Here is a 71,135-nt window from a genome sequence, read left to right as displayed (position 1 = left end):
AGCTACATTGATGGGGATATATGTTATTCAAGAGTTATACCTTATGAGTTTTCCTATGTTGACTTAGTGAGTGCAATGCAAGAAATAGAGTGTCACTCATGGCGCTCATTTTTCTATTTAAGACCAGGTCATAGTGTAGAGAATGGGTTATCTGAGATTACTAGTGATGTAGATATGATAGAAATGTTTGTTCTCTATGAGGGTAAGGATAAGGATATTGAGTGTTTTGTTACCCATTTGATGTTGAAGAGGATGATGAGGAGGGGTTGGGGTGGAGTGGGAGGGAGTAGAATTTGGTCTTCAAGACTTGGGATATCAGGGGGGATATCCTTGTGTTGAAAATGCTGATGATGAGGAGGAGTAGGAGATAGGGAGGGAAGGGGGGCAATGTGTTACTGACAGTGGTAATGGTGGGAACAGTCATACTGATAGTGATAGTGATTTTGCCTGCAATGGATTAAGGGATTCATCGTTGTTGTCTGATGGTGATGACTGAGAATATGTAGTGAATGAGGGTGAGGGTGTGGATGGTGATGAAGGAGGGCATCTGTCAGTTAGTAATTTGGAGGAGGACTTGGGAAAAGGTGTGATAATTAGTGTGATTGAGGAAAGTGACAGTAGTGATGAAAATGTCAGTGTTGTCAGCTCATTAGATGATGAGAAGGTGAAGAAGAAGGGGACAAACAAGATGAAATGCCCAGAGTTCAATGAAGAAAGAGATATGGAAAATCCCAAACTGGTGGAAGGGATGTTGTTTCCCAATGTTAGGGTTTTTAGGGCTTTCTTGAAGGAGTTTCATCGTAGGCATGGTTGTCAATACAAGTACCTAAAAAATGAATCTAGGAGGGTAACTGTAAAGTGCAAAGATGAAGAAGGGGAACACCTCCTTGTCAATGGAGACTTCATGCATTTATGGTAGGTGACACAACAACTTACTAAATTAAAAGACTTAAAGGGGAACATACTTGTCCCAGGGTTTACCATAACTAGTGGGCATCTGCAGAGTGGTTGGCCAAGAAGTATGTGGATGAGATAAATGATGACCCTAATTGGAAGGTGACAGCAATGCAAAATGATGTTAGGAGAAAATGGATGTTGGATGTTTCAGAAATGCAAATTTATAGGGCTAAAAGGAAGGCTATAAAGATGGTGGATGGGGCACATGGTGAACAATACCATAGACTGTGGAACTATTGTGAGATGATAAGAAATAAGAACCCTAGAAGTTGTGCAAAACTTAAGGTTGATGTAGGGGATGAAAACAATTGATTCCTTGAACTGATGTTTAAGATAGCAATTGGATTGCAAAATGGCTTCTCGTGCCTCTTACCCGGAACCCTGGTTTTATGCCTGAACCCTAATCTGCAAAACAGACAAAGGGTGAGCGCACCTTTGCCTCTCGTGGCAAAGGTCCTCCGATGCCTAAGTTAGTATCACGTACTAGCAGATGAACACTAATTATCAGTAGGAAAACAATATGAATGCAACGTATTGCGTACCTTTTACCTCTAGGTTTACCTTATATTTACAGATTCATGGATGCTTGCTGCCCAAGTATTCGTGTTGCCCTAGGTTTCCTACCTCGTATAGGAAACCCAAGATATCTTGGATTCTCGTTCCCTTATCAGTTCATTACCTTAATCCTTGTAAGACTCTATCCATAACAAGCCGACCACCCCATTCCTGTTGGGTATCTTTTCCAGATCCTACATTCTCGAGATCTCATTCCTTAACGGAATACCACTGTCTCTAGACCTTTCCAGAGTGTTCCCTTTACTCCAATATCTGATTGGATTTCTTTCCTTGTTCGGCTGTCTCATCGCCGAACAGACTGCCTGGACCAGTCACTTCACATGTAACTGGTCCTTTATCAATTATTTGGACCATTGTCTTCTTAGAAGCTCTCCTTCTGTTCGACCTTCTCATTACCGGACAAGCTACTTGGACTAGTGACTTCTCATGTCATTGTTCTTTTTATTAGTCTCTTGAACCAATAACTTCTCATGTTAACCGGACCTAGACCCCGTACAACCTTCCTGGACCAATGACTTCTCATGTCACTGGTCCATATTGCCGAATACTGTATAACACGATGACTCCCCCTTACAACATGTTCGGGCCCTCCTTGGATCTGTTCGGGAATACCTTCCTATAATTGCTCCCCAGCTTTACTCATTATGTTTTACTCAGATGATGAGTAAAGCTCTTAATTACCGAGCAAATTTATTCTGTTCCTGCACCTTATTTCATAAATTTGGTGCAATTTTCATCATTAGCAAAGGCAAAAACATCTCTTCGCTCGGCCTGGACAGGCTTTTTAGTCCTAAGCTTTACACGTGGCATTCATCATATTGCTTACATTAAATGCGGACGGATGTTTTTTCGGGAACGGAACACCCAAACGGCGTCTGGGGTGACATTTCACATACGCCACCCCACTTATTAGGGTATTTTTGGGTTTTCGTCCCATTTTAAACCCGCTCTCTCTCTTTTTCTGCAAAAAAGACTATTCGTACACACCCGTCATTGGAGCTCTGTTCACCCTCTCAAGGTCTCCTCTTTTCTGCATTAGGAACTCCGATCACCGATCCATTGTAAGTCTTTGCTCCCCATTTCGCCCTATTTCTTTCGTAGATTTAGGGTTTAGTTGTTTCTTAGGGTTTCTTCGATACCCTCTCTGTAAAACATACTTTTCAACAATGGGGAGATTTAGACAGCATTGTAACACACCCCAGGCTATGGCTAACTTCAGATCTCGCTACGAGATCCCTGAGAATGTTGCCATCACCCTCGCCCCTGTGGACGCCCTTCGTGAGTGTCCAGATCATGACACCCTTTATATACCAGTAGTTGCTATTGTTGAAGGTGGGGTTAGGTTTCCCCTAGCACCCTTGCTTCGTCACGTTTTAGCCCATTATCGTTTGTCCCCAATGCAGGTTTCTGCCAATTTTTTTCGGGTAGTCATGGGCATAAATGCTCTAAACCAGATGCTAGGCACATCCCTAGGTCTGCACGATATCCATCATTTGTACAGCGTCTCGAGGACAAAGGATGCCCTTACTTATTATCTCAAAAGTAGAGATTCCAGAAAAAGACTCGTGCTTGAACTTCCTGACTCTGCCCGGGGAGACAATGATGACTTCCTCATCGTTACGGGAAACTTCGAACCCAGGGATGAGGACGGCCAAGTGAAAGGTTTTCATGCCCCTCACAGATTTGGAAGCCCACGTTAGTGCTCTCCTCGTGTTTTGTCTGTCTTTAGTCAAAGCTTCTTCGTGCTTTAACTAACATTTCTGTGTTTCGTATGTTGTTGTAGCCACAAATGTCAACCAGGGTTATCCCATCATCACCCCTCAGGTCCACGTTGCGGATATCAGGCAGGTATTAGCATTCAACAGACAGGGTACTTATCTTGCTGGCCGAGCAAGGGCTCCCCAAATTCTTCTTAGTTACAGGGCTTCCTATGGCGGGTTTATTGATCGTCGTACCCGTGCAGCTGATAACCTGATTACTGCTGGTCCCTCCACCTCACATCCCGAGCAAGAAGAAGAAAGGCGTTCTCAAACGCCTCCCTTCCAAAGCGAGCCAATCACTTTGGCTGAAGAAGCATCAACGTCCACATTAAGCGGCTATACCCCTTCTCCTCCTCAAGAGATGAACCAGCCAATCGACCTTGGGGACCTTCTCACCATTCCTAGCGCAGGTCAAGGTCGTCGCATTGCTCGAAGCAACAGTGGCTCTCAGGGCCATGGTCGTCGAGCCCACATTCAAACTGATGCTCCCCTTGGGTTTTCTCAGGAAGAAATTGACAATAGCCACCGGGACAAACGTCAACGGGTGGAACCATCACTTTAAAGGCCCCTTCCTCAGTCCTCATCGACTTCAACTCCTATTTGGGCTCCTCCACTCACTTATGGGAATCGGCCTATCACTGCTCGAGACAGTGTAGAATCTGAGGGGACAGCCATTGCATTATCTCAGGCTTTTCTACTGCCAGGAGACATGCAAAGAGAGGTTGCATGCTCTCATGATAACCCCCTTGGCTCATTTATGACCCACAGTGCTAAGGTAACCTTCCTCGAAATTTATTTACTAATCACTTAAATCATATCTTCTTGTAATTGCGTTAACTGTTTGGATTTCCAGACAATTCAGAAGATGGTAGCTATGGCCCAAAAACTCGGCCAATCTGAACCCCAACGTGCCAAGCTGGCAAATGAGAACTCCCAATTGCAACGCACAATAATCAGGCTTGAGAGAGAAAGAAACCAAGCCCGTGGGGAGGTGAACAAACTAAAAGGTAAGCTCGACTGTGCCGAAGATAGTTTGAACCAAACTATTATGGAGCTAGAGTCAAGCAAGAACGAAGCGAAAGATGCATACCAGCAGGGGTATAATGAAGGGATCAACGTAACCACTAAGAGCTACAAAAATCAAATCCCTGTGATTCAAGATCGGATTTAGGCTGCCTCTTAGACAGCTTGTCTTACAAAGATTGGAGCACCTGAGTCTTCCCCTTTATGGACCAACAATGACCTACCGAGCACACAAGCCATTTCCGAAGATGAAACAGTAGTGGAAGAGGGGAGTTTGGACAAAGGGCTCAATATCGTTGTCCCCGATCAGCAGGTAGCAAATATCGACCAAACGACTGATACGTCCAACCCTGGCCAGAAGGAAGCCAATGGTGGTCAACCTGGGGGAGATATTGCTGCGGAGGACATTACTGCACCAGCTTCTCTAGCGACTGTTCAAGATCTTACTGAAGATGAATAAGTACAATCTCCTCCCTTTGACAGACAATCCGAATCTTTCAAATAGTTGAACTGGCCCTGCGTGGCACAAGTATATAAAAAAACTTTGTTTAACATAGGTGTTTTGGCCTTTTGTGGCCCTGTCTGGCCTGAACACTGTTTTGTTTGGCCTTTCTTGGCTTTAAATTTCATTTTTTTGATGCCAAAGTTCCTTTCCAGATGCATATTTAGCTAAGTGTTTCGTACTTGGTTAAGTTTCTCGTACTTATGCATGTATCCGTATGCAACCCCAAGCTTGTTCATACTTGAACATGTTCGTATGTCTAAGTTTTTTGTATTTAGACAATCCGTGAATTCTGAGTTTATTCATACTTAGTTCGGTGCCCAAATGTACTTGCATGTTTATCATATGTATGCCAAGTGCTTCGTACTTGAACTATATCTGCATGTTCTCGTATGCATTCTAAGTGTGTTCGTACTCAGGCAGTGTTGTATGTATTCATACATACTAAGTTTGTTTGTGAATTTTTACTCAGATGATTGCATCTCCTCGTATGCATCCCAGGTTTATTCGTGCTTGGATAACCAGCTAAGTTTGCTCGTACTTAGTTGTCTGTGCATATTCGTGTATGCTTTCCAAGTTTCACGTACTTGGATATATGCCTAAGTTCACTCGTACTTTAGACAATCAACTACATATTCTCGTATGTATGCAAAGAAAGCGTATGGGCCCACTCTCTGCTCCCTAATATGAAGGAAGGTTGAAGAATGAGTGCCATACTGCATATTCTAATACCCAGAATAAAAATTTGCTAAAAAAAAGAAGAATATTTCATAATTCAAAATCAGAATTCATAACTCAAAACTCAATGGGGCGTTACTCGTACCCCTTGCAACTAACAAAGAATAAGACACAAGAGAGTTATGTTCGTAACTCCCACACAATCACGATGTGCATCCTAAAAAATATACTTGAATCTATTCAAAAAAAGAACTTTCTCAAATTATGGACATTCCAAGGCCTTGGCACCGGGTTCCCGTCCAGGTTGGCCAATCGATAAGCCCCAATGCCCACTATCTCAGTGACTCAATATGGGCCTTCCCAATTGGCACCTAACTTACCCTCATTGGCCACCTTAGTGTTGCCGAGCACCTTTCGAAGCACAAGGTCTCCAACACCAAACTCTCGTGGGTGGACATTCTTGTTGTAGCTTTTTATCAGCTGCTCTTGGTATGAGGCCAAATGCACCAGGGCCCACTCTCTTCGTTCCTCGGCAAGATCTAATTCAATCTCCAGGGCTCTGTCATTGCCTCCACTTTCAACCAAAGTGGTCCTGTTGGTCGGCAGACCTACTTCTAAAGGAATAACAGCCTCTGTTCCATATGCTAATGAATAGGGGGTCTCTCCCGTAGACCTCCTAGGCATTGTTCGGTGCGCCCATAAAACCAGTGGCAATTCGTCAGGCCACTTCCCCTTTGCTTTATCCAACCTCTTCTTGATCCCATCAAAAATGGTTTTGTTGGAAGCTTCTGCCTGCCCATTACTTTAAGGGTAGGCTGGGGTCGAGTAGTAGTTCCTTATTCCATACTGGGCACAAAATGCTTTGAACTTTTTCTGAAATTGGGATCCATTATCTGTAATCAATGAATAAGGGACCCCATATCGAGTAATTATGCTTTTCCATACAAACCTCTCTATCATAGGTTCAGTTATTTTAGCCAAAGGTTCTGCCTCAATCCATTTGGTGAAATAATCCGTTGCTACCAGCAGAAATCTCCTATTTCCCGTTGCTTTGTGGAGCGAACCTACGATGTCCATGTCCCATTGGGCAAATGGCCAGGGACTCGTTAGTGGCACCAAATCTTCTGTTGGGATTCGTATCATTGGTGAGAACTTTTGACACTTCTAACAGATTTTTACGTAAACCTTAGCATCTTCTTGCATGTACGGCCACCAGTAACCTTGGGTGATTGCTCGATGGGCAATGGACCTGCCCCTAGCATGGCTTCCACATGTTCCCTTGTGAATCTCGTGGAGAAACTTCTGAACCATTTCGGGGTGCACGCAAAGCAAATAGGGACCTGTAAAAGACTTTCAATACAATTTTCCTTCTGGGGACAACCAAAACCTAGTAGATTTGGTCCTTATCTTGTGAGCCTCCTTTTTGTCTGAAGGGAGTATTTCGTCTCGTAAAAACTCCACAATTGGGGGTCCATCCAACTTGGTCCCTGGTTCACGTCCAAGACCATCTCCATACTTCTCCCTATGCTCGGCTTAGTCAGATACTCTACTGCTACCTTTCTTTTAAACTCAGTTGGTATGGCTGCAGCTAACCATGCTAACAAATTTGCGTGAGCATTCTTTCCAGAACTTATCTGCTCAATATACACATTTTCGAATGTATCAAGCAGATCTCTGGCTGCCTATACATAGGCCGCCATCTTCTCGCTCCGGGTTTCATATTGCCCGGACAATTGATGGACTACAAGCTGTGAATCACAATATACCCTAACCCGTTCTGCTTTTAGGGTTTTTGCACTTCTCAAGCCAGCTAAGAGTGCCTCATACTCTGCCACATTATTTGATGCATTGAACCCTAGCCGAATAGATAGTTCCAACATTGACCCTTCAAGGGGTAAAAGCACAACTCCGATTCCTGATCCAGTGTTACAAGCTGACCCGTCAACAAACAGCTTCTATTCCAGGGGATCTTGTTCGGCTAGGGCCTGTTTCTTCTCTGCTGGTGGTTCTGTTTCCTGCTCCTTTCTTGTAGGAGGCATAGGTGCTACTGTGGGCGAGAATTCTGCCACAAAATCAGCCAACACTTGGCCTTTGATTGCCGTGCGCGACTGATAATCGATATCATATTGGCTCAACTCAACGGACCAAGTTGAGATTCTTCTTGAGAAGTCTGCTTTTCGTAGCAGCGACTTCTCGTAGCAGCGACTTCAATCGGAACTCAGTATAGATTACAACTCTATGGCTCTGGAAATAATGTGGCAGTTTTCTAGTTGCTGTTCTTAATGCCAGGACTAATTTCTCGAGGGGCAGATATCTCGTTCTGCATCTAGTAACGTTTTGCTCACATAATAGACAAGGATTTGCTCGGATCCCTTATTTCTTAATAGGACTACACTCACAGCATGCTCAGAAACAGCTAAGTACAAAACTAAGGACTCACCTGGCTCTGGAGTCGAAAGAAGGGGGCAAAAGCCAAATACCCCTTCAGATCCTGGAAGGTTTGTTCGCACTCTGCTTCCCATTTGAATCCTTCCCTTTTCTTTAACAGCTGAAAGAAGGGTCTGCACTTGTCACTTGACCGGCTAATAAATCGATTGAGGGCCGCTGCCATCCCAGTCAACCGTTGGACTTCTTTCGCTGTCCTAGGACTCTGTAGATTCTGTAGGGCCTTTATCTGATCAGGGTTTGCCTCAATCCCCCTTATGGTTACAAGGTGGCCCAAGAACTTTCCAGAACCGACTCCAAACGCACACTTCGAGGCGTTGAGCTTCAGTTTGTACTTCCTCAAGATTTCATAAGCCTCTTTCAAATCTGCTATATGGCCTTGTCTAGTTTTACTTTTTACCACCATGTCGTCTATGTAAACCTCCATAGTATTGCCGAGCAGTTTTCTGAACATGATGGTTGCCAATCTTTGATATGTTGCCCCTGCATTCTTCAATCCAAAGGGCATGACATTATAATAGTACAACCCTCGTGGTGTAATAAAAGAAGTCTTTTCTTGATCAGGCCCAAACATGGCAATTTGATGATATCCTCGATATGCATCGAGGAAACTCATTCGTTCATATCCAGCAGTTGCATCAACCAACTGGTCTATCCTTGGAAGAGGGAAGCTGTCCTTCGGGCATGACTTGTTTAAGTTTGTGAAGTCCACACAGACACGCCATTTTCCATTCTTCTTCTTCACAACAACAGTATTGGATAGCCACTCTGGATAGTAAACTTCCCTTATTGCTTTGGCTTCCATCAAACGATTTACCTCTTCAATTACAACGTCAACATGTTGTACGACTGCCCTTCTTTTCTTTTGAATGACTAGCTTATGTTGTGGATCTACATTCAAGTGATGGCAGATAACATCTGCATCCACCCCAGGCATTTCCTCTGGTGTCCAGGCGAATATGTCAACTTAAGTCTTTAGGAAACTTATCAATTCAGCCTCTTCCTCTGTTGGCAGTGATTCCCCAATTAAAAAATACCTATCAGGATCAGTCTCGTTGATCTGTATTTTCTTCAAACCCTCAATTACCCTCTCAGTTGGTTCCTTTTCGATACCCTCAATAGTCGGTTGATCCGGGATTTTCACTGTATGGACATGGTGGGCATTTTGGATTCTCTTTACGATGGACACCAAGCACTGTTGAGCTACCTTCTGGTTACCCTTGATCTTTTCAATCCCATTGGATTCCTGGAATTTTAGCATCTGATGGAAGGTGGAAGAGACTGCCCTCATCTTGTGTAACCATGTTCTCCCTATAATCACGTTATAGGAGGATGGTACATCCACCACCAGGAAGTCAGTTCGTAGTACCACTGTCCTAGCCCGAATAGGCAAAGTTACTTTTCCTAATGGCCAAACTGCTCCTGCCCCGAATCCGACCAAGGGGGTTACTGACTGTACTAAATCTGCTTGAGTCAGTCCCAACTTTTTAAATGCATCGTAATGTAGCACCTCGGTGCAACTCCCTGAATCCACCAGGATTCTTTCCATGTCATATTCCCCAACTCGTAGGGTTATGACTAAAGCATCATTGTGAGGTACCTGGACTCCTCCCAGATCCTCATCTATGAAAACTATGCCCTCATTGCATGTTTCTTCGTCACGCCCTCTTTTCTTTCCCAACCGCATCACATGTTGGTCATGTTTGATCTGTCTCTGGAGTAATCTCACCTCATTCCTCGTATAAGGCTCGGCCAATCCATGTATCATATGGATTATACCTTTGGATTCTGCTCGTGATCCAATTCCATTGCTTTTTCTTTATCCTTGGGACCTTCCTGGATAAATTCCTTGAGATAACCTCGCGAGACCAAATCATCAAGGTGTCTTTTAAACATCTCACAATCCTCAGTCATATGGCCCCAATCCTTATGGTAGCTGTAGTGCTGATTCATAGCACGTTTTGTATCTTTATTCCCACCCAGACTTGGAGGCCATTTGAAGTAAGGTTGATTTTTTATTCGATAAAGAATCCTGTAGATGGGTTCTTTCCAGACTGTGTTTATTGAGAAGAAAGACTTGGGATCCGGAGCTTGTTTATCCTTGTACGACTCTTTCTTTGCCTGCCCATAGTCTTTCCTCTCTCGGTAGGTTTTGGGTTATGGCTTATCTGCCTTCTTCACAGACCCTTTTACCTACTCGGTCGCCACCTTACCATCCTCTCGAAATATGTCATCCTCGTTTCTGGCATGCTGCTCTATCCGCTCCATTAACTTTGCCAGTGTTTGCACTGGACTCATGTTCAGGGACTTACGCAGCTCCCCCCGAGCAGGTAAACCTGTCTTGAACGTGGCTATTGCGCACTCCTCGCTGCAACCTTCAATCTCGTTGAAGGTTTCCCAGTACTTTTTTGCATAGTTCCTGATTGGCTCGTCCTCGCCTTGTTTCATAAAGGAGAGGCTCTCAGAAGTCTTTGGAGCTCTTCTGCTTGTTAAAAACCGTGCAGTGAATTCCTCGGCCAATTGCACCCATGTTCGAATAGAGCGTGAACCTAACTTATGAAACCAGGACAAGGCTACCTTCCCCAAACTTGATGGGAACATTTTGCACATAATTGCATCGTCTCCTTCATGCATAAACATTGTCTGCTGGTAATGCTGTATGTGTGCCACGGGATCAGCATCCGTCTCGTAGAGGATGAACGTTTCGTGTTTCACTCTGTTCGGCAACCTAGCCTCTTGCAGGTTTCTTGTGAAAGGGGAGGATGCAATATTCTTAAGTGCTTTCCGTGCTGCTTCTCGTGCAGTCATGGTTTCATCCTCTATTTCCTTACCTTTGTTGGGTCTAGTCCTTTCTCAATTGGAATCAGGTCTCTCGTACCTGTTCTTGTGATGTTTTCTAGTCCTTTCATCCTCAGGGGTAGAGCTTCGGCCCCAGCTCTTCCTTCTTCTTGAGGAAGCCTTTCGTTTTTCTGGTGTTCGGCACCTACTTCTGCTTCTTTCTTTTCGTGGAGAAAACTTATGTCGCCTTGGAGTGGGACTTCTGCTTTTGCTCCTTCTTCCTTGTGAAGGAGCCTTTTGGTATTTCACCATAGTATACGTATCTCTTCTGGAATTTCCCCGTGAGAGTCCAGAGTCCTCCGGATGTTCTCGGATCCTTTCTAGCTCCCGGATCCCATGCTCTCATTTTTTGATCAAACGAGCATACTCCTCGATTTCCTACCTTTTCTTATCGAGGACATCTTCGCTGTAGTGCATACTTTAGGAGTGTGCAACTGATTCATCCCTTTGATGGGATTTACTCCTTCTCGTGGATCTCGAGGCTGTCCTTTCCTCTCTGCTCTTAGAGTTTTCATGGACAGTAAAGGGGCGGCCTTTACTTGTGGTCATCCTGTGTCCACCTTCGGGCTTTTTCGGAGCCCCAGGTGGAGATTTATCCCTTCCTCCACCTGGCAGGTTCTTCGGATCGTGTGGTGTTGCTGGATCTACTTCCACCATGGTCGTATTTCAAAGGGAACTCCTTCGTTTCTCACAGACGGAGCCAATTGTAGGGGGATGAAAACAATTGATTCCTTGAACTGATGTTTAAGATAGCAATTGGATTGCAAAACGGCTTCTCGTGCCTCTTACCCGGAACCCTGGTTTTATGCCTGAACCCTAATCTGCAAAACAGACAAGGGGTGAGCGCACCTTTGCTCTCATGGCAAAGGCCCTCCGATGCCTAAGTTAGTATCACATACTAGCAGATGAACACTAATTATCAGTAGGAAAACAATATGAATGAAACGTATTGCGTACCTTTTACCTCTAGATTTACCTTATATTTATAGATTCATGGATGCTTGCTGCCCAAGTATCCGTGTTGCCCTAGGTTTCCTACCTCGTATAGGAAACCCAGGATATCTTGGATTCTCGTTCCCTTATCAGTTCATTACCTTAATCCTTGTAGGACTCTTTTCCATAACAAGCCGAACACCCCATTCCCGTTGGGTATCTTTTCCAGATCCTACATTCTCGGGATCTCATTCCTTAACGAACTACCATTGTCTTTGGACCTTTCCAGAGTGTTCCCTTTACTCCAATATCTGATTGGATTTCTTTCCTTGTTCGGCTGTCTCATCGCCGAACAGACTGTCTGGACCAGTCACTTCACATGTAACTGGTCCTTTATCAATTATTTGGACTATTGCCTTCTTAGGAGCTCTCCTTTTGTTCGGCCTTCTCATTGCCGAACAAGCTACTTGGACTAGTGACTTCTCATGTCACTGTTCTTTTTATTAGTCTTCTGAACCAATAACTTCTCATGTTAACCGGACCTAGACCCCGTACAACCTTCCTGGACCAATGACTTCTCATGTCACTGGTCCATATTGCTGAATACTGTATAACACGATGACTCCCCCTTACAACGTGTTCGGGCCCTCCTTGGACCTGTTCGAGAATACCTCCCTACAGTTGATAGACCTTGGCTAGAGAGAAACCCTATTTTTCAGAGGATATTTGTTTTGTTTGATGCTCAAGCTAAGAGATTTGTAGGCAAATGTAGGCCCATTATTGGTTTGGATGCTTGTTTCTTGAAAGATCCATTTGGGGGGTAGTTGATGCATGTTGTTGGGAGAGATGGTAACAACCAAATGTACCTCATCGCAATGACAGTTGTGGAATTTGAGCTAAAGAACAGTTGGACTTGGTTTCTTAAACTTCTCACAGATGTCATTGGCAAGCTTGAGGATAAAAGATGGATTTTTATTTCTGACAGACAAAAGGTAAGTTTAATGTTGTTTGTTATACACACTTTTACAATTATTTAAGCCATTTATTTGTCTATATCCACTTGTAATTTGTGGTTCTTATGCAGGGACTTATAGAGTCTATGGATATGTTATTCCCTAGTGTGGAGCACAGGTATTGCATGAGGCATATGTACTCCAACTTCTAGAAAGTGCATAAAGGGAAGGAGTTAAAGGACCTTATGTGGGGTGCAACAAGTGCTTACACTGTACCTGAGTTTCATGCAAAGATGATGGAGGTAGGGGCAGTTGATGTGAAGGCACATGAGTGGTTGTTGAAAGAACCACCTAAATATTGGGCAATGTGTTTTTACAGTCCAAGGGCCAAGACCAATAGAATGGTTAACAACTTGAGTGAGTCGTACAACAATGCCATTAATAGGGATGACAAGTTGAACTGAACCGATGGGTACCTGAACTGTAACTGAAGTTTTTCCCCGAACCATAACCGAAATTTTCCTCGCGAGTACAGGTATGGTTGAGGCATTGGATAATCGAATGGGTATCGGTTCGGTTATGGTTTGACTGTTACCCGAATCGAATCTAACCGAACTGAAAATGTGTAATTACAAAAATATCCCTTATATATATATATATATATATATATATATATATATATATATATATATATATATGAGTGTACCATGCCCTAGGGTTGAGACTTCAATCTCCTCTCCTGAGAGAGCGACTATTCTCTCTCTCCCAAAAAACGCAGAACCTTGCAATCGCCTCTCATCAAAGAGCACACACATCTCAATCTTCTCTCCTGAGAGAGCAGACACATATTCTCCACTTAATCGCCTCCTCCCGTTGGATTCTCGTCAAACCCTGCAATCAATTTGAAGACTCTATAAACTCAGAAGTTTGGTCTTATGGATACCCAAAAGCCCAAATGTAATTCCAAGGCGGAGAAGGAGAAATGGATGATATCTGGATGATATATCTTCAGCCCTAGGAAGCATATTAGTTTCTTTCACATGTATGCTTTTGTGTTTGATTTTTATTTTGATCCGCAAGGAATTATGACAAAAGTCTTTTGGTTTGTTCTAGATCATGATAATTTTATGTATTGATTTGCTTTGTGCTTCTATTTCTATTGATTTTTTTTGGAGCCCAAATTTGATCGAGCCCTAGATCTATATTCTCTTGTCTACATCTCTCTCTCTCTCTCTCTCTCTCTCTCTCTCTCTCTCTCTCTCTCTCTCTTTTTCTCTAATTCAGTTACCCAATCGGTGCGGGGATTACCCGAACCCCTTTTGGTTCGGTTATGGTTTACCACTCCTCTACCCGTTCGGGTTTCAAGGTGGATTTGGGTAGCCATTTGGTTTCGGGGATCGGGGATCAGGGATCAGGTAAGGATTTGCCAATATCCGCCCCGAATGCCATCCCTAGCCATTAAAAAGGTGAGAGACCAACCCATTCTAACCATGATGGAAGGTCTTAGAAGGTATGTTATGCAGAGGTATGTTGAGAGAACCAAGTTCTGTAATACTTTTAAGACCAACATATGCCCTAACATACCTAAGAAATTAGAGATTGAAAAGGCTAATGCAAAGGGATTTTTTGTCATTTACTGTTCTACTATGAAGTTTGAAATAAGCTCACCTTACAATTCCTGGATAGTGGACATTGGTTTGTACACATGCACATGTAGAAAATGAGATGTGTCTGGGTACCATGTAGGCTTGCTTGTGCAGCAATGATCAAGGATAGGAGAATACCTGAGGACTTCATCTCCCCATACTACCCGACTGAAACTTTTAGGAACTCTTATGCCTATATCATAAACCCAATCCTAGATAAATCCATGTGGGTTCGTACAGAATATGATGACATTATGCCTCCACCATATAGAAGGAAGTCTGGCAAACCCAAAAAGGCAAGGAAGAAAGGTGTAGAGGAGTCTTTAGCAACTATGATTAAGAAGGGTAGTGTGTCCAAGTGTAGAAAATGCAACCAACCCGGCCATAATGCTAGGACATGCAAATTTGAGGTTGATTAACTTCCACAAGTGCTGAGGTTAGTCAATCTTATACAATGTACTTTATTTTGTACTTTTTGATGTTTGATTTATAACATATTCACTTAACTTATTTTGTACTTTGTTTTGCTATTGCAGCTTGTGACAAGAGAAACATCACCTTGTCTTTTGATTCCAACCGGTGAAAGAATGCCAAGAGGTATGGGAGTGCCAAAAAGGAGGGAAGTGCAAAGAAGTATTACAAGAGGATTGTAAACTGCTCAAAGGGGAGTGGCAAGAGGGACTCCAACTAGTGCTGATACTACTCAAAGGGTAGTTACAAGAGGATTGGCAAATGCTCAAAGGGGAGTTATAAGAGGAGTGGAAAGTGGGAGAGGACAAAGAGGTAATGAACACTATTTCAAATGTATCTTACTGTATTGTATTTCAATTGTATTCTTCTGAATTGTATTTCAATTGTATCCTCTGTATTGTAACTTGATTACATCCTTGTCACAGGTATAATTGGTGTGCCACGGACTATGGAAACTGGTGCTACAAGAGGGAGGGGAGTGACAAGAGGAAGAGGACTGGCAGGTAATTACATAACTTGTTGTATTTTAATCGAATCCTCTATTATTTCTGTATTTCAATTAAATTCTCTATTTATTGCCCTTATTGTATTTCAATTGAAACCTTGTCACAGTTAGTGCAACAATTGGTGGTGCAAGTGATGTGGGGACTGGTGGTGTAAGAGCCACATGTAATGCAACATTTGGTGGTGCAAGGGCTATTCAAACTGGTGGTGCAAGGACTGATAGAGATGGTGCTACAAGAACAGGTGGAACAACTGGTGGTGCAAAGACTGTTGAAGCTGGTAGCATGATTAGGCATGGGAAAAAAAATTATTTGAAGAGTGCAGTAGGTGAACATAGTCAACAGGCCTAGAAGATAGCAAGAATTGGAGATGGTGTGTTCTCATCACAAGCCACCAAGGGATCCACTAAGGGATCAACCCAGTAAATAATGGTTAGGGATAATGACTTATGAGACTAATGACATGCTTGTCCACTGTTTTGTTTTTTGGATGTGGACAATTTGAACAAGTTGTAATAGATAATGGCTAATGATTGAGACTTTAAACTTTGAACACTACTTTAGGATGTGGCTTTAGAATATGTGAAGATAGATTGTGGACACTTATGACTATACTGATACATTAGGATGTGGCCTTATTTTGGGTTTGTAAATGGCCTTCTTTTGGGGTTGTAAATGCACAGGTTTCTGGTTTGTAATGGGATAATGCTACTGGTTCTTTTGGAAATAATGTTGAACAAGTTGTAATTACTACTATTGTTGCTACTGTTTGTAATGGGATAATGCTACTGTTGTTGTTGTTTCTGTTTCCTTTACTGCACAGGTTTTGTATATGGCTAAGGTTTTGAGTTAATTCACTGGCCAGTTGTTGCACAAGTGTAAACAAGTCTTGAGTAAAATGGCTAGGTTTTGAGTTATATGGTCATGGTCTTTTAAACACAAAAATCTTAAACACATAAGCATTGAATCATTTTCATTACCAAAATAAAACCAAGACATTACCATTGTCATTGCCATCACCATTCCGATAAGTACAATGGATTAAGTACAAAAAAACATCACTTTGTTCTCCTAAACACAAACTTAAAACAAACATAAACTTAAACGCATATTTTAAGGTAATTCCAACATCTTCTCTTTTAACCATCCTTTGCCACCAAAATAAATAATCCATATGCCAACTAAAATCACCACAATTGCAGTCAACCATTTCACCTTCAAATTGGCTAACTCAATCTTCTCTTTCATAATTTTGTTCCTACCTCTGAAAGTCACATTTTTTGCTTCCATCTCTTCTATCTCCAACCTCAACTCCTCATTCTTTGCTTCAACCTCTTCCATCTCCAATGCATTCCAATCCTCCTTCATCTTCCATTCTTCCATCTTCAATATAAACCCATCTTCCATCTCCTTGAATTTTCTGGTCATACAATTGATCTTCACTGTAAACCATTCCTCCTTCTTCTACCACTGTTCAATCTCCAGTCCAAACCCATTTTTCCTCTCCTTCAAATCTCGGATTTCTGCCTTCAATTCTATTTCTGTCTTTTTCAAATCAATAATTTCTTTGTGCAGGTCTTCAACATCCTTCAGCAAATCCATGTTCTTCTTCACTATCTAGTTCCCCAAATCCTTCCCTCTCACATGTGGGGGGTTAACCCAATCAAAGAACTTGCGAGGATTGTCACCCTAAAAATTAAATTTCTCAAAAAAATGGACTCATAGCATAAATTATCATAAAGGGTAAATGATAAAATTAGTACCTTGTAGTTCACACATCCTAGGAATCTCCTATCCACATTTGGTTCAGTCAGAGCTGTTCGTAGAGGAGCCCTTACTTTACTCCCACAGAGCCCTTACTCCGCACCCACACAGAACATTGAAATATTTTGCTGTGCTTTGTGCATTGCTCATAGTAGACGAAGACATGGGATGGGGAGAAGAAGACATTGCAGGGGTGAGTGAAGAAACGGAGAGAAGGGAATAGAATGGAGAGGAAATAGAAAGGAGAGGAGAGGAGGGTTTTCACGGTTTTGGGGGGAAATAAAATATTGGGAGGTTTTCACAATTTTGGGGGGAAAAGAAAAGTAGGAGGAGGTGTGGGCACATGCCCCGAAAATCGTATTGCGGTGATGCAGGTGCACCCCTTTTTAAAGCACAGCAAAACGCTCAATTCAGAGTCACCACTTGGGTTTTGAAAGATGACACCCAAGGAACCAAACTTGAAACGTTTGCTACATTGTTTGATTTTGAAAAAGGCGTAGACTGGTCCGTCGACACCTTGATATCTAAGGTTCGAGAGCCAGATTACGAGAGGGGAAGGGTTTTAAGGCACCCCTCTCGTCCAATTCGGAGATCGATCTCTACTCAAGCATTTAGAAATCATTTGCGTCTCTATCTCATTAATTGATTTTTAGCCAATTAGGACGGGGGAATAGTTCAAGGGATTTAAACCGTAACATGTTAGCAGGATGTGACAAATGGTATGCTCACTTATTGAAATAGTTAGTATAGGATGCAAATAGACTCCTGTGGGAGTTTTAAACTGACTGAAAAAGCACTGTTCTGGAGTGACGTGCGCAGGAAGAAAATAGTATGCACTGACTAAGTCACTACATACTGACCAGACTTGTGCATGCCACACCAATACCTACGCACGCCAGTTGGTTTAAACCCACAGCTCTTATTTTCAACCCTTTGGGCTCTGAAAATGACCAGTGCACACCTAGGACAAACCAAGTAGTTTACAGGCAGTTTAAATGGACTCAGAGGCCACCAAAACAATAAGACACCCCATAAATAGTGTGGGGATAAAACAGAGGCCAAGGTCTAGTTACCCATGCAAAGGCCAGCCCTAGCCAAAGAAGAACCTGCGTGCATAGGTAAACCATTGCAGCACGCAGGTTTGAGCCCTCTGACCAGTGCTTGGTTTATATTTTCTGGGTTTTGAGACATGTTCATAAAGACCCCAAGGGTATTCCATTGCAGTAGATATGATTATTAGCTAAAAACTAGCAGTTTTATCGTAGGAAAGCAGTAGACTGATTTTAAACATGCTCACAGTGTTGTATATGGAAAGAAAGACATAAAAGAATAGGACACCAACCCCACGCAAGACCTGCGCGCGTAGCCAACAAGTGGCACGTGTGTACTTATGGCTGGCGCACATTGGTTCCCACCACAACGGCTTTGAAGCCTTGCTAGTTTTAGGGCTAGGGCTTGGTATGGATTACTAGTCTTGACCCTAACAACCCCCCACCCCCCCCCCCCCCCCCCCCCAAGTGATTAAAACGGAAAATAGAACAAAGGTATTATACCTTTGGTTTTTGGGTTTGAGAGGATGTTTAAGCTTGAGCTTAAGGGTTGCTTGATGGAGAGTGTGTATGGATGGGTGAGTGAGTGGTGTATTGCTTGCTAACATCTTCCTTTGGCAAGGAAGAGATGAACAAGAGATTAGGGTTAGGATTTTGTAACTTTTGTAACTTGATCAACCAACCCTTTACATGGGGTGTATAGCAGGTATTTATAGGAGATGAGGGAGTGAAGGAGGGGTGTAACCAGCCAAGTAATGGCTGGTTGGCTTGGCAAGGAAGTCTCCTTTCATTAAATGAAGAAGGAAAGGTGATGGGAGGTGTGTGAGGGGAAGGGAACATCCCCTTGTCCGAGGATCTCTCTCAGACGAATAAATAGAGCTTGGGGATGCCCCAAAAGTCCTGTGATGATGGTTGAATAAAGGTGATGGGATGGGGTTTGAACAGCGTGCATAGGTAGTTGACCTGCGTGCGCGGGTCCAAACTATCCTGCCTTGTTCAACGGTCAAAGTTGACCGATGACTGACACATGGCAAATGGACCGGTGCACGCTGGTTTTGGATGGGCGTGTGCTAGTAGGGTTTTGGCTGAGGCTTTTTGAGTTAGGTTTAAAAGGTTTAAAGCGGTTTAAGTGCTTGAAGCTCATACACACTAACATTCCCGGGGTGCTCTCGATTTTTTTCATCATCAGGGAATCAAATACCATAAGTAAACTAATCTGGGAAGCCCAGATTGGGGTGTCTAGGCATGGGACAAGAACACAGGCACAAATAATGTGAAGACTTTTCCATATCCAAATGGTTTCTATACATAATTTCAGAGCCAAATAACTTTCATACAACCATAGTTAAGCAAAAAATGAAAATGGCAAGCTCTAAGAACCACCAGTTGCATGCCCACCCATAACTCAAAAACATATGGTGGAGCAGCGTTATATACAACCTACATTTTACACCATTCACAAAAAGCTACCAGTCCACTACATGTAGCCCACCCATAACTCAAAAACATATGGTGGAGCAAGGTATCCATAACCTACATTTTACGCCATTCACAAAAAGCTATAAGTCCACTACATGTTTATATTTAGCATTGTCTCCCATTGTATCTTAGAACCACTAGTTACAAAAAATTGAACCACCGGCAGTTGTAAAAATCCCTTCCACCTGCTGCAAAAACCTGAAATTATTTTAAACACATTCTTCTTAATCTTCACCCAAACTATAGATATTTGGAGACGTTTGCATTCCCTCAACATCGCTATCTGACAAGCAACCCTATATCATACTCGTAAAATAACCATGTGGGTATTCAGAGAGCTGCATTTGCAATGGAAATACAAAGAGTCAACGAATTTCTATAATGAACACAAATTGAAATGCAAAACTGTTGAATTCATCATACCAAGTCATTTGGTGTTGCGAATCTTGGAGGTTGCATAACATTTGATGCCAATAGAAAGTCTAAAAACAAAACAAAAAGTTTAAATTCCAAGTTAAAAAAAAACAAGTTTAAACAAGTGTAAAGTCGGAATACATAGTATATGTCATACCTGCTATAGGATTACTATCATTAACATTTCCAGATGTTTTCCTTTTCCTTCTCTTCTCTAGAGCACCCTTCATTCTACCATTAGTTTGTCCTTTTTGTCTATGCCGCAGAGGATCCATCACTGGGACATTGGAAACTGGTATAAAAGTGTCCCCAACATCACTTGTATCTCCACATAAAGATGCATTATATATTCTTACTTCCTCGAAAGTCTTATCCATGTTTTGTTCTGCAATCTTAGTACTTTCCTCTGAATTCACACATAGATTCATAAGAGCAAACGATTTCCGCATTAACCTGTTAAGGCGCAATGTTTTAGCTGAATTGCCACACTTATCTTGTGTTAAATTAGCATGCCTCTCCATCATGCCATAACCCTGCTTTACATCTTTCGTCCATCTCTTCAAGATATATTGTTCAGGAATTTCATTGACATCATTCAAATTCAAAACTCGCAATACATGGCAACACAATAATCCCAAGGATTCAAACCTTTTACAACAACAAGAGATCGAACGATCAATAGGGTTGAACTCTACAATGTATTCTCTATTACCACCTTGCCTTCTCATCGTATATGTTTGGAATGCCCCATTGGGCATGCATCGAAGCACCGATATAGATGTAGTTTGGGTGAACTCATCTTGAAACTTAGCAAACATTTTATGGGTGTACACCATACATGCATGCTTCAAAATGGCACACTCACGAGATGAAATACAAGGGTTTCCACTAGCACACTTGAAATCCTTGATCACCTCTACCTCACGCATCTTTTTAGCATTTTTTCCATAGTGATCCATAAATTCAGGTAGAGCCAAAGTCTTACGTGCCATATGCTGGAAAACATTATTTGTGCTCTCACTTCTTTGACTAGAACTTATGTTGCATGAAAACACATCACGACTAAATGCGAGGGCCCATTTTTGCCGAAGAGTGTATAATCTTAAAAGCCAAGCATTATCGGCACAATGCCATTTGTCAATCATTTCTTTCCACTTCTCCTTAAAAAACTTTTCACTATCACAATGATACAACAAGAAGTTAAGAGCGTCCCTAAATCCTTCTTGTTGATAGAGACTAGAAATGTTCACTGCAGCATTTTTTGAGATGTGCCACCCACATAAACGATGTTGTGTATTCGAAAATACTTGTGCAACCGCATTAGCAATTGCGTGATCTTGATCAGTGAAAATTATCTTCGGTGCCTTGTAATCCATGGACTCGAGAAATGCATTAAACAACCAAACAAAGGAAGCAGTGGTCTCATCAGACAAAAATGCACAACCAAATAACACATTTTTTCGATGATGATTCACCCCTACAAATGGAGTACAGATCATGTTATATTTGTTTGTCCGATAGGTAGTCTCAAAGACAACAACATCCCCAAAGCATTGATAATCCAATTTGGATATCCCATCTCTCCAAAAAAATTACTCATTTGATTTTCCTCATCAACTTTTACGGTGTAAAAGAACATTGGATTCTCTAATTAGATGTGCTTGAAATGATTCATTACACTCTGACCATCACCAGCTTCAATCCTCTTTGATCGTTCAACTTGCACAAAATTATGACAATCAGTCTCCGTGTACCCAATACTTTTATAACCACCAGATTTATTTAACATGTATGCATAAGTTTTGCTCACCCTTATACCAACATCAACCATGGATTTGATAACACCCTTACTTGTATCATGTATTTTACGTGTAGACCTTAGCAAATGTCTTTGATCTGATTCAATCAAAGGGTGATTATGCTCAGCCACTAACTGACTGATTTCATAGACACCATTTTCCACTTTAAAAATAACCCGTGCGCTGCAGCCACATCTACTATCTAACCGGTTACACTTCTTTTCTTCGCTATGATCACTAAATTCTCTGAACCCCTCTTTTGAACACACATAAGTACATCGAATCACTTCTTTCGTATCTCTTTTGTAACTTAAATCATCTCGCCGAATGCTAAAACCCATATCAAATGCATATGCATTGTACATGTCATAAGCTTCTTGATCACTATTAACTTTCATTCCAATTTTTAACTCGAAACATGCTTTTTGAGTCGTTAAAAAGCCATCTGCGTATGGAATAAAATAGCCAACAAAGAACCAATAAACTAAGGATATTAAGTCGAACAAAGAACCACGTTCTGGTCCCCCTTGTTATATTAAATTCATAAATGGAGGGCAAAGATTAAAAATACATACCCCTTTCTTGATTTGATCTGGGTGTTTGGTCCATCTCCATTGTAGGTGGTTCTTCCTCTATTGAGTTCATCTCTTGATTTATGCTTCTTTCTTAATCTGACATTGATTCATATTTTTCCTTGATATCGGGTGTAGAGAGATAGAGAGAGAGAGAGAGAGAGAGAGAGAGCAATTGGGGATTTCGTGTATTTTAGGGGATGGCAGAGAGCGGGAGAGATGAAAAGGGTTTCAAAAATTTCAGGGGGGTGAAATTTGGGTTTCCCCCCAATTTTTGACGTACAGAAGACGGAAAGGATAAGGAAACGTTACTTGGGCCAGTGTGGGAAGAGAACCAGGTGGCGCGACGTGATTGGCTGGTGGATACCACGTAGGGTGCCAGGTGGTACCCACCCGGCACTGAAAAATTTCTCGATTATTTTGGTCCAAAATTCGTTAGAGATATTTTTTAAAGAAGTAAGAGGTTCTAGATAATATACGAAATCATGAATCTGTGAATAATGGTTGGGAATTTCTATTGAACTAAGTCATTTCAAATTTGACGCAAAAAGTACACTAAGGACATTAATAATACCAAAAATACAGTTTTTTTTATTGTCTTTGTTTTTATTGAAGTAAGTTATGTTTGGTTGGTAATTTTTTTTGTTTTAAATTTCTCATTAATAAAAATCAATATTTCATGCCAAATTGAGGCAAAATTAATCAATACGGCAAAAATTAAATTAGTACCCAAAATCATTTGGCTCAAATATTTATTCAAATCATCCTTTAAGTGATTGTAAAATGAATTTGAGATTACAAAGATCTTTTCTAGAGTTGAATTTGAAGGCTATGGTAATTGACGTAGTTGTTGGTTCAATCCATAGGACTTTGATCTGGACACAACCTCAATTACTTGATTTGTGAGTATTTTTTTCAACCTTCAATTTCTAAAGAACCTAATCAACCTGAATCGGATGGAAGAATGATATGGGTAATTGTGTCCTTTTTTTTTTTGGTTTTGGTCAATCGGAAATTCATTGTGTCCTTTTGTGCTTAAGTGATTGTAAGATGAAAAGTGAGAATTCAAATCTCTTGCTGGAGTTGAATTTTAGGTTGTGGATATATTCATTATTTTAATGGAAAAGTACATTGCAAAATTAGTATCCAAAATATAGTTCAAATTGCAATCAAAGAACACATGTGATTCCAAAAAGGAACTTTCAAAATTCCCTTGAAGCTTGTATGTGCAATTTAGCTTTTTGAAAATTGAACCAAGTATGAATATGTTTATACGTTAGAAAGAGAGTTAAAATACAAGGTATCCAAAGCCATCTTGGTAGACCCATCCATTAATTGAAAGCAGAAAACGTAAAGAGAGTTAAATACAAGGTATCCAAGGCCATCTTGGTTGACCCATTGAAAGCAGAAAATTTGAGTTCAAGACATTTGTAACAGACATAAACAACAAAGGCTCCATCTGATGCAGGCATAAATTTGTACTTCATTGTTCTTGTGTGCCTGAACTCTTTTTCTTTTCCTCTTTTTCTCCCTTCTTGGGTTTGAGAAGCATACCAATCTTGCCTGTTTTGTTTGAGAATTCAATTGAAGAATCCTCTTGGTGTGGAGTTGATGAAGGAATGCCAAGTTTAGGGCCATTTGTTTTGCTTTGCTGTAGACAAGTCTTTTCAATCGAAGTAATCAAGCATGTTCATCAATTATTCCTCTAAATGAGGTGACATACAGAGATCACAAAAGAAGAAGAGCAGAGCAAACTTCCAATGGGAAAACAATGCAGTCTACCTCCTCAACATCTGCAAACTATCTAAAAATTCCTTTAACTCTAATTCCTGTTGGAAAGACAAGGATCATTAAGATTGAATCATCTTACAGAAAGTACAGAGGTAAACATGGCATCCATATAAATTTTTGGCCGTTTTGGGCCGAACCTGAATAGCACATAGTTGCCGACTACGTGATAAAGAAAATGAAAAGGCAGCTACAATATACAAATTAGAAGATAAAAGGGGACAGAAAACCGAAGCAAAATAAACATAAACACCAGAATACAAGAAAGAAGACATGTAACGCCCCTAATTTTGGGTACATTAAATAGACAATTTTATTGAAAAACTAAATATAGTCTGGCTCATTATTACATCATAATCTTAACAAAAGTACTTTCATTCAACAAAACAAGGGGGGGAACTAAGGTTCTATCTACTGCTCCGCTTGTTCCTTTATCCTGGCTAGCTCCTCGGTTCTAAAGGCTTCCAAGGTGTAGAGTTCACCCTGTTCGTCTATAAGATCTGACACATTATACCAGTGTCGCCACCAATATAATATGTCAGGGTCACCAAAAGGTAACACCGTGAGCTACAAAAGCTCAATAGAGTAACCTATACCCACTAACCCTTAACTTACGAACAAACGATCATAAATTCAATGATTTCCACATAGTTCATACATATTCGACAAAACAGTTAACAATGACACATCCGCATTCACTATTCAACTAACGTTGGTGTCCATGATTTTCTGAGTTTCTCCTATGCGACTCCTCGTAGACCGTGTCACTAGTTTCACCTTTCATTAACCAAATCAACATTTTCAAAATCGTCATTTTAACACACCCAACCTCGGTTCCGCCGAGCCGGTCTCCCGAGTATCCTCATAATGGTTCTGCCGCGCTGGGTTCCCATTGGCACACAAAATTTGCATTGGCTCCTCTCCGCGGATAACCAAGCTACTCACCCAACCTCAGTTCCGCCGCGCCGGTCTCCTGAGTATCCTCACAATGGTTCCGCCGCGCCGGGTTCCCATTGGCACACAAAATACACACCACACAATGGGCTACCACATCCGGCCACATTTCGGTTTCCAAAATATTTCTCCTTTCCAAAACACGCCTTTTCATTAACCACACCCTAGGTGTCATGTTTCTAACTTTCTCGATTTCCGTGTCACGTTTTCATGCATAGACTCTGCGGTAGGACTTTTCACATACGTAGTCATACATCATTCATTGTAATTTGAAACTAACTAGCAAGATCATTTAACTCTATATCACTAAACATGCTCAAATTCCTACTTAAAGCATAATGCCACATGTATGGATGCCTTTGGAGTGAAAATCACTTATGCTTTACAACAAGACAAGTAATACAAATAATTCATAATACATGCTCATAACCATCTAAAGATCAAAATACGAATACTTCTATCAACGATAAAGTCCTATCTTTTGAAAAACCGTTCTTTCTTACTTTGTGGGAAATTCAAAACAACACATGTTTATTAGAGTAAAATTCGATTATTCCAACATGTTCATACTTCCATTAGCGAAAATAAGTTATTAATTATCACGCATTTCAAACCTATAGGTGATAGATAACCTTATATACGGAAAATCTACTTATACTTCCGACATACGGTTCTATGTTATACGTTGAGTTTAGTGGACAAAGGGATTCTACCTTTCTTCTTGGCGGTAGTGACGACTACGGGAAGAGTAAGTATGTCGGACGGAGTAACTTCCTACGGTAAGCTTCCGGTAGCTTCGAAAGAGAAAGGTTTCTCTTGAAACTAGATCTTGACTATACTACTAAACTTTTGGATCGAAAGGGTGGTCGAGTGGTAGTTTAGTGGCGGCCTAGGATGAGTTTCTTTGAAGAACTCAAGAAGAAAGCAAGAATAAAGGAATAACACAAGCTTTCTAGAGAGAGAAGTTGAAAGGTTGAAGGTGTGAGTTGAATGACAAGAATGGGGTCCTATTTATAGCAAAATGTTGGGCTCTCCCTCCCCTCTCTTGGCCGGCCTCCCTCTCTCTCTCTCTCTCTCTCTATCTCCCATGGATTTACTCCATGGTCATGTCAAATCATGCTTGAAAGCCTTCCATGACTTGTCTTGTCCAATCCTTTTAGGCTTAAGGCTATAAACTAACTAGGATCTTAGACTTTCTAGGCTTTCTAGGTGATTATAGCCTAGGTCTTACAAGTCTAGGGTAGGGTTTGATTAGGCTAAGGTATAGCCTTCCATGTATGGTCAATCCTAGTCTAGGTTTTGTAGTCAAAATCTAGGTTATTAAGAGCTAGGTCTAGGATGATTAAAGGCTAGGATTCTATGCTAGAATTTGACTAGACATGGGTTGGCAAATAGGAAATAGGCTTATGGCTACATAGGACTAAAGGGGTAGCTTGTACAAGTCAAGGACACACATGCACACACATCTCTCTCTCTTCCTCTCTCTCTCGGCCCCTCTCTTCTCTCTCCTCTCTCCTCTCTCGGCCCCTCCCTATTGTACTATGTACATATATATATATATATATATATAAGTATCTAGGAAAGTAACCCTAGAATAATTAGGCTTAAGGCTATAATTCTAGGTTTGCATGCATGGCATGGCATGGCTAAGGTTGCTTCTTTTGGAAGCTAAATGATGACTACCTTTGGTATGACTTGTCTTGTCAAGTCAATATATTCATTGGCAATTTCTAATGTCTATTGTCCAAGGGATAAAAATTTCCCTAAAAGAATAATGACGAGAAGTAAGGTCTTGATGTGACTAGACATGGTTAGGTCCAAGTAGGCTTATAAGGCTAAGGTAGGTCATGATTAAAGGTTAAGCTTCCAAAGGTAATCTTATAGACCAATGGTTAATAGTTTCCTAGAAAGTAAGTCTTTGGTCAAGTAGTCATGATTAAAGTAGGTTATGAGTGCTACTTTTGGTAGTATCATGATTACTATCTTTGTCCAATGGTTCTTAAATGCTAGGGAAAGGTAACTAAGTTAATTGGTATTTAGGTTTGCCTAACTAAATGATTGGAAACAAAACCTATTATCAAGAGGGTAAGAATTTCCTTAATAACTATCGTTCAATGGGTAAAGAGAAAGATACACTAGGAAGATATAAAATGATGAGGAATAAAGTCAAGAATTGACTATTCATGAAAGTGCAATGATTATATCCTTTGGTCCAAAAGGTTCAATTAGGATTTGGATGGGTTCACAAGGCTTAAAGATGGTCAAAAAGGTCCATCTAGGGTTAAGAGATTGCAACTAGGTAATTTGGTAGTTTGGTTCCCCCAACTAATTGGTTGGAAACTAACTCTACTTGCCATGTAGGACTTCTAGACAAGAAATAAAATTTTAAAGGGCTTAAATCTAATTATGACGGATTGTAGGGATTAAAAAGGAAATTTTTAAAAGCAAATCCAAGTAATTAAAATAAAATTTAAATATTTAACGAAATTTTTTATTTACTGAAAATCAGGGTCGTTACATGACATAAAAGTGGCGACCCATCCTTGACCACGAAGACCCGAACACGGGTACTCAGACAACAAAAGATATTGATTACATTTCGTTTTATTTGTAGTGTTGTCTTTGTTTTACTATTTGGTAGTGTTGTCTAATTCCTGTTGGAAAGACAAGGATCATTAAGATTGAATTGTCTTATAGAAAGTACAGAGGTAAACATGGCATCCATATAAATTTTCGGCCGTTTTGGGTCGAACCTGAATAGCACATGGTTGCCGACTACGTGATAAAGGAAATGAAAAGGTAGCTACAATATACAAATTAGAAGATAAAAGGGGACAGAAAACCGAAGCAAAAGAAACATAAACACTAGAATAAAAGATAAATGACATAAAAGTGACGACCCATCCTTGACCACGAAGACCCGGACACGGGTACTCAGACAACAAAAGATATGGACACAGTCCTGCGCAGCTCCATCTGATGGTTACTCGTCTTTGTGATGCGATACATCGACCATCGGTTCGCACTGATGGCACTGTGCGCAAAAGAAGCCCGACATTATGGAATTATTGATCGTATTATGACGGTGGATGATATTCTCCTACTAGAAGAAAATCTAGTTCCGATGGAGGAGGGGGACAGATAATAGCATTTACACAACTCTAGGATTGGGTGTCTGTGTTTTCATTTTTGTTGACCCTTTCTCTTTAGCAATGAATATCAATAGAAGTCACGTAGAAGGCATGTAACAACTCCGATTTTTCATTCAATAAAAATCTCGTTGTTATTCGAAATTTCTTATTTCTCTTAATTGCTCGATGGTTTTCTTATTTGATTCCTAGTAGTTTGTATTCGAGCACTTGAAACGCCTTATCACCGTATTCCTCGACTAGAAACCCTAATTACACTTTAGCCCCCCAAGGATCGTTTCTTGACTATTAAGTCCTACTTAGCAAGTCTAGTTAGCTTCTAACCGGCTTGTTGGAGGAACCAAACTAGGAAGTCACCTAGTTACTTTTCCTAACCATAGATGGACCATTTTGCCCATTTTGAACCTTTTCAAACCCTAGATTAGAAATTGTTTAATTATTTCTTTTATTGTTTTGATTTTATTCTTTATCCTTTGGATGATAAATGTTAGGGAAACTATTATCCATTGGATAATAGAAACCCAATTCTTTATATTAAAAGGATTTTTGAAAGATTTGAACAAAGTACTATGATCTTTTAGAAATAGACTTTTATAATTACTTTGAAAGTACTTTTTGAATATTTTACTATAAAAGTACCCTTGTAACTATTGTCCATTGGACAAAGATTGTTAGGAAAATCTTTACCCATTGGACAATAGCCTTTCCTTTATTATATTTGGTTAAGTACATGTATATATATTCACATGTGTAATTACAAAGGACATGTAGTCTTTTAAAAGACTTAATTTATTATTTAAAGTACCCGTCCTTTATTATCCCTTGGTTATTAACCATTAGGGGATTTATTATCCATTGGTCCATAGAGTAATCTTGCCAACTAAGTACTTGACCTATTAAACTAATATTTTGTTAAGATTCCCGGAAGTACAAAGTACATTATTATATTAATTAAGTACGAGTACCTTTTGTATTAGTTTAATGGGTGAATCTTGACCCTTAAGGACTAATTTGATCTTTTGTACAAAAGTACCTATAGTTTATTTGTATTCTTGCATTATAGTACATACATATCTATATATATGCTAGTGCAAGAGAGAGAGAGAGAGAGAGAGAGAGAGAGAGGAGAGGAGAGAGAGGCCGAGAGAGAGAGGAGAGAGGCCGGGAGAGAGAGGGAGAGAGAGAAAGGGAAGGAAGAAGGAAGAAGAAGGAGGATGGGACTTGTACCTTGATATTCTTCCATCCTTTCAACTTTGAAGATGAATATCTTCCAAAATCTATCACCTTTGTACATCTTTCAATTGTTTAACACAATAATCTTGTACCATTGTCTCCAAATCTTCCAACAAATCTTCCAAAATCGCATCCAAGGACTAACCTAGCCATGCAAGCCTACCAATTAGCCTCCAACCTTTCAATCAACCTTGACATGTGAAAGAAAAGTGGGACTTAGAGAGAGAGAGAGGGGGGCCGGCCAAAGGAGAGAGAGAGGGAGAGTTTGCCTATAAATAGAAGCTCACTCCAAGCTTTGAACTCACACCTTCAACCATTGCTCCAACTTCTCTCTAGAAATTCTTAGTGTTCTTGCTTCCAAAGTTCTTATTTTCTTGTGTTTTGAGTGTTCTTGAGAGAAACCACCAAACCACTTTCAAAACCACCTTTAGATCTTTTAAAGTAGCTTAGTTAAGTTAGAAAGTTGTTTCTAGGAAGAGAAAAGTTCATCTCTCTTCCTTTCGAAGCAAACCGACGCCGTTACGCCGCCGAATTCCAAAACCAACGACCGAATCTTCGTAGCCGACCACCGCCAAGAAGAACGGTAGGATCTCCTTATCTTCCATCCCAAGTAGTTATCCTTATCTACTATCCCAAATATAAAGTAGTTTTGTACCCTAATGCTAAATATAAGTTCATTGGAAAGTAACTTTAATCATTTTATTTAAAGTAGATAATGTTATCTTTTGTTGGAAACATATGAAATGCATGATGTTCGTTATTAAGTAATTCAAGCATGTCAAGGAGTTTGAAATGGATGATCTTGTTAGATTGAATATTACAATGAATGATATCGTATGTGAAAAGTCCCACCGCGGAGTCTGTGCATGAGAAATGAGACACGGAAATCGAGAAAGTAGAAACATGACACCTAGGGTGTGGTTTATAAAAAGGCGTGTTTTGGAAAGTATGAAATGTTTTGGAAATCGCAATGTGGCCGGACGTAGTAGCCCATTGTGTGGTGTGTGGATACCGGGACGGCGGAACCATTGTGAGGATACTCGGGAGACCGGAACGGCGGAACCGAGGTTGGGTGTGTGGCTTGGTTATCCGCGTTACGGAGCCAATGCAATGTATGCCAATGGGAGACCGGGACGGCGGAACCATTGTGAGGATACTCGGGAGACCAGAACAGCGGAACCGAGGTTGGGGGTGTTAAAAACGGTTTTTGAAAAGGCGATACGTGGAAAATATTGACACGGTCTACGAGGAGTCATGTAGGAGAAACTCATAAATCTTAGACACCAACGTTGATTGATTTCTCGAATACGGATGCATTGTTGTTAGTTAAATTGGTTAGATAAGCATGCTATGTGGAAATCTTTGACTATATGTTATATTGTTGTAAGTTAAGGGTTAGAGGGTTGGATTATTCTATTGAGCATTGTAGCTCATGGTGTTGCCTTTTGGTGACCCTGACTTATTATATTGGTGGCGACGCCGGTATAATATGTCAGGCCTCATAGATGAACAGGGTGAACTTTACACCTTGGAGGCCTTTGGAGCCGAAGAGCTAGCCCGGATGGAGGAAGAAGCAGAGCAGTAGTTAGGAACCCTAGTTCCCTCCTTGTTTGTTTTAAAGTACTCTTGTAAGACTTTGAGATGTAATAATGAGCCAAACTCTTAGACTCTATTTCAATTTTTAATAAAAATTGTCTTTTTAACGTACCCAAAATTGGGGGCGTTACAAGGCAAGGGAATAATTAGGAAGCCAACAATAGAGTAATTATGATACCTGTGGGTTCTATATTTGAGACAACCCCAACCTCCCATGGAGACTCCAAATATATAGAAAGTATCTTCCAACTGTAACTGGTCAGCAAGTTTTTGTATATCAAATGCTTCACTCTTATCTGATTGCTTTGGATTTGTATCAATTTCTCCATAACCTGCTCTATCAAATCTCTTCAATTAGTTTCTGGATAAGAAACATATTGTCTTGAAGTGTTTAAGAAATAGTAAAGGGAATGCCAAAGGTGGAAAAAGACATGGAAAAACCCACTCTTAAACGCACAAACTACGCCAGACCTTTTGGTGAATGGTAACATCATCAGTATACAAGTACAAAATATAACACTTACCATTCTTAGGTTAATCTTGAGCTTCTCCTTTTCTATGTCTTTGATGTATTATCCAAGATAATTCAAAGTCAGTTGGCAAACAAGCCCATGAGTAATTGCCCACTTTCTGGAACCATAATAGTAAAACAAAGACAACGCTACCAAATAAAACGAAATGTAATCAAATGTACCAAAGATAATTTGTGGGTCCTCTTGATCGGTTCTATGTTTCCAAGGGCGACACTCCAATAATTACCAAATCCATATGGTATCATAGAACTGATATAGATATTTCAAATGTGTACATATGAAAATACAGAGGCAAATGAACAAATGTGTACAAATATAGAAACACAGATGAAAATAAAGAGGCTAGTCAAGATGGATGTCCTGAAATGGATAACTACATAGTCAATACCTCCTTAAAAACTACATTTTTGGTATGTGAACGTTCCTTATTTTCATCAACTCCTGTTTTGAGCAAGACTTTTGTAATTGCCAAAGAAGTCCCACGAGACAATGCCACATTTAGTTGCCCATGCGTGAAAACATTTTGAGGTAAATAGAGACCAACATAAGGGATTGTTTGCCCTTGTGCCTTATTAATTGTCATGGCAAAACATAGGCGAATTAGAAACTGTGTGTGCTTGAATTTGAAGGGTATTGCTTCATTCTCAACTAGAAGGAGTGGAATTCTTGGAAGCAGAACAGGTTTCCCTGCAAATTGGCCGACTGTAATTTCTGCATATATGACATCTTTGTCAAAACCTCTACAAACCATTTTTGTCCCATTGCATAGCCCACCAGATGGGTCTATATTTCTTATTAACATAATGGGGCTATTTCGTTTAAGCACTAATTTATGTGGAGGAAGGCCATTTGGTGTAAGAGTGTTCAAAAATTCTTCTGGGTAGTAATTATGCGTATTGTCAATAGCGTCATCAAAGCTCCAAAATATCCTAGCCTCACCAGGAAAAAATGTTATAAGCTTCTCATTAAGCATGTCAACTGTCTCATTCTTTGGGGCAAGGATTGCATGTTTCGTGACGTATTCAGCTGATTCTAATTTTGCTGAATTGAAGGATAAACAGCATATATCATGTCATTTTTTGGATTATCATTCTCTCCTATTTTGATAAGCATTTTAGATGGAATTTCAACCATTTCATCACCCGTGGTTTTTTCTTCACCATTACTAATGTGTAAGAGGAAGTCGCTAAAAACTAATTCAGATGCTGCCCTCATATTTTTGGTCAATTTCAGTTTCTTAAACTGTGGCCATACATACGATTGCACCAAGCTTGAGTTAACAGTGTCAGTTCTAGTTGCTTGTGGCACAACTGGGAGAACTTGACAGAAATCTCCACCAAACACAATTGATTTGCCATCGAATATTATATCGTTACTCATAACATCTCTCAAACTTAGATCAACAGCTTCAATTACCCATTGCTTTGCCATAGGTGCCTCATCCCATATAATCAATTTCGCTCTCCTTAATAGCTCTGCAGTGCCACTCTGCTTAGGAATGTTACATAAACAAGATTCGTTACCATTAATAGGTATTTTAAATCTTGAGTGTGCTGTTCTACCGCCTGGTAAGAGTCAAGTTGCAACTCCTAATGTTGTTGTTGCTATAGCAATCTGATGTTTTAATCTGATGGTAGCAAGAAGAGCACGGTATAAATAAGTCTCACCAGTTCCCCCAGGACCATCAATGAAAAAAATGCCACTTTGCTCAAAATTTATACAATCCATTATGATATCATAAGCTGCCAATTGTTCTTCATTCAAAGTAGTAGCCGCTGAATAATCTTCTAGAGGTACTGTAACAGCTAATTCATCAAGGATTTCTCTTTTTTCAGTCAGCCTATCTTCTGCCACAGTTAAATCTACAATTGGTAAATCAAAGTCTTTAACACTTCTCTCCATTCTTTCTAAGAAAAAGCCCAAGCTTCTTACTGTTTTCAACACCCTCTCCTCAAACACAATGGCTTGGCTGTGGACAAAATCTTCAGACATTGATTCGAAATGGATATTCCATAATCTCATAACATCAACAGGCTCACAAAAAATCAACATAGTTGCAAATAGTTGGCATAATGCATTGGGCCTGTGGAAGTTTGCAGCCACATGTAGACATTCTGAAATATAAAATATGATTTGAGCAAACCTCTCTTTTGGGCAGCTTCTTTAAAAGACGAGTATTGAACACTATTATAGCTTAAAAGGTAAGTAAAAGAAGTAGGACCTCTAACATGGTTAAGAAGAAGCCTCAAATAATACCTCTCGCCATCTGACGGGTTTGCTCCATTGATACGCCCAATTACTTGTCCTATTTTTCTTTTTGTCCAACACTTAGTTGTACTTTCCCATACGTAATGCTTTGGGAATTCTCTATAAAGATACTTTCTTGCTTCTATGTTGTGGTAACACGTGTTGAAGAACTCGGTGAGCATTTTCTTGATGCAGAATCTGAGTATATTAGGTTCTCCAAATTTTGGTTCTTCCAATAAGGGACAAACTGTTTATTGGGGAGGTGCACTTGCAAATTAATAACTGCGGGATGGATTTCATTCAAATCAAACTCAAAAATTCTCCATCTAGCTTCTTGTGCTAATACCCATCGAGCGTCTTGAAAGTGCCGAATTTCATCTATAGTAGTGTTTCCATCACCCTAAGCAATATATATTGAAACTTTGTCATGTCCCTTGAATATGTACTTGTACAAGTATTTGACGGCGGTAATACCAGAGCATATCTAGACATTGAGATGGCAATTGTATCTTCTCAATAGGTAAGGGTTATAAGGTACCACCCACCTGTTGTCCAATGAGGCTTTCCTCACAAACACTTTACGGTTGTCATTTCTTTTTCTATAGATTGGATAAGAATCTTTTCCTTGCATTGTGTTTGGGCAGAATGCGCGAGGATAATGGCTTTGCATTTTCCATCACGCATACATGGGTTGTTTTTCTTGAGATCTCCACATGGTTTGTGCTTCATATGTTTTACAACTTTTGCGTACAAATCGGGATCTGTAGCCTCATCAGGGATTTCAGTAGAAACAAACTTATCATACTATTCAGCACTTGTTATCTTATGCTCGGGGGGCTTCAATATGATTAACATATGGACATGAGGCAAGCTTTTTTTTGGAACTCAATAACGTAAACATGTGCAACTACTCTTCCAAATATTTTTCTTTTAAACAATTGATCCTTCAGATCATATAGTTTGGCTTTGAAAATTCGTGCAGTCAAATCAGGTCTATCCTATGGCGTTTGTCCCTTGCACAATTCATCTTGAATCTCTTTCCACTCGGGGTTGCAAGTCATAGTTATAAAGAGGTCTGGCTTCCCAAAATGTTGTACAAGTGACATTGCATCCAGATATCTACGATGCATATCTCTTGGGCCACCTACAAAAGATGCAGGTAAAACAATTCTTTTCCCAACCATGTTCCCTCTTTTTTCACCACTTAATACACTATCAACGATTCCTTGGTATAATTTAGCTCTAATTTCAGACTGCTTATGTCTATAAAAATCAGGCCTTGTTGTTTCCAACTTAATGTACATGTCGACGACAAATTGTTGCAATAATTTTCCAGCCAACAAGATAATTGAATGGTTGTTCTCTCAGATTTGTAACTTGTAGCAATAATATTGTCAACATGATACTTTTGTCAATTCACCTCTAGTAACAATTACAAAAGTATAAACCAATAGATTAAGTCAATATTTTTCAAAGTCATTATTCCAAAAATGTCATACACAACCATTATCATATCATAAATCCATAAAGGAGTATGTACCAGCATTACCTCTTTGTTCATTTTTGAAAGTATCATCCGCACTCGCAAATTTGGGCATAGCCGAATCCTCATGCGAAGACCCATTTCGATGTTGAGGTGTTTTTTTTCATAATATTCTGATGCCAACCACTTTCACCCCTTGGAAATAATGCGGGGTATTGTAATGGATCATAACAACCATAATAGTGTTGTACTCGATGTCTGCTACCAGAATGTTCATGAATAACAATTTCTCGTTCAAATGGCACATTGGCGTTGTTCCCTTCAATCCAAATGCCTGCAACTTGATCAGCTGATGGGGAGTTGTACACTCTCTAATCCAATTTGACACTACTTTGTATATGAATCCTATAAGATTCCAGCGGCTTCTTTTCTAGTGTGCGTAGAACTTGAGCATATGGATTCTCCGAAAGGACCTCCATGAGTTTTCTAACAACGGACTCGCTCAGATCTGCGTCTTTTAAAATCTGCAGTCTATTTTGCACCTCATTGCATGTATCATAGAAGTACATTTGAAAGAAACATGGACCATCTGTTGAAGGAATAAGAGAAGGGAGGTTATGGTAGATTTGGCCTTGTGCACGGAGTGTATAAACACCTTGTTGTGAGGTTGCTAACTGCTTATCCAATCTCACCGCAAATGAAGTAAAAGAAAAGATACTATTATAGGCTCGGATGTTTTTGCGGAATTCTTTTCCTTCCTCACATTGTGACGTGTATAATTTGTGTAGTACCTCTAGAACGCAAGGACTTGCAAGGACTACTTTACCACCATAGCAACAAAAATTTGGGGTTTCGTATTGGAATTTCTTTGCACAACAAAAAGAGCAAGGTCTACTCTGTCGTATTTCAAACTCAGAGTGATAGTGATCTGCAGGCAAGAAAAAGGCCAATCCAAAAAACATGAGTGTTGATGAGTAATGAAAAATTTGTGGGAATATGTGCTTGGTAGCATGTTTTGTGTAATAACAACATTTACCTAATGTTGTTAAAGTGGAAGTGGAACATTGTCCATTACTATCTTGGCACGCTGTTCTGTTTAGGCTGGTGGATTTCAATGCTCTTTTGTCGGTGACATTTTTTATATATTTTTTGTTTTCTTCAGCAATCAATCAAGCATACCGGTCCCTCCTATACTTCCGATAACAGGATAGGGCAATCTGTATATAAATCAAACAAGTAAACGTTAAAGGAAGTGGATGGCCTAGGCTTCATTCACTGTTCTTCCAGTTGCTGTTAAAAAGTTTCACCTTCTTTGGACCTCATTTTTGGGCAACTTGTATAGGGTATTATTTTCTGACTGCCTATTTGAAAAGGGGCCTGAACAAATTCACAACACAATGAAAGGAAAAAATAAGACTTCGGGAAATTGTTATTGGAGGCAATGCAAGAATAATGGGTTTTATTTGTCTTGTATTTCAAACACACACGACTAAAGGAACTCGGCCTATAAGAGGCCTTCAAATCCTATATTTTAAGTACTTAAATGTATTGGAACAAGGTTGGTAAGGATCAAGTGTTAATCAAAGGAATTGACCAAACTGTGACTTCTCTGCATTTTTTCAAGAGTTTGATGAGTTATTTTTTGGAAATGCAAGACCATGAAATAGGTGATTCTCTGTGACCATAGGAATCTACTCGGTCTTTGACATCCGTTAGGAAGCATAGGAATACAACAATAATAAACCCTTTTGTTATCACTTTGTCATTGACATCCATTAGGAAGCACGGGAATACAACAATAATAAACCCTTTTGTATCCAAACATAACAAACCACAAAACAAAGTCTAGAGTAAATTATTGAAAGTTTGTTAGATTTAATTCACACGGACGGACTACCCCAAACCATTCTCATTGCAATAGTCATAACGGGAAATTAATTCTTTTTGACAGCCGTATCTCAGGCGGTATGTATTTAGTAAGAGGTAGGGGTTGACAATTGCAACGACTACCCTGTGGGGTTTTTTTTTTTTAATCCTACACCAGTTGAAGTCGTGTAATTCTATCGAACGGTTGGTGTGTATTATGCTATGATTCATTACGAAGCGCAGTTAAATGCAGATGTATGTATGTATGTAGTTCGAGGTGGGGGGTAGACTTACTGCGTTTTCCTTGCTGGCGGCCTATTCTTAGGCATTCTGGAGGTATAGTGAAGGTTTCAATTGACGGAAACTTGTTTAATCCTTTCCGGTGGTCGTTTGGTGGCTGAAACGTTGGTGCTAATTTGACAAGAACTTGATTAATCCTTCTCGGTGGGCGTCTAGTGGCCGAAACTCTGGTGCTATAGGTGTGGGCAGACTGGGGGCGGGGTGGAGTAATTTCCATTTGGAGCGGTGGGGAGGCGTGATGGTGTAATTGGGGGAGCCGTTTGGAGTTGGGGTGTGTTGTTTGGGGGTCTGTGGTGGGAATAGCCGCGTCTGTTTTAGAGGAAGAAGAGTTAGGACTAAGGAGGGGTGCGTGTGTTTTGATGGAGAAGGGTTGGGAGGGGTAATTTTGGAAAGTGGAAAATTGACAAACAACCGACTCTTTTAAGAAGAGGAATAGATTACCCATATTTCCAATCATTAACATATTTTCTCTCTTCACTCATTGCCCAAAAATCAAACTCAAAAATTTTCAAAACATAATTCAAACAAGGCATTCATCATTTCAGGAAGGCGATCACGAAATTCATTAAAATGGAATCAAGTACCACCATAAGCGGAAATAATTAGGCTTTCAACTCCATACCCGATATCTCAAAGAATATATTAACTACATATGGGACAAATTTTCTTAACGGGAAATATGTTAGGATAGCAAAATCCAAGGTTTATTTGTAACCCCGCTTTGGAAAAATTGGCAAAATTCGACCTTAATGCAATGACTTGATTCTCTCTCTAAACCTAGTTTTCAAGCAAGAAAGTAAAAATTAAACCTTTTCTCCCTCTGTAAATGAAGGCGCTGAGAATCCCGGCTGATTGATCATCTTTATCACTGCGATTGCACGCCGGGGCCACTGCAATAGAAGGAATTGAATCTGCCTAAAGAAAAGAATCGTCGATTTCATTTCAGAGAGGAAAGAAAACCCACTATTTTATTTTCATCATCTCTTTCTCGCCGACTGGTGATCATCATGAGTTTAAATGCCTTGCATTTGCTTCCTTGCTCCCAAATGGCAACTATTTGCTTTAGAGAGACAAGCACCCCTAATTCCCGGTGGAATTTCCATTGAAAAAATGGGATGGGCCGACAATTTTACGAAAAAGCCCTCTAGTCCAGCAGACAAAATAGTGTATAAAAAAGTGAGAAAAAGTCTCAAAAGTCCAAAAATACGCTAATTCGTAAATAACCTAAATAGTGTATATGACCCATCATTTTTTAGCGTGAAATTACTTAAACGCCCCAAGCCGACCAACTGAGGCACATAATAGTTGAATTCAGGGGCCTTTTCATCCAGAACTACCAAAATGTTAGCCACATTTTTGTGCAAGCTTCCTTTATTGGCGCTTGTGGATAAGGGAGGGTATAATTGTCAATTCAACTTGCCACACCATGTCTTGATGAATAATTTTGCTTGTGGCATGAGAGTGGTGATTTGGAGATTGGAGACCATCAGGTGGTAATAAACCCTGGTCTCCTTCCACTGTCCCGTGATTTTCCCAAAAAGTAAGAGCATCCGCAATAGTAATAATCAAAATCAATAACCAAAATGTGTCATGTCAGCATTTGATTATCTATTTAGTCCCGTGATTTTCCCAAAAAGTAAGAGCATCCGCAATAGTAATAATCAAAATCAATAACCAAAATGTGTCATGTCAGCATTTGATTATCTATTTAGTCCATAATCAAACTTAACAACCTCTACCTTCATATTGGTTATTTTTGCATCTCTAACCAAAAAAATCCTCACAATACATAATGCACATTTGTCCAATCGCAAACGAGTTTCAATCACGCACCCGACCACACCAAATTATTCATCTCGATGAGATGATTCCAATTTGGGGTGTTTTTGAGTTTTGAGTTTGGTTATTGGTAAAAGTTGTTAAATTTGGTTATGGAATGTGTTAAATTTGGTTATTTGCTAAAAGACTTGTAACTTTACTTATTACAATGTGGGGTATTTTTTGAGCATTGTTGTTAAAATTGTTTATCCATGCCCATTTGCTTATTATAATGAAGATTGCTCTAATGGTAAAATTAACCATGATTTGACTTTTGTTAAAAGACGTGTACTATCCCAGGACAATTATTAAGAAAAGTCATGTACAACCCCGAGCAAACATGTGGACAGGTACAAAAATGCTAGTGGTACTGACAATTAGAGTACCGATAATGTACAGACAACGCTTGAGGCCCACTTTTAGGTCCTACATGGATAACCAGAAATGTTTATTAACTTTAAATAATTTTTTGTACAAGCTCGCAAAAAATTAGCTCAATTATATGTGTGTGTGTGATTGTTCCAATCTTTCAACTAAATCTGAAACGGTATTGTCGGTAGCGATATGTATCATCCCAATAATAAACGAACGGTATGCTGTTCGGTATGAGATTAATAACTTGGACTAAAATCAAGCATGCCCTAAAATTCTAAAATAACTATGCAATTATCACACACAATTATACAAACCATGTTTGATACGAGAGAGTTTGTGTAATTGTAAGAATAAGTGTGTGGTTAGAGAATATTGACTCTAAAATTGGTACGAAGAGAAGGTGGGTGGCGGAAGTATCTTTGTGTGTGAATAAAGATCTCCCCTCCAAGTCGGCAACACAGCGAAACGACTCGTAGACAAAACCCCCCCCCCCCCCCCGCCCGCCCCTCACACTCTTCAGCGAACAAACTCCCCCAAAACCAAAACCTTTTCTCGCTCCCTCGACCCTCAAAAGCCTCTTTACCCTGCGGCGGAGACTGCCTCTCTCTCTCTCTCTCTCTCTCTCTCTCTCTCTCTCTCAGTCATGTTCTATGTACGCGGTCTTCCAGGGTTTACCATTCGACAAGTCGAGGCCTTTTCGGTGTACTACTGATCTCGGTTACTTCCTCTGCTCCAAACCCTAATTTATTTGTTCCAATATTTTCTTACTAATCGTGCTTTTGTAAGAATGATTTATACTAAAGTCTATTGGCGCATGTATTGGAAAGAAATTCTGATTTTAGATTCAGATCGATTTTTAGGGTTTCGCATTCATCAGCCTTTGGTTTACGCCCTTTTTCTTGCCTCGTTGAACTTTTCTAATTTGGTTGATTAAACTTGAATTTTTTTTAACTTTAGGGTTGCTTGTATCTGTAACATGATTTTTGGTTTGGTTTCTTTATTTGTCATGGGAAGTCTGGTCACTGGTGATTTTCTTAGTAACTTTATAAAGTTCATAGATTTCCATCCCCGTTCGAATTCTTTGGGTGTAAGACTCAACTATTGATTAGACGTTACAATAGAAATTATTGATTTTAGCGACTTCGTGTTGCTTACAATTGCGATTGAAGCAAAAATCTTGAAATTTGAAACAGGAAATATCTTAATTTCTTAATTGGGTTCTATAAGGTCAGTCGTTTAAGCAAACTCTCTTCTAACTAATGGTGAGTGCTAAAAAAAATTCAGATTTAAAAAAAGAGGCTGTGAAATCGGACAAGAAAAAACTGAAATGATCACCTAGTGATTGAAGCACTTCTCGAGTCTTACCTGCTATGGATTGCCAGACACGCGGAGAGATAGTTTTTCATAGTCAATATAACATCACTGATTGGTTAAAGAATTGCTGATGGTGATTTGAAGCATCTTCTGCTTGCTTCTTTGTTTTTAACCAACTATTTGCCATGCTCTGGAAGTGCATTAGTTTCAACTATTGATGATTACATAATATTACTAATTGATTCCTTTCATTGAAATGGGTGTGTTTATCACTTTGTCTCTCCCTGCATAGAAAGAGAAAATTGTAGGCTGTTAGAAGTAGAAAGTACTTATTAGAATATGAGACTGTCTTATTTGTCGAATCCTGCAGTTAGGGATGGTTGTTTTGGTTCTAACTGATTTCGATATTTATTGCACAGTATTTGCACTTATTTGTGAATTTCCTTCTTCCACCATAGGCTCATGCTAGCTCTTTTTGAGTAACATCCAAAGCTGGCACTTTGTTACATCTGTGCTTGCATAAGAGTTCAGTGGTTATGGTGTCAGGAAGCCAATCTGGAAATCTGAAGGTCGCTCCTCTTCAGGTTTTGCAGCTTCCAACTATGGTTACTTCTGAAGATGGGGTAATGCAGAAGTTGAAGATCAGAATTCCCTTAAAACGTATTGAAGCTGATCCTGGAACAGAATCATATAAATTAGGTCCTGGCACTCCAGCAAACGGAAAAAAGAAGTTAGTGATTAAATCAGACAAGTCAGTGATTCCTTCATCTGGCGATGCAAAAGTGTACACTGATGCTGATAACTTAAAGGTGAAATCCTGCACTCATAAGCGTAAGCTTTCATTGGTGACAGATGGTCAAAAGGAGAAGCGACGGAAGATGGATCGTAGTGCGTCACGTCAGTGTTCTATTATTTTGAAGCAATTGATGATGCATCCTGCTGGGTGGGTTTTTAATCACCCAGTTGATCCAGTGAAATTGAACATTCCTGATTACCACTCTATAATCTCTGACCCCATGGATTTGGGAACAATAAAAACAAAATTGGAGAAGAATACTTATTCCAATGTTGAAGAGTTTGCTGCTGATGTGTGGCTGACATTTTCCAATGCCATGGTGTACAATCCTCCCTATAGTGATGTTTATCACATGGCTGAGCAACTCAATAGTACTTTCAATACAAGGTGGAATTGTTTTGAGGCAAGATGGAATCGTGAGCACACAAATGTGGAGCAGGAGGGTAAATCACGTATTGAAAAAGATACCGAAGATCCTGGGCATAAAAAATACCCCCTGCATGTTAACTTGTTGCCCAAACTGTTGATATCAGCCGAGGAAAAGGAAAAGTTGAGAAAACAGCTGCTGGAATTGTCAAGGGAGAAGATATCACCACACCTCCAAGGTTTGCTTAAAAAATGTGGTTTGAACTGGCAAAGAGATGGAAGAGTGGAGATAGACATTGATGCGTTTGATGACAAAACCTTACTGGAATTGAAAAGAAGTATAAGAAGCTTCTTTGTCCCAAAACCTGCCAGAGTAAGTTATTCTCATGGAATATACATCAGATGTCCTCATTAAGCTCCCATGAAGACAATGTTCAATATGCGTACACCTTTTGTTGTTGTGATTGTTTAATCTCAATTTTAACTGGAGTTTGTGCTCGTGAATGCCATATTTTTGACATTTGTATATCTTGCACAGGCTGGCTCTCCTAAAAAGGAGGAAAACAGCTGCCGAAAATCTTTAGGGAAGATTGTCCACAGAGGTATGAAGTGGCAGAGTATAGTTTGTGACTATGTTTTATGGCTCTTCGTGGGAGCTAATTGGCAATGTGTCTTCTAGGCACTGCTGATAGTGGTTATAGAAGTGTTTCTGGTTCTGCCACTGTCAACCAACAAAACTCAGTTGCCTACAAATGTGGTTCATGTGGCACTATGAGATGCCAATGCAGCCTTCAAAGTGATCCTGCTCGCGCATCCTCAAGTGGTTAGTTGATTTTGTTCTCATGCTTCTTCTCTGCCGGGGGTGGAGGTAAGGGGGCCAGCGGGAGCTTTGGCCTTTGGCCCCCCACCCCCAATTTTCTTAATATGCTGTATAAATTTGAGTATTCATAGTATGCTTCGTAAATTTGTCTCTAAAAACTTTGAGTTTTAACTTATTTCTTCAACGGTCGTTCTAATTTAGTTCAACCGGATATTTTGTGTTTTGGTTACCAATAAAATGAACAAGTACCTATCTTGGGCAAGGTTTCATACAGAAAAGCAAAGAGTTAATGATATGGTTGAGTGGAAATTTTTTGCTCTTAGTGAAGATATTTGGCTCAGCCCCTGTTCTCTACCCATGTTTCTAGTCGTCAAACCATTCCATTTACTTCTTTATTTGGTTCAGATATATCATCGGAAAGATCACTGGGACAAGATTGTGTTGATTCTTCCAGGAAGGTATACTTGTTCTTGCTTCTCTCATGCATTTTGTTGCTAGGATTTGCATGTGAGTAAAGTGTAGTTAAATTTTTTTTGTGCATACATTCAGAATGAGGTGCAAAGCCTCTTGGCATCCCGAATGGGCAAATCAGATCCAGAGTCTGATGGTGAGAATGTTTTCCACTTTGTATGATGTTTTATTTTGTCACTTTTTCATGAGTCATCTGAATATGCTCTTGCAATGATGCTATGCACAAAGAACATGGCAGTTCTAGCCCACAACTGACAACTTTAGGTACCACTCCCGCTTGTGGGGAAGGTTAGTTTTCTACCAGTAGTACTGAATAGTTTTCCGCTTCTCAATTTATAATCTCAATTCTAAGGGTTTCCACTTTTGTTATTTGCTTATGTGGGTTTAGAATGGACTCCTACTATTGACATCCAACTATCACCGAAGAAGGCACTCCGTGCTGCAATGCTGAAGAGCCGCTTTGCTGACACAATCTTCAAGGCAAAACATAAGACACTCCTAGATCATGTGAGGTCTTTTTATTTTCTGGAATAATTAACTTTAGTTGTTGGTTGGAAGTTGTATGGTGTTTTGAGTGTGCAAGGTGAGTGATAAACACGGGCATTTTGTTCAGGTTGACAAAATCGATCCTGTTAAGATGCAGAAAGAAAAGGAGAGACTTGAAAGGCAGCAACTTGAAGGTGATGTCCTTGATTTTGCATAGATTTTTGTTAGCAGGGCCATAAATTTGTCCGTCTTGCTGGTATACGGAGCGATTTGATTTTTGCCTTCTTGGCAATTGATGGTGATTATACAAGTACAAAATTAGTTGCTAAGAGTTCATTATCAATATGATTGGTCTCAGATAAATAGGTCTAGATTAATGGCGCAAAAATGGCAAAATCAATGCCATACAATTCAGAATCAAGATTTACCAAAGCGGATTTATACGGGAAAAAAAAACCATACAAAAATAAATCAAGAAGATGAGTTTAAATAGAAAACACCAACTAATATTGAAATAATCTTTGATCCTATGGAATATGGAATTAATAACAAATATGAGAGGGACATGTATATTTATGGATTAAATGTCATCTTTTCGTGCCTTGAGACTTTTCTCTAAAAAATAAACTATGTGACTGGATTTGTTTTTCAAGCATTGTCGCATTGAAAAATTAAGTTACCCCTATTATTTTCCTATTCTTTATCGGTATAATTTGTCGAAGTATTATGAGCATGCAAATTTATTGAAAAACTAGCGAATTGTCCGTGCCTACGGCACTACCCATCCGATTGGAATTACTTTTTGAATTTCCGTAGTAGCTCAAACACTAAATCGATTCACGAAAGAAATTACTTGAGAGAGATAATTTGATCAATCATAGCTAGAACTAAGTCAACTTCTCCACTAATTCATAGACCTCCCTTGCATGTGCATCAAAAACAACTGTGCTACTTGTGCAGATGTTTTTGCACATATCATGCACATACATATTTGTGGAGTCCATATCGGAGTCTCACAAAATGATCCGTACAACTCATCTTTTTTAAAATATTTTTTGGAGGGTTCTTGTATGATTTTTGAGAAAGCCCTTACCGATATCCGTTGGAGCTGATTTTTTACAGAAACCTTCCAAAAAATATTTTAAAATATGAGCCTGTTCGGATCATTTTGTGGGACCTCGATATGGGCCCCACAAAAATGTATGTGCATGATACGTGCAAAAATATTTGTGGGAATCATAGAAGAAATGACATCACAGAGAGAGAGAGAGAGGCGCTTTTGCCCTACGATTTTTTAAAAAGTTCTTACCGATATCCGTTAGAGCTGATTTTTTACAGGAACCCTCTAAAAAATATTTTCAAAAAGATGAGCGGTTCGGATAATTTTGTGGGACCCCGACATGGGCCTCACAATAATGTATGTGCCAGATATGTGCAAAAATATCTATGTGGGAATCATTGCTGTATCAAAAACTCTTTCAAAAAGATTTCTGAAATATCCAAAAAAAAAAAAAATACACGAATAAAATAGAAGAAATGACATCACACACAAACACATGAGAGAGAGAGAGAGAGAGAGAGAGAGAGAGAGGCTGTTCCGCTTAGATTTTTGGATTTTTTGAGCCTAACTTTTGTGGAATCAAAAAAGTATGAAATTATGACTTGTACTCAAATTTTTTTTAAATATCGAAGTTAAAGCCGACTTGGAGCTTTATCGTCGAGACAAATCAATAATCCAAAAAAAAAACAAAAATCCAAAAGCCCAAAAATTCCTTAGCAGAATCTACCTAAAAGAACGCACGGTAGGGATGTGCAAGTGAGATGGATTGTGGAGGAACTTCATGTTCTCTGATGGCATTGTTGTAATAAATGTGGGGATGTGGGCACTTTAATTAAAAGAGAAGAATGCCTCTCCACCATTAAATCAAATCAATCCCAACTTTTGGATCAACTTGTCTTGTGTGGAGGCTCACACCCTTTGTGTTTATTAGGTAGATAACAAGAAGGAAAATGAGAATGAGGTGGAACTACTGTGGAAGACGAAGAAAGAAAAGACAACCACTCTGACCTCCAAGATGGCTCTTTAATAAAGTTAGTTCTCCCGTAATTGTTTTCTAAGGTGGTTGAAAATTTTCTTTGTTGCAGAGGCAGTGAGGATAGAAGCCCAAATCAAAGCTGCTGAAACTGCCTCACGAATGAGAGCAGAAGCTGAATTGAAAATGCAGCGGGAGAGAGAAAGAGAAGCTGCCAGACTTGCACTCCAGAAGGTCTATATTTTTCCTTATCTTTGTTCACTTAGGCTGTGTTGGGGTCAATGATGTAGACAAGGAAATGAAAAGGTCGAAGGATCCAAACTGCCATGAGCTTTTGGATCCATTTTCTTTTTCGGTTCCTTTTCATTATCCAAACGCCCTTGATCCCAATGCAGTCTTAATCGGTATAATTGAAAGGAAGATTTACCATCTTAGATTCCCCTAAATGCAGATTGAGAGGACTGTTGAGATCAATAATAACCAGGAGATCTTGAAAGATCTTGAGATGCTTAGTGGGTTATCACTATCCAACAATTGGCTTGCCTGCGAATTGGGGGCTGAATCGGTGGTGGGACCGATTGAGGGGTTTGGGTTCGGTAGTCCATTGGAACGTCTGGGCTTGTTTATGAAGGATGAGTTTATTTTGGATGAGGATGAGGATGCGATCTTTCATGGAGATGGGGAGGAGGGTGAGGTCTTCAGCAACTCCTCCATTCCTGCTTGTTCATAAACTTGTAGTGAGAGTAAAGATAGTTGCTAGGTGTATATATCTATCTTTTTTTGCAGGGGAGATGTGAATTATGCAATTTTTTAATGAGTGAATGCTGGAATTTCTATACTTAACACAGGGTCAGGGGAAGATATAATTCTGCTGTTTGGTTATGTGGTAGTGACTTAGAATCAATAGATATATATATATATATATATATATATATATATATATATATATATATATATATATATATATATATATACACACACACACACACACACACACACACACACACACACCACGGTCCCAGTGAGGGATTCCTTACCAGTCTACCGTGCGGACCTCCTATTTTCCGATCGAATTGCGACGATCCGAGCCGTTCAATGTGTTCAGAACGTGATTTTAAGGGTACTCGCGAGAAATCAACAAAAAAAATGATCGGGAATGGCTTGATCCGATATATATTTGAAAGGCGGATCAATAGATTATCATAGGGTTCTCGGGCTTCCCATTTTAGTTGTGCATCTTTTGTCGTGGGGAGATGTAATGTGCGTTTTTGTAGTGAATGCTAGAAACTAAATAAAACAAAGTTGGTCTGGTGATTAACGTCTCTACTCTTGCAATTTGTATTATAAACCGAAGGTTTACAAGTTGTTACAGCATCTTGAATAGTTTGACACTAGCATCTCCGGTGATGGCTTCTGGTATTTGAATTAAAATGTGGCTTTTCCAAGTCTGGACAATAGCCAAAAGTCATTTTTGGCATAAGAAGGGTGAATGATTTTGCAATAAGTCTACACCCACAACTCTACTTCACTGCTACACCCACTGCTGCTGATGTGATGGGCCCCACCTCTTTTGAAAGAAAAAATCGTAACAAAAAAAAAGATCGAAATCACAATGGTTTGGTTCAGAAAGAGAGAGAGAGGAGGACAGATGGACCTAGACGATGCAACTTGAGGCGAGCCTCGTCACCACCGCCGACCACCACCACGCTCCACCTCTGGGGACGACCTCCACCTAGCAACCACAACGGAGAAAATTTGCATTCTAGGGTACCGATGACCACTGACGCCATTATCCGCCAAAAAGGTCTATGTCTCTCTCTCTCTCTCTCTCTCTCTCTCTCTCCCTCTCTGAACTTGTTGATGAGCCCTAGATTCTCCATCTTGGTGGTAGCTAGAACTTGTTCAAAACCCCCAAAATAGGGTTCCATGTTGAAGTGAAATTGGGGATTATTTTTGTGGTCGGTTTGATTGGCTAAATTAGGGTTCCATGTTGAAGTGATATATGTTTTGCTGTATTGGATCTCATACTTCTAAACCTGGTGCTAAGGTTTTGCTTGCAATGTATATGGTCTTCGGGTAAAAAAGGTGTTTGGTTTTCTTAGAGCATCTCCAGCCTTAACCCATTTCAAGACTTAAATTTAATAATGGGGCAAAAACCACAAAAATCTCTCTCCAATCTTTGACCCAAATCCTTCCCCATTTTGGGTTTTACCCATTTTTTTGCCCAAATCTGAGATAATTTTTGCCTTGATCCATTTCTCCAATGGCTAGTTAGAGAGAGAGAAAGAGGGAAATGTGTGAAATTTGGGTTTGATAGTTGGAGATGTGTCAATCCAAAATGGATTTTTACCCAAAATTTGACTCAAATTTGAGGAAAAATATGGGTGAAGGCTGGAGATGCTCTTAGAGATCACCAGCCTTGACCCAAATTTGGGTTAAAATTTGAGTAAAAACTCATTTTGGGTTAGGCTCACTCCAATGGCAAAATAATTCATTATCCAAATATATTATTTTTTTATGCTTTCAATAGTATTTCCCTCCATTTTTTTTTCCAACTACATCTCCTAATTTATTTCCCTCCCTTTTTCCCCTTTTACAAACAAATCTCCCTCTCAATATTTTCTTATCCTGGACAAATTTGTTGGAGAGATTGGTTCATTTCTCACATCAACTAGACAATGGAGCTTTCTATGGGGTGTTTGATAACCTTTTTATTTTTAGTTTTTGGTTTTTATTTTCACTTTTTTGAAAACTAAAAAAGAAAACTTGTTTGGTAACATATTTTTACTTTTTTGTTTTTAAAAAACCTTTTTAGAATTTCTGGAAATTATGAAAACTAGAAAAGGCAGTTTTACAGAGTTTTGAAAACAGAACTTGCGGATCAAAAAAAAGAAAAAAACAGAGAACGTCGGCCCGTCGATCCCGATTGTCTTTTCTCTCTCGCTATGTTCTGGCCTGCTACTACCACCAATTCCTCACCTTCCCTTTTCCCCCCATCATCATCCTCCCCTCCACCCTTTTTCCAATTTTCGCAATTTCAAATTCCAACGCTTTATCACTTCCCCAGATATCCCCAAATTCGTTTTCTCAATTCATTTCTCTCTTCGAATTGGAGAGACACGATGGTGAATCCGGAGGAGAATTCCAATTGGCTAGTCGATTACGGCGTCATAGAAAACATCCCCGTCCCCGGCGGCGACTTGCCCTCGCTCGAACCAGGTTTCGATTGGTGCCCCGACGCCCTCGCCGGCTCGACCGGCCTCAGGTCCGCCGATTTCTCCCCTTTTTCGTCAAATTGCTGTACGTTATGGAATGCCATTTTGATGGTTGACAGTATTGGTTCTTGCGAATGGATTTGTGATTCGTGAAGTTAAATTCGATTCATTCAAGTTTTTTTCTACTTTCCCAATGTCAAATTGTCCTTATGCTTTTTGTTGATAGGTGTTTATGCAATTGCTAAAAAAAAAAATAGTTGATGTCGTAGGAAGTTAATCAGCTAAACGACCAATCATATTGATGTTAATATTTGTATGTGAAACTTTTTTCTTTAATTTCTTCTAATTTCATTCATTTTGAAGAATAAAAACAAAAACAAAAATGATACTACTAAACATGTTTGTGTTTTCAGTTTTTGTTGTTTTCAAAAAGATTATTATCAAACATGTTTCTTGTTTTTGTTTTTATGAAAACATAAACATGTTTCTATTTCTAGTTTTTTAAAAACTGAAAACTGAAAATGTTACCAAACGCACCCTAAATATTTTGCACTTTCTTCTTCTTCATCATCCTCCTCTTCTGATGATAGTGATGAAGAAATAGCCATAGCCACACTTGTAGGTTTCTATGAGGCAAATAATGGCTTAATGCTAGAAATGGTGAGAGAAAATACAAGAAAATGCAAGCAATGGGGTGGCTCTGTTCCAGGACAGAAATACTACCGACACAAAAGAGTAGCGGGTCACGATCGACTAGTTGCGGATTATTTTGCCGAATATCTAGTTTTCTCGCCATCGGTATTTTGCAGACGCTTTCGGATGAGACGTGATCTATTTGTGAGGATTCTGAATGCTAATGAAGAACATAATTCCTACTTTGTTCAAAAGCTAGATGCATGCCAGGTACCCCTTCAAAAAATAACATCCTCAATGAGAATCCTCGCCTATGGAATGCCGGCTGATGCGACTGATGAGAAAGCACTACAATTGAATGCTTCAACCATTATGTCAATCGATTATCGAAAAATTTGGCGATGTGTATTTAAGATCTCCAATGGTAGATGACGTTGGTAAATTGCTTGCTGTTGGGGAGGCTTCGTGGATTTTCCGGAATGTTAGGAAGTTTGGACTGTATGCATTGGAAGTGGAAGAATTGTTCGACGGCATGGAAAGGTGCCTATTGCAGTCATGTTAAAAAACCTACAATGATTCTTGAAGTTGTTGCTTCTTATGACTTGTGGATTTGGCATGCCTTTTTTTGGAATGCCGGGATCCTACAACGATCTCAATGTCTTAGATCGTTCTCCTCTTTTTGATGAACTTGTCCAAGGGTGAGCTCCTCCCGCTAATTACTCTATCAATGGACATGCCTATAATATGGGATACTATCTAGCGAACGGCATATATCCTCCATGGGCAACATTGGTTTAAACTATTTCATCTCCTCAAAGAGCCAAAAAATAGCACTTTTCAATGATGCAAGAGTCAACAAGAAAGGATGTGGAGCGGGCATTTGAGGTTCTGCAAGCACGATTTGCAATCATAAAAGGACCAGCACGGTTTTGGGGTCGAAAAATGCTTGGGAAAATCATGAAGACGTGCATTATTTTGCACAATATGATCATCGAGGATGAGGGAGAGAGCTGTACTGATTTTACTTATACATCAGAGAGGAACCAACCAGTGGCAATTTCGCGGGAACGTGATGATAATTTTGAATCATTTCTATCTCGTCATGTCGGAATTGGAAACAAGGATGCTCATCACACTCTCCGCAATGACTTAGTTGAGCATCTTTGGCAACGATATAGAGAGATGTAGTTTGGAAGTTCTCAAACTGGTAGAAGTTTGGAGGTTTTGGTTAAGAAAATAATGTCTTGCAGCTATTAGTGATCTGCCATTATTGTTTGGCTGCTATACATGATCCTATTTTGCTACTTTAGTGGAATAGCTCGTTGTCTTTTTGATTATGCAATAGCTCATTGTTTTTGGTTTTGAAGTAAAAAAGCCAAGTCAAAACCAGAGCTTTTCAGATTCCTGATGAAAATATGTGGGATCTTTCTGTATTCATTCAAATAGCCTATTACTCTTTTGCTTTTTCACTAACAAGAGCATGGACCTTGACTAAACAAGGAAATATCTACCACCTAAACCTTATAGTGGTGATGTGGAGGGCAGGTTTCTCAACCCAAACACCAAACCTGTCCCATTCTATCACTGCCACTCCTGCTAGAAACACACAAAAAAACTCTACTGTCAAACAACTGCAACCAAAGTACACTTGAGGCTAAACAGCTGCAACTATACATTTAAAAATCAGTCCACCTTATGTAAAAGTATAATGCAACTATACTGCTAAAAATCACTTCCAATCCCAGTAGAGTAAAACCAATCCACCTTATGTAAAAACAGCTGCAACTATACTGCTAAAAATCTTTTTTTGGTCATTGTTACTTTTAGCTGCTATGGTGTTTGTGAATCCAGATTTTACACTTCACACGACTTCCACCTTATGTTGTTTATAATAAGCACACTTGCACAAGGAATAGCAATATAGGGCCTTTTCATTTCTTAGAATACTCTAACAAAAAAACACTTCAACGAGGACCACCTTATGTCCATCAAGTAGGAACTAACAAAACCATGGGAAACCTTTTTACAAGATAAAAACATGCCAATACTCAAACACCATAAAATAGGATAAACTTAAAGCATCCCAGTTGTTGACGCTGCTCGTAGTTGGCTCTCTGCATAGGAGTTAAGTTTGACATGTCCATTGACATTATGATATGATCCTCCTTCCTTTGCTCCCTCTCATTCTTTTTTGCCAAGTAGTGCAACCGTGCCTCCCTATCCTCGGCCTTCTTTTGACGATTAGTAGCTTTTTGTTGCTCTCATTCAATACCTCGCGAGGAGATACCAGTCAAGACATTTATTATTTGACTTTGGTTTGGTGCCATTTGATCAAACTTAACATCATCAATCACCTTTTTCCTTCGTGATTCAAGAGCGGCTTTTATACCACTTGGTCGGTTTACTCCCTCTCTTGAAGGTTGTTGGTCCAAATCTAGCTCAGATTCGAGGGATGTCGGAGTACCAGTGGAGGGATTTGAAGAAGTTGTTTGGACCGTAGGTTTTTGTGATGGTGTCATTGTTTCATCCCACTTACAACTGTGGCGCAATATTTCCTAGCAAGATTCAAACAAGAATGGCTTATTACGTTCATCAATACTAAACATACGTTTAGCCTCAGCCATCTAGTAATCATAAATTCAAAATGTAAGACAAAAAAATATAACAAAAATTTCGTAGTTTTGGGTTGAAAGAAAATTACCTTCTCCTTTTCTCCGGTTCCACTTCTTTGCCTTCTTTTTACTTGGCAAGAAAACCACAAAATTTGCTCACAACTTTTGGAATTTTCGACCACCGTTTCATTAAAGAAACAGGGGTTCTATTGCAGTCAACATCTGCTTGGGAAGAGAAACATAATCGTTTATGCTCCCACAAATTCGCCATGATTTGATTAGTGCCTATAATTGGATCTTGTGAGACAGCCAAATAAGCTCGACAAAGAGCTTCATCCTCTATCACGCCCTCGATTTTCAACATAAATAAATAAACCATTTCAACAAAAGATCCCCGCATATCATAATTATTATCCCAAAATGAGTCCCCAATTGTTAAATTTACAAATAAAATCCCCAGGTTTAAGAATTTACAACATAGGCACTCCGGCCCCAAATAAGCTTAAGTAAGAGTACGAATAAATTCTTTAGTTACAAACCATTTAGTCAAAAGGGAAATCAAGGGTAATTAGTTACAAAACCATCTTTAACAAAATGAAGTCAATTACAAAGATGTGTGAGTAACTAAACATAGTTAGCTTCCAAGAATGTCTTCGCATCTCAACACACAAGCATGCAAGCTATGATCCAGCATTTGAACCTCCTGAAAAGAAAGATTAGGTTGAGCTACACGAGCCCAGTAGGAAGTCTCTACTAAATCTATATGTTAATGAAATGATAAGCATGAATATAGTGAATCAAGCTAAATGGCAAATTCAAGAACAACGCATTCCAACACCATTTTACTAATATGAAAGCACTCTCAAACACATACACATACACACTTCTTCCACCAAATTTCCACCCCTTGCGTTATGGTAAACTCCATCCCTTGCGATTCTGTATTTCCACCCCTTGCGTTACGGCAAACTCCACACATTCCAACATACACAAACATCTCATGGGTCTTAACGATCAAGACAATAATACGACTTTCACAAAGATATGCAATTCTCATACCATAAAATGTTTGATTCGAACCAAGTCTAGCATTCAAACACTAACATCACACGAAATCACCACATAACATGTAGAGAAAGAGAGAAATCCCTACAAAGTGGGTTTTGAGCAAAATCCTAAGTCTACCAAGAAGAATAAGCTCAAATCTTCCAAGAACAAGCTACTCCCAAGCTTGGATACAAGATCTAGAGAGGATATTACCTAAAAGCATGATAAAACAAGCAAAGATCAACAAGTGATTGAGAGAAGAGAAAAAACGAGTTTGAGAGCCGAAAAGTGAAATCAAGAACACAAAACTTACCCCTTATTCACTAAATGCAAGAATCAAGTGATTTTAAGGAAAGAATCCCTTGGATCTTGAAGATTTTAGGTAAAAATCAAGAGTTTTGGGTGAGATTGGAGTGGGGTAGGTGAGAGGGGGTGTTTCTAGGGTTATTTCGTGGGTTTGGGTGTGAGAAATGACAAAAGGGGGTATTTATAGGTGTCTGAAATGCGTGCTGAAAAATCAGAAAAATCACAGCGGGTACCGGTACTGGGTGATTCCCAGTACCGGTACTGGAACCTTCAAAATATCAAATTGGCCAAGTTCTGGACATTGGGTACCGGTACTGGGCAAGAGAGTACTGGTACTGGTTGGACAGAAATTTTTTTTTTCCGACGATCATCGAATCGAACCTCAATCTTTACCAACACTTCCAAACAACATTACAACACCAAAACTCACATTTTACTATTCTCCGAGTGTCCAACGCACAACAGTAAACGTATATCCATACACCCCCACAAACAAACGTACAACTTTATTACTAATACGATTTTTTCACGCATTAAAGATTATCGATATTATAAAAATTTACGGGTCTTTACATCCTCCACCATGGTAAATCCTTTACCAAGAATCGATTGCTTTTGGCTTCCTACTACCACAGGAGAATTTTGCGATATAATTTCTACTCCATGAGTTTGTTCCAGACTCGTAGAATCCTCAAGAATTTCATCCTCATCCATTGATCAAATTGGAAACTCACAATTGTACGTTGGTTGAGAGAGAGAGAGAGAGAGAGAGAGAGAGGAGAAGCAACAATCTATTTAATTATGCTGGTTCTCTGCTATCAAAAAGGCATGGCAAGAATGGCATGGAAAGAGGCAAAGAGCTGTTGAAATTTAAAGAGAAAGAGACATTGGAAAAATGGGGACAGACTTGGGTTGTCCCAAATTTGGGCAAAGAAATGGGTAAAACCCAAAATGGGGAAGGGTTTGGGTCAAAGATTGGAGAGGGTTTTTTTTATGGGTTTTGCCCAAATTTTAAATTTGGGTCTTAAAATGGGTTAAGGCTAGACATGCTCTAAGGCCTTCGCCACTGGCTTTTAAATGTTTGCTCTAACCATGTGATGCTTCTGAGTTCTGACATTTATTTCTCTGTAGGAAGTTTAACTTAGGCTTGTTATGGTGCTTAGCTTCTTGCCAACGTAAGGCCTCTCTAAACACACAAATTTCGGTAGGAGGGATTGTATACTAGGTGAGAATGACAAAGATTGTGCTTAAGTTTATTACATATACCATCTGGAATTAATTATGGCTACATATTTGTTTGCCAATTTCACTTCTTTCAGTTTGATACATCCCATCTGGAATTTTTAATATGTCCATGGTGTGCATGTATTATGTTTTGAAAACTGATTGATTTGTTCGTTCTATGTATTTTTCGGGTTCAAATAGCGTTTCTAGAGACGGTTTGGTAAATTTTGCTCGCCGGGTTCAAATGGCGTTTCTGGAGATGGTTTGCTAGATTTTGCTCGCCAGGTTCAAATGTTCTGATCGTGGGGTTTGAATAGTTGTGTTTGATTTGTTCATTGTTTTGACTGTAATTCGAAGATGGAATACATTCAACTTCTAAATGTGGAAAAAGAACATTCATTGTTATTATCCTTCCTGTTTATTGTTGTTTGCTAGGTCTAGCTATTAGATTTGTTGAACGAAAGAGAAATGGGAATGGGAAGGGATGTGTAGAGACCCATATAAATTTTAATTATTGAAAAATTATATGAATGTCAGAAATTAAGGAAAATATGAAAGAGTGTTGTGGCTATTTTATTTGGGGTTTAAAGTGATGAAATTGTTAGCAGAAGGGTGTTCGTGTGATTGACATATGTGCTAGTATAAATAGGGGGTGTGTGTGTAACGACCCTGATTTTTGGTAAATAAAAATTTCGTTAAATATTTAAAATTTATTTTTAATTACTTGAATTTCTTTTAAAATTCCTTTTTAACTTTAATAATCTGTCATAATTAGATTTGAGAGTTATAAAATTTTATCTTTTCGCACCACACAATTTAGTCATTTTCTAAAGACAAATATGCTTATAAAAGCACTTGTATATTTTCCTAACAAGTTAAATAAAATCTTTAAATTACATTTCTTGGCTAGAAATCCTACTTGGCTAGTAAAATTAGTTGGAGAAATCCAACCACCAATTCATCTAGTTATTTTCTCCTAACCCTAGATGAACCTTTATCCATTGGACAATAAAAGTTAGGGAAACTTTTATCCATTGGACAATAGGAAACCTAGATTTTCTACCTAAGGTACCATTCTAGATTTATGGAATATAAGATTATATAAAGACTTATGTACTTCATAGATTTATATATGCTTGCTTAAAGGACACCTCCTTTAAACCATTGGTCAATACATGCTAGGGTAAACTTTACCCCTTCGATAATAAGGTTAGTCTATCAACAAGTACTAGGATTTTATTAAATAATCACTTCTTAGATTTCCCATGTGATTATATCTTTAAAAATATGTATATGTACCTTATAAATCTATTGCCTTAGATTTTCTAAATATATTGTTATATATAGATATGTGTACTAAAGTACTCTAATATAATAATGTAATAGGAACATGTGCTTGTTAGATTAGTTTATTAGGAAATATTGACCTTAATTTTTTTTTATTGGATACTTGGAAATCCTAGAAGATTACATAGTACCATATGTACTTCTTAGCTTATTATATTTCTAGGAATCTTGACCATATCTTCCCTAGATTTTTCTAGGTACTTGTATGTAGATATATGTACCTCATAGATTATTCTAGGAAAGTCTTAATCATTGGTTAATAACTACTAGGGAAAGTTTTATCCCTTGGATAATAAAAAGATAGTCATGCCAATAAAATATTTAGACTAGATTTCCTATGTACTTAAATATACTTTTATATGCATAGTATATATATATATATATATATATATATATATATATATATATATATATATATATATATATATATATATATATATATAGGTACCTTGTACTAGTGAAAGATATGGGGAGGATTGGGAGAGTACCTTGATATGATTTACTTATGCATTTCTTTAAGTCAAATCTATCCACCATTGTCCTTTTTATATATAACTTACTAGTTACTACACCAAATCTTGAACCATCCATTCCTTCCTTCATCAAATCTTCCAAAAATCTAACCCAAGTACAAAATCTAGTCTTTCAAGGTCATACCTTTCATAATTGCCCCTTTACCCAATTGGACAATAATTGCTAGGGAAAATTTTATTCCTTGGGTAATAGTCAAGAATTTTGCTATAAATAGCACCCCATTCTCACCATTCAACTCACACCTTCCATTCTTCAACTTCTCTCTCTAGAATCCTTGCGTTCTTACTTTGTTTTTCCTAGTTCTTCCTTATTCTTGAGTTCTTCCTAAGTTCTTCAAGAAACTCATCCTAGGTCGCCACTAAACCGCCACTAAACCACCCTTCGATCCATAAAGTTTAAGTAGTTTAGTCAAGATCTAGTTTCGAGAGAAACCTTTCTCTTTCAAAGCTACCAGAAGCTCACCGTAGGAAGTTACTCCGTCCGACGTACTTACTTTTTCCATATTCGTACCTACCGCCAAGAAGAACGGTAGATTTTTCTGTCCTCATTATCTCTAAGTATAAATAGAAGTGTGTTTATTGTTTGAATGTTAGAAATGCATGAGAACTTGAAAGGTAATTGTTATACAGTTTTGAAAAGGAAGGGGAGTATGTTGAATATATCGACTTTATTTTTCGGAAAAACATATGTTGTTTTACACTTCCCTAAAAGAAAGAAAGAACTGATTTCGAAAGTGTGATTTGATTGGAGGTATTCGTATGTTGATCTTTAAGATGGTTATGAGCATGTATACATGAATTGATTGCATTACTTGTCTTGCTGTAAAGCATAAGTGATTTTCACTCCAAAGGCGTCCGTACATGTGGCGTTATGTTTTAAGTGGTGATTTGAACATGATTTGTGATATAGAGTTGGTTGATCTTGCAAGTTTAGTTTCAAGATTATAATGAATGATTTATGATTACGTACGTGAAAAGTCATACCGCGGAGTCATTGCATGAAAACGAGACACATAAATCGAGAAAGTAGAAACATGACACCTATGGTGTGGTTAATGGAATGATGTGATTTGCGAAAGAGAAATGTTTTGGAAACTGCAATGTGGCTGGACTTAGTAGAGCCCATCGTGAGGAGTGCGTGCGTAAAGTATTTTCGAAAAACCAAATGGAAACCCAGAGCGGCGGAACCATTGTGGTATACTTGGGAACCCGGAGCGGCGGAACCGAGGGATGAATTGTGGTTTGGTTATCCGCGGAGATGAGCCAACACAATTGGTTTAATGATTTTTGAAAACTCACATGGGAACCCGAAGCGGCGGAACCATTGTGGTATACTCGGGAACCCGGAGCGGTAGAACAGAGGGTTTTGAATTGTGGATTGGTTATCCGTGGAGAGGAGCCAATGCCAAATTCAATGTTTTTGTGTGTCAATGAGAACCCGGTGCGGCGGAACTATTGCGAGGATACTCGGGAAACCGGAACGGCGGAACCAAGATTGGGTGTGTTAAAAATGATCTTTTTGAAAATGTTGATTTGGTAAATGAAAGGTGAAACCAGTGACACGGTCTACGAAATGGCGCGTAGGAGAAACTCAGAAATCATGGACACCAACGATAGTTGAATAATGAATGTGGATGTGTCATTGTTAACTGTTTCAATTAGATATGCATGTACTATGTGAAAATCGTTAATTTTGTAATCTACTGCTTGTAAGTTAAGGGTTAGTGGGTATGGATTATTCTATTGAGCTCTCGTAGCTCATGGTGTTATCTTTGGTGACCCTGACATATTATACTGGTGGCGACGCTGGTATAATATATCAGACTTTATAGATGATCAAAGTGAGCTGTACACCTTGGAGGCCTTTGGAGCTGAAGAGCTGGCTAGGATGGAGGAGCAAACAGAGTTGTAGTTAGGAACCCTAGTTTCCCTCCCTTTTGTGATGAAAGTACTCTCATGGAGGTTATGATGTAATAATGAGCCAGACTCTATTTAGGTATTCAATAAAATTGTCTATTTAACGTTCCCAAACTTCGGGGCGTTACAGTTTATGTAGGAGATTAAAATATCTCATCTCCTCATCTCTACACACATGGCTCTATCTCGCTCTCTCTCTCTCTCTCTCTCTCTCTCTCTCTCTCGGGTGTGTGTAGGAGATCAAAATATCTCATCTCCTCATCTCTACACACAGGGTTCTCCCCCCCCCCCCCCCCCCCCCCCCATCTCTCTCTCTCTCTCTCTCTCTCTCACACACACACAAAAAACCTCACTCAATCACTCAAAACCTACAAAGATCCCTCTTCATTTCACCTCTTGTACGCAACCTCAGACTGGTATCTCGTTGGAGCTCGGAGAGAAGCTTTCAGTTGATTTCAAAGTTCTTAGAGCTTGGGCTTGTTTAGATCGCTTGGGTTTCGATTTTTGACTCGAGGTTGGGACTTCTTCTCCTTCTCTATGTGTTAATGAGTTGATTTTATGCCTTGATCGTGCCCTAGTTTGTTGTTTGTTGATGGAATTCCGTTCTTGAAAAATCTGAAAATCGCAGCTGAAAGTGCCTGGGGATCAATCCCCTTGTTTTGGAGGATCGATCCCCATGCAGTCTGGATTCTCGCCATTTGGGGATCGATCCCCATGTTTTGTGGTATTATTGATCCCCATGTTCTCTGGACCGATTTGAACCATTTTGACTCTAACTCTATTGTTTTGACCCCCGATCACTTTTAACACCTTCTTGACACCTTTGAACCTCTTTCAAGCATCGCTATTTGAATTCCCTTGGTTAATCTAAACCATCCTTGTTCCGTTTATTGAAAAATTAGGAGGTTATTTGATTAAAAACTATATCGAAATGTCTCTTATGCACTTGATTGTGAGTTTGTGGATAATTGTGACATGTTTATGATGTTTGCATGATATTGAGTGATGGTTTGTGAATGAAAGAATGCATTTACTATAGATATTGAATTCGTCTTGCTTGTGTGTGTACGGAAATGGAATTGAGGGGTCTCGTAATGCAAGGGGTGGGAATACGGAGACTCAAGTGAGTTGAATTCACTGTAACGCAAGGGGTGGAAATACAGTAACTTAAGGAGTGGGTTGTACTGTAATGCAAGGGGTGGAAATACACTTGGGTGTGAAATATGATGGTTGAATTGTAATGAATGTTGGTATCACTTGTGTTTCGGAATTTCAAAGTTCACTTGAGATAATGGAAATTGCTTGACTATGTTGAATGTACCTTCGTTGTTACCTTGATTGAATTGTGTGTTGGTAGCTTTACCTCGGACTGGACTGTATTCATCAAACATCTCATTCCTCCACGCTAGTCATCACATTTAAATGTAGAATTGGTAGAAGATTTTTTTACTAGGCTATTATAGCTCAACCCTTCATCATTGTCAGGTACAAACACCAAACAATAGCCGCATGCATTTGAGTGCTTGGATGAAGAAGAACACTTTTGGAAGCTAACATTGTATAGTTACTTGATCATCATTATAGTGACCTTTCGATTAAAGATACGTTTGTAACTAATTCCTACATATTTCCTTTTTGACTAAAGCATATGTATCCTCTAAACTTATTTGCACTTGTACTTAAGTAAATTTGGGCTGGAGTGCCACTGATGTAATCTTTGAAACTTTGAAGTTGGATTTGTAAGTTGAACTAATAGAACCTATGGACTCTTTTGGGTATCATGCTAAGTAAATGCGAGTTTCTCCTTTTTGAAAGCTTTATTTATTTATGTTGAAAATCAAGGGCGTGACAGGTTGGGATGGGAAATCAAACTCTGTATTCATTCCCTCTTTGATGAGAAATAACTATTTGTTTTTTGTGTCCCAAGCAAATAGCAACTTCGACAAATTGTATTCGTGACTTCATTTCTATAACTATTTTTCTTTTGTGTTCGCTTTGGATTTTTTTTTTTACAGTTTTGATCATAAGTCCGTAGTCATGCTCTAAGTTTGATTTGCAGTAGGGTTCATTACATCCCAAAGGATTATGAGCGATTTTTTCGAGAGTGCCGTAGGCACGGGCTTATTCACTTGGGATTATACGTGGAGAGAATTCTATTGGCTTGAAAGAGAACTTTGTCCTCTCTTTTTTCCCCAAATCTGTCTTCTGAATTTTTTCCGTTAACTATACAGGTACATACAAATGCACAAGGTTAACTACACAGGTACATACAAATGCACAAGTTTTGTAGGCTCAGTTAATAATAGAAGCACGACAAGCATGACAATTAGGATGGATGGTTCAGAAATGCCTGGTTCACTCCCTTTGAGCTTCTAGTTAGGATGAATGGTTCACCTAGCCCTTCACCTGACCTGCACAAGGAGGCACGACTAAAAGGCCACACCGGAGGGACTCTGGAATGGTCCTCCAACATGAGAGTGAGAAAGTGCAGAGCTAGTAGGAATGGACTAGGGTTTAAGCGGGGAAGATAGCATGTACTTCTTTAAGGTTTCATCCTTAGGTATTTATAGAGTTTCCTTTGCTTGCTCTCCAAGTACATCCTCATGCCGTGCACGAGTTGGCTGACAGCACATGTGATGTCACAAATAGAGTTTGGTAACCATTCTGAGCGTGAGCTGGCACCCCCATTTACACTCATTATTATCCTTTAGCATAACCGGCGAGCGTGACATCACACACATCACCCTAGCGCAAAGCAGTTACTCACGCAAGAATGCGCTGGCCTCCCAAAGTTAGGTTGAGCCCAAGGGCTCGACTCTGGGCAAGCAGGAGTTCCAAAGTATGAGAATATGAGGACATCTTCTGCTCGGGCTTGGCCATGGCCGAACCTAAGAGTCCAACAACTTAGTCGAGCCCCACGGCGATCATGAGGGGATGACCCCTGATCGTTGACTTATAACTATCACGGCCTAGCCAAGAGCTGAGCCTAAGAGCCCCGTCTGAAACTTGGCTGATTTTAGTGGTCTGAGCCGTAATGTTTGGCCCATTACATAATTACAGCCACAACAGATTCAACACTTCAAATTTAATTACAGCAGTTACAAAAGTTGTTTCTAGCATAAGAACTGCACATTCCAGCATCGATTTTTCAATTCCAACATTTATCGGCAACCAAGCTGTCGGACCGTTTTTCCACTTTCTCTCCTAAAATCAATTAGGGAGGGCTTCAATTAAGGCTTTTATGACATTTGACATTGCACCCGCAAGTATGTTTTTAGAGTGGTCATAGGGCGTATTGTGTAACCAAATCTATGGGAGCACTCTGGACCCAACAATCCCTCCATCATGATGACGCTCCTGCGACTCAAACCCATAACTTCTTGGCTCTGATTCGACTTGTCGGAATCATTAGCTTGATTTTTCTCAACCTTATAAAAAGGGAAAAATACTCCCTCCGTCCCTATTTAGAGTCCAATATTCCATTTGGGCTGTCCCTTAATAAGTGTCCATATTGTAAAGTTAGTGGGTAAAAGTTGGTGCATTGTCTATTTTGTCCCTAAAAGTAGATTCCATTTTGAAAAGTTAGTGAGTAAAAGTGTAATGATGATGGGTAAGTAAGGAAAGTGAAGGAAAAAATTGATATGAAAGGTATAATGATGATGTCTTTTTAATAAGTTGAAATCACGAAGCAGGACACTTAAAAAGGGATGGAGGGAGTATCATTTATATTCTCACAATAGAATTTAGCGCTATTCGCACCAAAAAACATAGATGAAGAACATGCTACATATTTAGAGCTGTCAAAAATCGGAGGTTTAATTATAAAATTGCCTTCTCTTGGTGAATCCTCCATAATACAGTAGTAAATTAAAAAAAATAAGGATCCGCTCTAGGAATAAATCCTAATATTACGAGCAACCCACTATGATACCACTTGTTGGACTGCTTTTCTACCATCTCTCCTAAAACTAATTGATTTTAGTGAGAGTTTCAATTAAGTCTTTTATGACATTCGACATCGTACAAATCTATAACAACAAAATCAAGCAAAAAGATATCCAATAAAAGAGAAGGTTCAGTTAAACAAAATCCCCAATTTCACTTAAACATACAAACCTAATTTTAGGGTTTGAACAAATTCTAGCATATTTATATGTATGGAGAGTAGGGGAGGGGGAAGTGGTGGGTTTGTCGTCGGTGGTTGCGAAGTTCTACGTCGTTGTGCATTGATTGTTACAATTTTCGCAAAGGGGTGGTGCATCGATTTTCTCAATTTTCACCGACAGGGGTGGTCGCTGGGGGTGGGCGTGGTCAACGGTGGTGATGATGGGGTTGCCTTTGGTTGTCTGGGTCCCTCCTCCTCCTCCTCCTCCTCCTCATCTCTCTCTCTCTCTCTCTCTCTCTCTCTCTCTCTCTGTTTGAACTAGACGACCGTGATTTCATTCTTTTCTTTTGCTGCATTTTTTTTGGGAATTTATAATGCCACTCTCAAAGGGGAGTGTGGTTATCAATTTGGGAAGTGACATTACAAATTTTGGAAGTGACATTATCAATGGCATTTTTTTTAGAAACATAGGTGTGGCCCACCACCACGTCTGCAACGTTGGGTGGAGCAATGAAGTAGAGCCGTGGGTGTAGACTTATTGTTGATTTTGTCGACAAATAAAGAAGGGTGATTTCAATATTTCACGCAAACAAGGAATATAAAATGACCACCCTTGGGGTTGCCCCAACGGAAAGGGAAGGGCTTTGCCTAGATTTCTGCGAGGTTCGACTCCTCTCCAAAGTGGTACCATGATTTACCTGGCAGGTCGGGGCGGTGGTTTGCTTTGGTTGCCCAAAGGTTTATGCACTACGGGTGGGTCCAATTAGTGGTCCAGCTGTGGGGTGGTGGCTTTGACATTATTGGCTAAAAGCTTTTGATCAGTTGCTAGACTCCTGTTAAAAAAAAAATTAAAAAAATAAGTTGCTAAACTCGTTTTCATATGACATCAGGTCCAATACCAACATTCTCACCGGGACATGAACAGTACCTATGTATAAAATGATCAAATTTCAACTGCAAATTGACGAAATGGAAACATATATTCATGACCAACGGTAAAAAGGATTAACAAGAAGAAAAACAAACAAGACTCCTGTTCAAAAAAAAAAAAAAAAAAAAAAAGTTGCTAAACTCATATTCATATGACATCAGGTCCTAGACCAACATTCTCACCAGGACATGAACAGTACCTGTGTATAAAATGATCAAATTTCAACTGCAAATTGACGAAATGGAAACATATATTCATGACCAACAGTATAAAGGATTAACAAGAAGAAAAACAAACAACTGAGAATAAGCATGGCACGGTGGCCCCAATAAATATACTGGCGTGCATTCATTTTTCAAGGGCGCTACTTAGTTATCCACCAAAACTCTCACAAAACAAGGCAAGGAAAACAAACTAAGTATCCAGAAGTTGTTCAGGAATATAAGGTGGTTTATGTCCAACAGCTGACTACATCTACTTAGTCCCCAAACAAAAGTGTAACTTATACAGTGTAGCGGTTCTTGGCATTTCTGTCAAGCTTCTTTGCATCATCCTGAAATGAGAGAGAGAGAGAGAGAGAGAGAGAGAGAGAGAGAGAGAGAGAGAGAGAGAGAGATTAACTGGTTGGCAAACCATTTAACTCGGAGGAACCAAAATAGAATAGACACGTTACATGTAACCCAACACATGAAACAGATTTATCTTACATGGAATATAAACCCTACACTGTCAGAGTAATCAAGAAATTCCTTCCACTGCCTTCCAATACTTACCTGAAACAAAAGAACAAGAACAATAAAAAAATTAAATGAAGCAAAAATCGCAGAAAGCTGCCATCAGTTCAAAGCTATCATTTGTGTGCGTGCACAATAGAGAATCAGAAACACAAATACCTTGTACCAGCAGATGTTAAAATACTGTTCATAAAACTCACGGTTGATTTCCCGTAACTAGTCAATTCCATGAATGCTACAATTTTATTTTCCTAGTATGGCTAACAAAACAAATGCATTCCCAGTCCAAGGCAAACACCAACCATCAGCGGCGGCTCCAGGAAAATACTTCAGAGGGTTCAAAAATCCTATACAAAGTTAGTTTATTATTCGATAAAATCTCCATGCACATTCTTTTATTTAGTCCTTAGATTTGTTCATATATAATAAATGCCATAAGAAGATAAAAGTGCAATAAACAACTCTCTCTTTTTTTTCTGAAACAAACTTATCTCCATTTTTTTAGCATTATATAATTACATGTGTAACCCCCTATGTCTAATTATTTTTAGAGTGCCCAATTATTTTTTAACACAGAGAGAGAGAGAGAGAGAGAGAGAGAGAGAGAGAGAGAGAGAGAGGTCAACCCATTAACCCTCACGTGAACCTAAAATTTTATAGCTATCCCAGTCAGTATTTGGATTCTCAGAGGGTTCAGCCGAACCCTCTCGCTTAATAGTAGCGACACCCCTGCCAACCATAATATCGTTTCACCATTGCAATTTGTTGGTCATGTCATGGAGCACAAAAGCACTTCAACTGGCGACATCTTATGTCTTGGATGCGTGTGGCAGTCACTCAGAGTGGTCGTAAGCATGCATGCAAGGTGATAAAGAAATGAATGCGTGCATGAGGAGTGTCCATGACTCTGCACATAAATGATCAAGTGGGACACTCATATGTCACACTCTCTTCATGTGTTTTTTTACTCATATGCCTACATCATGCTCTGCCAAGTCACTGTGACCATGTTTAATGTATTGTGCATGGCATGCATGCATGCATGTCTGCTTCACTGTCAACTGCTTCAATGCAGTGCCAAACATTATAACATTAATGCTAATGTGCACAAATGCTTGTTTTTTCTAACAATAAGCAAATAACCTTGTTTGGCAGCAGAATTACAGTGTAATTGCTTACTAAAGAAAACCAACGAGAAATAAGCATATAAGCTTTTGAAAGCCAAACGATTGGGCTTATTTCTGGTTTCGCTCATTGCTTATTAGCCATGTGAACCAAATGGGCTCGGTTACACAAATATGCAACTGTTACAATAGAATTATAAAGAGATGACGAAATAGCCAAACAATACAAAGAGACATATGAAGAGACGACGAAATAGCTGCATAACATCAGTTTGTCTGCAAAAGGGAGGAACAAAATACACTAATGAGTTATGCAGTAGAAATGATTTTTTGCACAGCCCTTCAACCAACATGAACTCCTTTTTTCCTCCTTATTCATTTGAAATTGAGAAACTACCCTTTGACTCAATAATTCCCAACCACTTTTCCACACATGAAAGGGCAAACTAGTAATTTTACGTGAATAACGGTTTAAAAAATGAGTGCCAGTGGATAAAAGGGGAGTGCTAAAATCAGTTCCTCATACAGTACAGTTTCAAGTAGTTTACCCAGAATAAAAGTTCCTCTTTGACAACTATACCAACCAAGTTTAACTGGATCTATTACTGGCCACACGCATTCATAATGAAAACAGAGGAGTACGATGATAACACGAGGACAGTAAAATAATACAGGTAGATTGGTTTGTAACTACCTGAGCGACTTCATTAGCAGCATTCTTGGTCCACAGAGCTATCTTTTCCTGCTTGGCTCTAACATTGACAACTGCTCCGCAGATTTCATCTCCATGATCAAATTGTTCTCCAATCATTGCCAGCAACTATCTCAAATTCATACAGAAAATTAGAAGGCAAATTAACGTCCAGAATCCAGACAGATTAGCTATTGTTCAGGTATACCGTATACAGCCAACAGGTGTCAGATTTCCCTCTGGTAAAGCTCACAGTCCACTTCCCTCCATTAGCACATACAGGGTCCTCCCATTTTGGCTCAATGTTATTTTTAAAACAATGAAAGTCAGCTCCAACTGCCAACTTGCTTGGATGGTGTACATTGTTGTAAAGGCTGCAGAAACAGTAAAGTTTAGCAGCAAAATTGTAGGACAAACAAAAGAATGCAGGCATAGACTACATGGTACAGGGCTACAATACAACCAAATACAATCAGACTATATAACAAGCAGTTAGCACCATTGCACAATCTCACAAGGCAAAATAATTACGGAATCGAATTCCATTGAAGCAACATTCGAGGAAACATGCCTCGACACTAGAATCCCACTGCTATTTCTCTCATCCCCAAAACAAATTCCCCATCCACAATTAAAGATTATAGGCCCATTTCTTGCTGCAATGTCCCTTTCAAATGTAAGCAAGTTTTAATGAACAGGATGCAAGCTACTCTCCCTATTCTCATTAGCCCTTGCATGTCAGCTTTTGTCAAGGGGAGATCAATAGAGGACAATATCCTGCTTATGCAAGAGATGGTGAAGAACTATCACAAGAGTGGAGGCCCTCCAAGGTATGCTATGAAATTAGATTTGATGAACGCCTATGACTCTGTTGCCTGGATACTTTCCTGCTAAGAGAGGGCTTAGGCAAGGAGATCCTTTGTTTCCCTACTTATTTCTTCTGGTCATGGAAGCATTTACAGCTATGGTTAGGTACAGAGCTATGAATGAGAATTTTACCAGCCACCCCAAGTGCAAAAGCCTTGATATCACACATCTCATTTTTACTGATGACTTGTTCATCATTATTGGTGCTGATGAAAATTCTTTTCAGTTTGTTTAACAAGTTTTGCATGATTTTTCATGGGTACTCTGGCTTTAAACCTAACCTTCAGAAAAGCTCCATTGTCTTTGCTGGGGTTAGCCCTGACATTAAAGTCCTGTTGCAAAGTATCTATATGCAAACCAAGCTCTGTTTTTGAATCTTATATACATAAATCTAACGGTCTAGAGTGGTCCCTTGAATCCAATGGCAGAGATCCACCATTTTTTAGAAGATCCAAATCAATCCCACCCACCAACCCTCCACCCCACCCCCCCTCCCTCTCAAAAATCAATATCAAAACAGGAATTCCATAGATAATACAAGGTTCTCTCTCTCATTCTTTAAATAAGATTCTCATAGTGATTCCTATAGGTAAGTGTTGATTGTGAACTTGAGATCGTCATATCCACTAGGTTTAGTTACGATTATGATTTGTTTAGTAGGGGAAAATATTAAGAATATTGCAGCCATCAGATTTTAGACCATAGATTCATATGGGTGAAGCTTATTGGGAAAAAAAAAAAAAACAGCTTTTGGGGTGATTCAAGTTCGTTTGTGAGGCTGGTCAATAGTAGGGAGGGCAATTCATTCAGGTACGGATGGGCAATGAAAAATCCCATGCCTGAACGTGGTGTTTAATTGTTGAAAATCGTGTTTATTGTGGACGATTGATGGTTAGGATTCGCAAATGCCTTCTAATTGGTACGCAATTGATTTGAACAATTCAGTTGTCACAAACTCAATATCAAGTTGCACCAGACCTCAAGGTATGGGCAGTTCGCTCACACTTAGGACACTCGAAGTCATATTGAATACCAAATTCTTCGAATCGGCATGCGCTAGTATTAGATATTTCAGAAGGATTTCTGCGAATCAAATATCCGGGTGTCCCTCTCATCACCACAAGACTTGAATCCAAGACTGTAGTCTGTTGGTGGATACGATCCTGAAAAGAATAAATCATGGAGTAGCAGGTTGCTTTCCTATGGTGGCAGGGGTCAGCTGATTCAGGCTATTCTGTTTAGTATCCAAGTCTATTGGAGCTCAGTCTTTGTGCTTCCTCAAAGAGTCTTGAAGAAAATAGAATCTGCATTGAGGACTGTCTTTTGGTCTGGGACTGAAATGAAAACTACTGGGGCTAAGGTTCAGTGGAACAATATCTGCAAACTTAAACGAGGAGGAGGTCTAGGTTTCAGAGTTCTTAAAGAATGGAACAAGGCCTCTATGGTAGGATACCTCTGGGCTATTTGCCAAAAGCCCCTCTGGGTTAAATGGATCCACACGTCTGTGATTGAGGGTAAATGCATTCAGGCCATTAAAACTCCTAGCAATGCCTCTTGGACTGTTAGAAAGTTATTTCAGCTAAGAACTATTGCCCAACCTTGGATTAAAAACATTGTTGGTGATAGTCACAACACATTCCTATGGTGGGATAATTGGCACCCAATGAGACCTTTGTATATGAGATATGGAGATAGCTCAGTTCATAGCTTGGGAAACCTTTGTTCAGTAAAGGTTAGTGACATCATTTTGGATGATAGATGGAATTGGTCCAGAGTTAGAAACCCTGTCATTCAGGATCCTGCTTCTTTTCTACCCAATTCTCATAGACCTGACTCTGTGATTTGGACCTTGCATCCCTCTGGATCATACTCAACCACATCTGCTTGGTCTGCTCTGACTTTGAGAATTAAGAACCCTGCCCCAACTTGGACTAAGGCTGTTTGGTTCACTCACGATGTTTCTAGATGGGCTATAGTGGAATGGATGACAGTCCAACATAGAATCACTATTAAAGACAGAATTCTGCACTGGGGAATGACTTCTGAGTCTCTGTGTCCTTTGTTGTACAGAACATGAGAGCCATGACCACTTGTTTTTTGAGTGCCCCTTCTCTGCCTGTGTTTGGCGCTATATCCTCCAGAAGAATGGAGTTGATAGGGGTGCTCGTAAGCTGCCTGAAGAGATTGATTAGATTCTACGAAATAGAAGCCGTGCTAGCTTCAGAGAAACTCTTCATGGCTGCTTCTCTCTACTCTCTCTGGTGTGAGCGCAACCGAAGAATTTTCCAGAATCAATGTCCAAGGCCTGAAGACAACATATCCAGTATTGTTAAAGACATAAGAGCTTGTATTGCTTCTTGGCGACGTATCAAGAAGCCTGGTGGGAACAGACTTATTTGTGTTGACCGTTGAGTGGAACATTGCTCCTACTGTTTTTTCTTGTTGCTAGCTATGTAGCCTTAGGCCTTTTGCTTGGATAAGCGATCCTTTTTACTTTTTTCCTGCCTTTAGCTTCTTGTAGCTAGGCAGATGTTGTTTCTTGTTCATGGGGGATGCCCCGTTGTACCTGTATGGTTTTGGGTTTTAATAAACTTAACTTACCAAAAAAAAAGGAACATTCGAGGGAAGTGGCTGTTTCTACCAAAAGGAAAACAAGCCAAACCAAACAAGTATTACCTACTAGTGTGGGCTTGAGTATTTTGCAATTTGGTGGAAGATTTTGAGTTCAGTTCAAGATCTAACCAAGCTAGAAAACAGCAGCTCGAGCTTGCCTGGCAAGCTCGGTGTGCTTTTGAGTCAGCTGGGCAAAGCTCCATTCATGTGTATTTGAAAGGACTTCTCAATTTTCAACTTACCCCTCAACTTGGAATTAAGTATTTTGAAATAGAAAAAATGGAAAATGGGAAGACATGACGCATGCATCCTGGGAAGTGAACAAGCAAGGTAGCTCTCTGACATCACCTCATCAAAAATGCAATGACAAATAAATGATTCATTCAAATGCAGCACGTCATTAAGAATGCAATGACTTGCCAAAGTTTTTATTCGCCTCAAATCAAAATGCATTACATGAAATAGTCAAAAAAGGAAGAAGCAAGGATATGATGCCTACGTCATATAAATATGCCACATGTGAAAACCAAGGAGGTAGTCAGACTTCACCTCCTCAATCCCATCAAATGGCTGTATTTTATTGTTGACACATCGTTTGATTCATCCTTGCGATAGAAGGAAAAATCTTAAAATTCGACAGGAATTCCTACAACATCAGTCGTTCAAGCAAGTCTAACAAATAGTATGTAATATTAAGCTTTTGAAAAAGAAAGAAAAAAGAGAGAGAGATTATGAAGTAATGAAAGAAAATAACTCGACACCGATAGTGATTGAAGCACCTTCTTACTGGCCGTGACTCCTACATTCAAGTCTTACCACCCATTGTTAGAAACTCAAAAAAAAAAAAAAATGAGAGTTAATCCTAGTCAATAACACCTCACTAAGCTAATAAAGATTTTGGAAAAAGACTATAAAGTAATGAAATAAAACATCTCAAATAATCACATAGTGGTGAACAACTTTTTCGCTAGACATGACTCCTAAATTTGAGTCTTACCCTGGTACCGATTGTCAGAACCTCAACAAATTTGAATCTTAATCAATATAACATCTCCAATCAAATTTCTAATTCCTCTTCGATAACTCAAGGTGTTTGGGCAAGCTTATATTCACCTCAAAATCAAATAATCCCTGGAGGACCAATCACACCGTCCACTAGCGAGAGCCCTGATTAACGCTGGCAGGCGCAAAATCCAGTATGGACTAGCCCACAAGAATTGATAGCACCCAAGAGGTTTCAAATTTG

General features: G+C 39.4%; 5 protein-coding genes and 1 long non-coding RNA gene across 13 annotated transcripts in view; 2 read left to right on the top strand and 4 right to left on the bottom strand.

The window, feature by feature from the left end:
* Positions 1-1,269, top strand: part of LOC131317422 (uncharacterized) — a 1,335-nt gene extending 66 nt beyond the window's left edge. Inside the window, exons 1-3 of the mRNA XM_058346977.1 lie at positions 1-265; positions 507-847; positions 991-1,269. The exon at positions 1-265 is cut by the window's left edge and continues 66 nt beyond it. Coding sequence (XP_058202960.1) covers positions 1-265; positions 507-847; positions 991-1,269 — 885 coding nt within the window. The remainder of the gene's footprint in view (positions 266-506; positions 848-990) is intronic.
* Positions 1,270-19,376: 18,107 nt separating this feature from the next.
* On the bottom strand, positions 19,377-22,470 carry LOC131315880 (protein FAR1-RELATED SEQUENCE 5-like). Of its 3 annotated transcripts, none has more exons than XM_058345100.1 (4): positions 22,366-22,470; positions 20,149-22,235; positions 20,001-20,059; positions 19,377-19,915 (listed from the first exon to the last, which is right to left on the bottom strand). In XM_058345100.1, the coding sequence occupies exons 2-4, from the start codon at positions 21,488-21,490 to the stop codon at positions 19,874-19,876; spliced, it is 1,443 nt and encodes a 480-aa protein (XP_058201083.1). In that variant the 5' UTR covers positions 21,491-22,235; positions 22,366-22,470; the 3' UTR covers positions 19,377-19,873. The 3 variants fall into 3 exon arrangements, with proteins under 3 accessions (XP_058201083.1, XP_058201084.1, XP_058201082.1); XM_058345101.1 differs by having other exon boundaries at positions 20,149-21,710; XM_058345099.1 differs by lacking the exon at positions 22,366-22,470 and having other exon boundaries at positions 20,149-22,277.
* On the bottom strand, positions 21,643-22,405 carry LOC131317421 (protein FAR1-RELATED SEQUENCE 5-like). The gene is made up of 2 exons (XM_058346976.1): positions 22,366-22,405; positions 21,643-22,235 (listed from the first exon to the last, which is right to left on the bottom strand). The coding sequence occupies exons 1-2, from the start codon at positions 22,403-22,405 to the stop codon at positions 21,643-21,645; spliced, it is 633 nt and encodes a 210-aa protein (XP_058202959.1).
* Positions 22,471-23,820: 1,350 nt separating the features above from the next.
* Positions 23,821-36,509, bottom strand: LOC131316488 (uncharacterized). 2 transcript variants are annotated; one of them, XR_009197145.1, is made up of 4 exons: positions 36,382-36,509; positions 31,607-36,273; positions 31,261-31,443; positions 23,821-24,191 (listed from the first exon to the last, which is right to left on the bottom strand). It is a non-coding gene; the product is annotated as an uncharacterized LOC131316488 (long non-coding RNA). The 2 variants fall into 2 exon arrangements; XR_009197144.1 differs by having other exon boundaries at positions 31,261-36,273.
* Positions 36,510-40,155: 3,646 nt separating this feature from the next.
* LOC131315882 (transcription factor GTE11-like) lies at positions 40,156-46,872 on the top strand. Of its 4 annotated transcripts, none has more exons than XM_058345106.1 (11): positions 40,156-40,421; positions 41,565-42,553; positions 42,719-42,782; positions 42,860-43,003; positions 43,406-43,458; positions 43,550-43,610; positions 43,688-43,759; positions 43,860-43,978; positions 44,085-44,151; positions 46,103-46,224; positions 46,442-46,872. In XM_058345106.1, the coding sequence occupies exons 1-11, from the start codon at positions 40,355-40,357 to the stop codon at positions 46,718-46,720; spliced, it is 2,037 nt and encodes a 678-aa protein (XP_058201089.1). In that variant the 5' UTR covers positions 40,156-40,354; the 3' UTR covers positions 46,721-46,872. The 4 variants fall into 4 exon arrangements, with proteins under 4 accessions (XP_058201089.1, XP_058201090.1, XP_058201088.1 ...); XM_058345107.1 differs by having other exon boundaries at positions 40,210-40,421; positions 41,603-42,553; XM_058345105.1 differs by having other exon boundaries at positions 40,319-40,421; positions 41,511-42,553; positions 43,688-43,735.
* Positions 46,873-64,160: 17,288 nt separating this feature from the next.
* LOC131315867 (eukaryotic translation initiation factor 4E-2-like) overlaps positions 64,161-71,135 on the bottom strand; it is a 10,137-nt gene continuing 3,162 nt past the window's right edge. Inside the window, exons 2-5 of one of the 2 annotated variants that reach the window (XM_058345083.1) lie at positions 66,618-66,783; positions 66,413-66,538; positions 64,568-64,633; positions 64,161-64,413 (exon numbers count right to left, since the gene is read on the bottom strand). In XM_058345083.1, coding sequence (XP_058201066.1) covers positions 64,363-64,413; positions 64,568-64,633; positions 66,413-66,538; positions 66,618-66,783 — 409 coding nt within the window. In that variant the 3' untranslated portion in view covers positions 64,161-64,362. Of the gene's footprint in view, positions 64,634-66,412; positions 66,539-66,617; positions 66,784-71,135 lie in introns of both variants that reach the window. The other variant, XM_058345084.1, reaches the window with a different exon arrangement.

Source organism: Rhododendron vialii, chromosome 2a (genome assembly GCF_030253575.1).
Source record: "Rhododendron vialii isolate Sample 1 chromosome 2a, ASM3025357v1".
NCBI classification, from domain to species: domain Eukaryota; kingdom Viridiplantae; phylum Streptophyta; class Magnoliopsida; order Ericales; family Ericaceae; genus Rhododendron; species Rhododendron vialii.
The sequence above is the reverse complement of the archived record's forward strand: the minus strand, read 5'-3'. Positions and strand labels throughout refer to the sequence as shown.

Bases quoted from the DNA above. Each gene is read 5' to 3' on its own strand.
- LOC131317421 (XM_058346976.1), bottom strand. From the start codon at position 22,405: ATGGAGATGGACCAAACACCCAGATCAAATCAAGAAAGGG. The intron at 22,236-22,365 runs GTATGTATTTTT...TTCCATACGCAG, and splicing joins CAGATCAAATCAAGAAAGGG to ATGGCTTTTTAACGACTCAA.
- LOC131315880 (XM_058345100.1), bottom strand. From the start codon at position 21,490: ATGATCTGTACTCCATTTGTAGGGGTGAATCATCATCGAAAAAATGTG. The intron at 20,060-20,148 runs GTATGACATATA...TTTTGTTTTTAG, and splicing joins TGATAGTAATCCTATAGCAG to ACTTTCTATTGGCATCAAAT. The intron at 19,916-20,000 runs GTATGATGAATT...TTGCAAATGCAG, and splicing joins TCGCAACACCAAATGACTTG to CTCTCTGAATACCCACATGG.
- LOC131315882 (XM_058345104.1), top strand. From the start codon at position 40,355: ATGTACGCGGTCTTCCAGGGTTTACCATTCGACAAGTCGAGGCCTTTT. The intron at 44,152-46,102 runs GTGATGTCCTTG...TCTTTGTTGCAG, and splicing joins TGAAAGGCAGCAACTTGAAG to AGGCAGTGAGGATAGAAGCC. The intron at 46,225-46,441 runs GTCTATATTTTT...CCCTAAATGCAG, and splicing joins CCAGACTTGCACTCCAGAAG to ATTGAGAGGACTGTTGAGAT.